Below are 72,089 nucleotides of genomic sequence, written 5' to 3'. Positions count from 1 at the left end.
TGTAGACATACCCCGCAAATACTATGGCTTGAAAAGCGTAGGGTATGCTGATTGATACAGAGACACAGACTTGATTCTTTAAAAAATAAATGCCTTTGATAATGAATATGAATGGCTATATGCTATGACTGAGATCATTCTCGTTTGTACTTCCGATGTTCAACTTATCGGGTCTATTTATTTCAGTGTCCATATAGGCTTATATTTTATCATTGAGTTTTCAAACATTACGATAAAACACAACCATTCAACGATCGTGTAAAATCTCGAAACATGACAAATAATAATTCATGTTTCATGCTCACGATCTAGTCATATTGTATATACTGTTTAGTTTAACAAGTGAGATTTGGACTCAGATTGTTCAAATTTGTGTAGTCCTGCCTGTAAAGACCTGTTAGCGCAGACACCAACTTAATCTATTCTGAAGTGTTTATTTCGACCACAAGTCACCTCAGTAAATGATTATACTAAATTATCTCCCATTACAGTCGATACAGATTTTTAATAGAACGAGTAGTCGTTATACTTAGGCCTATTAATAGTATTAATAATACCTCCCCTTTCTTTCAGAATTACCAACATACTTGGACACGCGCTTATTACTATAGTTCTCCACTTATTTCGAGTGATCTCTTTCATACTCTAAGCATGCTAAGTGTACGTGGGCTTATTGTGACACCCACCATGGATGGATAAATGGATAATTATAAACCGGATTGGCAAAGTAGATATACTTTATACGACGGCATCGATTTTGTATTTTTGCACCTTTTTGGTGATTATCTGAATCGTAAAGTTGATTGAAGATTGAAGAGCTTATGGCGCCATTATTTACACGGGTATTCGTTGACTGTTTGGGGTTAATGTCGCGTGCTACTTGAAGTTACTTCCATTGAATTTAATTGAAGTTGGTTCCTGATAATTCCAATACCAGGAGTTAATATTAACTTCGTTCTCTCTAAAATGTTTTTTCATCCACAGAAACTGATTTTAAAAGCAGAGAATGATGATCTCAATCACACTTAATAGGAAAGAAAAAACGAAACTTCTATCTTGTATAACATAATCAAAGTCTGCAATTTCATGTGTCCATGTTGTTTTTTTTTTCTCTTATTTCAATTAATTTCATGTAGAATCGTTTTTTGGCGACTGCCTAGTATATATACTTAACAATCTATTTTGACATAAAACTCAGAAGTCACATTGTGCAATATTATGCTTAATATAAAACCTTAAATAATCTACTATATACTGTACTTTTATGTCGTCACAATGGACCCAATTACTGTAGATCACAATGGGACGGGGTAGAATTTTTCAGAGGAAATTGTTCTATAAAGGGTTATAGGTATTTACACGTTTAAGAACCCCGAATATTCGTCGTCACAGTAAACGAATACAGCTATTGAACCTTTCTTGGTTCTTTTCAAGTTTTGCAAGTGCACTCTAAAAAAAATATTGGGTGAAAATGCTCCATGAGGGTAATTATGTGTCCAACCAACGTTGGGCATTTCTTTTGGGCATTTTCATTTATTCAGTGTGATGAAAATTTTGCCCATTCTAAAGTAATTGCTGCTTATTTTTTAACCTTATTGGTACCCTCGTGCTGGTTAAAATTTTACCCAATATTTTTTTACAGTGTGTTGGATCTTGAATTCCTCAGAAATCAACAAACTGGAAATTAAATACCATATATAAATCGTTTATACATGAATTTGTATTTATTTTCTCTTTTATTGTAAAAAAAATCTCCCTTTATACCCTGTGGGCAGTATACTGCCCACCTAAATTGCGCTAACCACAAGCCCTACCCTTGATATATTGATGAAAGAAAGAAAAACTGCCCTTTGAACTTGAAAAAAGGGTAGACTTTATACTTGGCACATGGGTGAATGAATACTGAATTAGTCACTGCAAAAACGAAAGAGCCAAATACGCAGTTTATGCACAACCCCAAAATAACATTGCACAGGTTGTTGGTGTAATAATACGTGCTGTGTTATTCTTCCTGGTGTTTGGTAGCTGCGACCAATTATTGAACGATGAACATCTGACATGAAACATATTCCTCCCTTATCGTAATAATAATGGTGGTCTTTATGAGGCATCAAAACATTCTTGTCAGCCAATGGCTGAATTATAAATGTTTGTACACGGTAGAAAGATTCACATATAAATTTGACAGAACAAAATATACAAAATACAGAATATATATATATGAAATAAGAATATACAAATTTATAAATAATAAAGTAAATAAATTGATATATATATATATATATATATATATATATATATATATATATATATATATATATATATAAATGAATATATAAATGATAATAAATAATAATAATAATGATAACAATAATAGTAATAATAATAATAAAAATAATAAAAAAGTTCTTTAATAGCGCACATCACATAATTATGATTTTATATAAATAAATGAATAATATCTTAAAGATAAATAGCTATACATGTAGCAATGAGAGGTTACATCATTAAAGTATAAACCTGGGAAACCGTGAGAGGAGGCGCAACAATTTGCTTACAACAAAAAAACAAGAGGTACTGTAGTGCTTTAAATTGATATACTCCTGATACAGGGACCACTGAACGGTTTTGAAAGGGGGGCTGACCATACAAAAAAATAATGAGATGGTAATATTTACGTTTTTGTACACGTTTATTGGAGATTATGGGGCTGACCCCCCCCCCCCCCCCCCCATAATTCCAGGCACCTGAATATGATTTTCAGGTACATGTCTAGACTCTATAAAGAAAATGGTATTGGTAGCCATCTACATAGACCTTCTTTATAACTAGATTAACCATGATTATATATATTTTTTTTGGGGGGGGTGGGAGAATATGACAATAATGTAGCGATAGCCCCGGCGAAAGCTGCCCAAATTTAAAGACTATTCTTTGTTTGCGTACCGTTTCATCATGGTATTCCACTCATCATTCATTATTTTCATCTAACGACAAATCGCTAATTTCCTCAATAAAACTCACGTTATTGTTATCATTGTGAACAAAAGCGTTACCTAAATCCTCATTGTTTCAGGAAGAAAAACACATTTTGCGATTGTTTTCAGCGTTCATCTCCGCCGTCTTTTGTAAACTTTGATCAAGGCATTATCAGATTGCTATAATTACGACATTGAACTTTTCTTCCCTCAAAATGTATAATGTTGGCGAACACGGCGAATAATATTTTGTAAATATTTCAAATGCTTACGAAATATTTTCCAACCTTAAAGATAATCTCTCTCACGTGCCACTGTGCAAATTGACAACAAATTAATAAACAAACAAATAACAATGAGTTGTAATTTGACCGTGTAATCTCAGTCATTATCCACTTAATCAGACAGCGTATAACTTCCGCCGATTATAATCAAGGAAGGAAGGAAGGGGATAGCTTCCTATTATTTGGACGAAATTGCAAAAACTTTCATTTGAAGAAGATCCCCTCAGAATAATTAAAAATGAATTGTGAGTGGAATTAGAATGAAATTTGATCGGATTTGGATCTCTGAATTCGTCAAAATTATTCTAGTTACTATGATTACGGTGTTATTTCTTTAAAGTGTTTTTGAGTGATAAATAATAATAATAATTTGCTCTTACGACAATTAAACCGTTAATAGGGAGGGGGTGGTGAGAGTTGTGATATACAATCATGTATGTAGGTTTTTCTGTTAAATCATCCGATGATTGGCAAGGTTTGAAGCTCGGGTTTTGTGTTCAATTGATATATGAGCAATTGCATACGAATACCGACAGTAATAGAATTTCATAACGTATATGGTAGCATAATGAATGATATCAGATTGTTATTGCGCTTTATGATGTGTAGATAAATTTTATTCAGAAATATATTAGTATGAGCAAGTAAGAAATAATTTGTCTTTTACCGAAATATTAAACAGTTTTTCAGGACTATTTGCAAGGTGTTCCTTGGCATGTTAAGATTCATGTTTTGGCATTTGATGGAAAATGGAATGACACATTTTCCCGCTCTGAGATTTTCATTTAGATTTTCAGGAATTGATATTTAAGCAGTATCATTTAATAATATTTGGTGATTTTTGTCTTTGACTATCACCCATACAGTACCTTACTGTACAATCAAATCAAATTTATCATTTTATTTGATTATTTTGAATATATTTTATTCCAAACATTATTGCCCTGGCAACGGTAATTTGTGGGAAGATCATGATCATCAACAATTTTCAAGGGTAAAAAGTCGCTAGGGCGCCTGCTGCTTCCGTTGACAAAGCATGTCAATCATATAATGATATTAACAAAATGGAAGAAAGGATAAATTCGAATTTAGCTATAGATAGTCAAAATTTAAATATCTGCATATTGTAAACATGTGTGACAATGGACACATTTTGGCTTTCCCTCGGGGGGGGGGGGGGGCTCCTCCGTAGGAAACGTGAATAATTGGAAATTATTGCCCCCCCCCCTCCGAATCCACACCTGGAGTGAGCAGAAATGAGAAATTAGAAACGAACTTTGGAATGAAAGTAAGAAGAGAGACATAGGTAGCTGAATCTAAAGAAAAATAATACATCATTAATGAGAATAGTATATCCCACGTGATGACATAAAAGTGCGGTCATTAAATTCAGGAACCTGCGTATTGGTCGTCCTTAAACTTGGAATTCCGCTTTGATTTAACACAATCCCGATACAATTAATCATCAGCCCTTGTCTCTAATATATAAAACATACACGTGAAATTTCTGATCATAATATCATGAGTTGATAAGTCTCGAGTCAAGCAACGTTTGCAAAGAATTTTGATACGGACATATTTTAAAAAATCAGCGGCACTCCTATTTGGATAGTCGTTATAGGTAAGAATAAAACCATTCAAAATTACTATGCTTGATGCATGCGATATATTTTTTTTTTCATACGTTCAATTATCTTTTTTGTATTATAGGAATATAATTATGTGGTCCTTTACGAAAAAGTTTTTGAATACTTTTTACAGTACTCTTTGAATATTTTGAATTTATTATATGTTTCTGGTGCAGATAATATTTACGATGTTAAAACGATTAATGGTTTCACGGTTTCTGATTTCTCTTCTCTGCATTTTCTCTATTTCAGTCTTTTATAACGATTTCGAAATTTTGCTACATCCCAAACGAAACCAACTCCAGGGAATTACAAAGAATTACGATTGATTCGATCAAGCTCAAGTATATAGAAATCCAACAATTTCATAATTTTTTAAAGGAAATTTGCACAATGTCCTTTTAAAAAAACGAAGAGAAGCATACTGAATTGTCAAGAAAACAGTGAATGTATAAATATACATCATACCTCGAAAATATTTAATAACAAATGTGTGTTTAAAATGTTGACGTTGCTGGCTTTCCATAGTTGTGGTTGACTAGATCAGTCGTAACTGTTTGTAAGACAGGGCGCAGGCCGATCGAAGTTGTTTTAAGTGATGATAAATGAACGCCAATGATCGGTTTGCAGACGGTTTCGATGGTAGGACTGCACAGCGTTGTGGAGCATTGTTTGTATAATCATTAATCAGTTAGTTTGTGTAATTATTCAACCTATTTACATGATTACGAGAAGGGAAAATACCCTGAGTTACTCAATATTATTATTATCATATTGTCTACTAATGAACTATGGCTATTTTCTTATGGTCCATGCAACCATTTCCCACAAGCGACTATGATTCTCTGATGACACAAACCTTAATATTGCATTTGTTATTATTTTCTTTGACTTTGTAAATGTACTTTGTATTTTTAATGGTTGAATATAATCGAATTGAATACTACATCTTTAAAAAAATCTATACCCACGTTGTTTGGTAATTGAGGCTACAATTTTCCACTTTGACACCTTTATAACATAGTTATTTGTTAAAAATTTTAGAATCTTTAACTTAATTTACTAATTTTTCAACGGGATTACATTTGCTGACAGGAAAGGACTCAAATATTATGCATGTTGTTGTAGGATTACGTATATACTTTTTTTTTATTGTTGAATTGTACTCTAAATATGACGTGAGCCTATGGTTTGGCCACGTACTTTTAGTGGTCAGTGGCATCCAGGCAGGATGGACGGATCTTTGAAAATGACAACCAATAGTTGTCACGCAAATTGCACTTTTGAAGAATAAGCTCTTGCATTGATAAAGAAAGCTTTAGGGTACAACTCGTCATCTTTAAGGGTGCATAAATGCAAAAAAAAATAACTGCACCCTTAAGATATAGCATTACCTATTACGGTGCATGGTACCGAATGTTGGTCATTAGAATAAAGATTTGTTTGAATTCGATAAAATCCCACTTTAGTTTCTATGACAGAATAGACACTAGTTGATATCCTTCAGTGCTAAACGAACTTTTGACCCTTCATTCATTCATTTCAACTTAATTCAATGTTTGGCCTGCTGTATTTTTTTAAGTTCGTGGCATTGTTATCAAATTATAATTACAATGAGTAAACAATCACTTATAAACTGATAAATTTCCCACAAACTGATGGCAGGAAGTTCCTTTCCTTACGCATGCAGACTGTTCTCAACTTACTCATTATGGCACGAAACACTAGCGTACCTACGGGGGGGGCACTCTGCCCCCCCTGACGAGTCACAACCCATGAAAAAACGTATCTTTGCCCCCCCTGACGGGCTTGAAAAACCTTTTTTGCCCCCCCTGACGAGCTTTAAGACCTTCAATGCCCCCCTGACGAGCTTGAAGACCTTTTTTTTTTTTTTTTTTTTTTTTTTTTTTTTTTTTTTTTTTTGCTTGTCAATTTTTTTCTGGTACGAAATCCTTTATTTGTGATCGAAGACCTTTTTTTTTTTTTTTTTTTTTTGCTTGTCAAATTTTTTGGCGGACGGTTTTGCCCCCCCCTGTGGAAAATCCTAGGTACGCCACTGGCACGAAATATTTTCCCATCAAGTGGATCCGTCAAAAGTTCCTTCTTAGTTTGTAATCGCGTGCTTCAAAAGGCCAGGAAGAAAAACTTGCACTTCAATTTCGTAATACACGCAGTTACTCAGTTACTTAAAAATACTCTGATTTATTATTCATTCAGGATAGACCTTTATGGGTTTTTTAGAGAGAGATTAGGAAATTGATATCTTTGAAATAAAAAGTGATTCGGAGTAGTTTTTCGGAAATATAAATTGGTTCATGTTAGTACGCCTTGTATTTTTTACATCAAGCAGGCAGACATCTTTCATCGATCCCCGCCAATGGGTAATTGAATACAAATGTATGAATAATCTTTTTAGAGGTATAGATTTTTTTTTTTAGATTTATTTCCGTTCAACAATTTTTTCAAAATATAATCAAAGTAACAATACATATTCAATATAATCGATAATACAGACAAATCAATGAAATTTCGTTACAAATGTTGAATATAAATTAAACAAAACTACAATTTGTTGCAGTAATTTTATCAATGAAAAGAAACAAGAAATGAACGGAGGGACTTGCCAAGAAAAGCAAAAGCTTGTATGTATTATATCATATCGATCAGTTCGGAAAAATTACAATGATATCACTGGACGACCCACCGGCTTCGCCCCTTTCCGTGGATATAAACTAGAACGTAAAAGAAGCTGTGTGAAACCGGAAGTGAAATTGGAATTTTCTGTCTACTTTATGTTTATTTGTAGAATTGTATAATATTCCTCCATGGTCATTTGGTTTATGATGAAGCCTCCCCTTGCCTTGATTCATTATCCCATATCAAAATGAACAATCCATCTCCATGAACAAAGTAATATTATATTCAGAGGCGGCGCTACAGGAAGGAGGGGGGGGGGGCGGGCGCAAGACGGCCTTTTTCTTTCTCAGTCGAATTACAGGGGTAACATGACTTTACACGATCTATACTTCTCTTTTTCATGCTCCTCTTGCTTCGCTCCCATTATCCCCCCCCCTCTTTCATCACTTGAAAAAGCATAATGGCGATCGCCCCCACCCCCTCCTGTAGAACCATTCCCGAAGATAGTTTACGGAAGTATTTAGCTTTCATTGACATGAAAACATGGTCCACGGTCACTACATGATTACTGGCCATAACTCTTTCCTGGTTACATCGAAACGAATGGAAGGACGCCATGGAGATCCAATTATACGATTCTTCAAGATGGCTGCCTCCATGCTCATTATCTTGGTTTTCATCTCATTCTCTCACCTTGATAACATGATTGAACGTACGAGGTCTACAAAGACGTCAGACCTACACCTACATTAAAAAGAAAACATTTAATGCTGTCACATCTGTCAGTTTCGGGATGTAGGCCGAATGGTTATAACATGGACCTATAATTATAGTACATGAAGTAGCTGAATGGTTATTTAATTCATGTTATGCTTCATGAGGTCAGACATGGCCTTTTGAAGACCAAGTTAGCATACCTCCAAAAGTGTCCCCCTTCTGAAGAAAAAAAATATCACGACTCTCTGCCTGTTAGTTCAATATTAATTTAATGAAGATGAATTATCATTATCTTTTAATTTCACGATGTATGCGTTGTTTCTGCCATATAGGAGCAAACCAAAAGCTACAATCGCAAGTGCGCCAAATTATTTATTGTAGAACCATGGAAGAACATTGCCATGTATAGGAGCGCCCTTCATTAATTCTGATCAGAATCTGACAACCATATAAAGCCTTCCGTTTTATACAGCGCCAGGGTAGATATTACACCTTTCATAATTAAAAACATCTTTAAAAAGCTGTGTACCAGAATGCTTGATAGATACGAGTGTGTTCTATCATATGCCCTGAGCTGTAGGCCCATATCATTATAAGCTCGCTTGTCCTTCGATGTGTCTGGCGAGAAAACTTAATTGCCAAAGACTAATGGAGGAGCATAATAAAGAAGCAAGGGCTAAGGAATTAGCTACATATACATTCCGTGGCTTTTACTGTGCCTTGCATGAACATCACTTGATTTTATTTTGAAGTATTGTTGACAGAAGTACCGTAGAACGTTTTTATTCTATATCTTAATGTATAAGACTACTTGGAAAAAATACTTAATTAGTATTAAACAATGTTTTATTTTCCAACCGTTCATCATATAGCTTGGGTACCTTGGAGCCACGGGAGGGGGGTGGGTCGGGTGGTCACCGCTATGATTCTTTATAGAAAGTGGAAACAAGAAATCACAAAAAGTAACAAAATGAGAGGCATGTGGGCTATATAGTTATTCGCACATTGCTCAAATTTAGAAGAAAATGGCGTTATCGCTACTTAGGTCGTCCACCCCCTCCGCCCATCAAAATGCCCCCTGGGCAGCCCACGATTGTAGGCCTATTTCGTTATGTGGTTCATGAATTCCTTGGCCTTTTTATTTCTACCTCTCCATGGTCTTGTAGCTTGTATGACTTCACATTCTCAGATCAAGGAATTACCACACAGTTGATAATTCCTTGCTCTCTGTGTCCCAAACCAGTAATAGGTGTTGTGCCCTTGCTTGTCCGTAAGACCATTACATTTTGAGGACATGCCGAGTGATTCCGATATATCTTTATGCCAGTTTTATTAACATTTTGGGAATTCTCATTTTCAAAAGGAAATGTGAGTTTTGTCTTGTATTTGTAACCTCCAGAAAAGAATGTTTCATAAAGGCTTCTTTATACGTATTTTCTGAAGAACTCCAAATAATTATACATCGGAGGGGAAATAGTTTCAACCATTATCATTATACGCTAATTGATTATGAACATGATTATCATTATTAGGAAGGGGATTTAAAAATATTTAACAGATAAAAGCTCATGACAGAATAGTTGTACTTTAAAGAGACCATAAGAGTTCGTATAGCAGAATCTGATTATATATCGAAAGATAATCGGCATGATTTGGATGGAAGATGTGACGTGAAAGTCATTTCCGTAAATAAAATTGACGTTTGTATGGCATACGTCGAGTTTACTATGGAAGAGTTGACCCAAAATCGCAAAAACAAACTGAAATTGATATTCAGGCACCCATCATTTCGCAGTCACATCACCTTTACCGATCCCCCGAACCGACCGATAGTATGGAATTGAAAATAACGTAATAATGTTGATCGGTCTGGAATCGGTATCGTCGGGTGTGACTGTGACATAAATCTCCCATCATCCCATGAACTTCCTGTCATTGGCACCCACTACTTCCTTTTAACAACGACCAAATATTTTTAACACTTATTTCCTTTACATTTTGGCGTAGGATCCACATATTTGGGCCATGGAGCTAGCATGTTTGGACGAAGCCCTTCATGGAAAACTGCGCAGCCGCCCCTCTGCTCTTAGCGTGATGGCAGTGTAGCTAATTTGCATAACATAATATTATGGAATCCTTGTTAATCCTTAACATAATGTTATTAACATCAATTAAAACTAATGGCTGGATTTACATAGCCTTTTTTGGCCGAGGATATACTAAGCTATACAGTTCCCCCGGCTTTAGCTCGAGCTTCGACTTTTTCCAGCGCTCAGCACTCAGCAGCTAATATTCATCTGGAAGGATAAGAGTTAAGACGGTTGCATTCCCATTTTCTTGTTCCATCATCCTTCATGAGCAGGTGGAGGTTGTCTGTCATGTATTCATGCATGTAAAACATGCAGCCTAATCACCCTAACGACCAGCAACACCATTAACATCATGGTCAACTTGAATTCTAGACAAGACAGACTCACTAAATAAAACCCATTAATGAGTATATGAATGTGAGAACAACAACGGGCTAAGTCCATCTCTTGGCAAGATAGACACGAGGAATTGCTTTTACAATAGAGCCAATCTTGTGTGTAAATTACATCTCTAAATTCCACTCATAAGTACCCGAAATTATTAAAAACTGACCGACATCCTCATACACAAAAAATATATTGTATTCGAAATGAACTATATTGGACTTTGGCTTTTTTGTATATAGCAAGATATAAAAGCAATTATGAATTAAACATAACTTGGAAACCAGCTACGCAGATATAGGTGAGGAGATTGATGCCACATGTTTAAGCGTATACCATGTAGATTTATAAATCCTCCAAGTTGTATCCGTGGTTTGAAGCTCCTTGGTTTAACTGAAATGTAAAACACAAGGTAACCATATTGAAGTTGCACATAGACGCAGTACTAAAAAAAATTTTGTCCTTAATAAATAAGTCTTATTACATTTTTATGGAAGGACGTTTTGATAAGTGATAGAGGAATGTCACCTGTGGTGTATACCGGCATGACCACTAATCAAGACATGTGATAATCAAGAAATGCAAAAGGGGAGAATTAACGCAAAGAAATATATTTCAATGCACACTTATAATTAAAGGTGCACAGATGGTGCAATCGTTCACGAAAAGATCTGCAGTGAAATTTAAAAAGGTGCAATATTTTGAGGTGAATTTTCAATGCGAAACTTGGCACCTTTTGATAGTCTCAAACGGAATCTGTCTTATGGAGGCTTTTGTCTCTTATTACTGAACGTAACTCTAACCCCAACCCTAAAGTTGTACTTTTCTTATTGTGAGATGACAGCAGCACGGACTGGCCTTTTCTTCGATTTCCAACCAAGGAACCTGATTAGTACATGGACTTGTTTCATTTTCGTATTATTTCTGAGCTATTTGATTCTTTTTGTGCACGTGTCACTTTATTAAATATGGATTCATGCGATGAGGGAGAAAATAATTCTAGATGTGAAATCATTTTAATCTATTTTTGTTAATATCACAGTTTTTGTCGGATCATGATATAATGGCCCTATTTGAGGGGAGCTCCATCATCATGATGACAATGGCCATAGTGAGCCAAGTCCAACGTATCTCTGGACATGGAAAGTATAGCATCATCATTGATATGTAAACATGTTTTGTATGGACATCTCGTGTTGTCTTATGGAACATGTAGGATGACGAATCCAGTTGTATTTACTTCTCTTGTTTTATCAGTCACCCGGATCAGTCATCCATTTCTATTTCTAATTTCTGACGTGAAGTCTGATTTGAGCCAGACATTGCTCTGAGTATAGCCATTATTCCGCAATGCAGATGATGTACGGGAGGCCAATGACCTGTGATGATGTTGTCACCACCCTCATGTCGTCATTTTGTATCAGTCGTGAGGCTGCCTCTCTTGGTGCCACTTTCTTTCGGACTTAAGGAATAATCATGAGATGATGCCATGCCAGTGCTCTTTTCACAAAGGATTACAATCGATCCCTAAATGACAATGGCCAATCAGAATAACTGTAGTATGTGCTTAATATGTTCAACCCATCGACCAGGAACCAATCATAATGGTGAATTCATATATTACAATCCATCGCAAACATTTTGTGTTACTGGGCCGAGAACAATGTCATAACCAATTATCTCAGAAGAATGATTAGTGTTCTATAATCGTCTATGAAGAAAACAATCTCGACGAAACAGAGTCTCGGGAGAAGCGACCCCTCGAAGGGGCTCCACAGTGGCGGTCTCGTCTCCTAGAAACCACAGATGCTGCGTGGAAGACCTTGAACTTACATCATTCTCTAACGTTCATCCAGGTCGTTGACTTTGACCAACTATGATGATGACAAACGCACAGAGTAACAGCGTACGCAATGCAAGAAGACGAAATGGTTGGACTACCGCCAACGTATGTCTTCGTAGATTAATGATTAGTCAAAATCTGTAACAATCGGTGATTGTTTTAAAGTATTCGATAGTCACGCATTTTAATCATATTATTCGAAGCGGAAAGCAGATGGGTGAATGAAATAATTAATAAAATGCCGACATTTTTGTTTTGGCATAGTTTCGGTTTGTATGGGGATACACTGATGCAACTGAAATGACGAAAGACAACGAAATCTGTCAGGAAAGCGACAATTATCCACTAAAAAATATCATGCAACAATGACCAATATCAAATCGATTCGATCATGACATATGATGCCGATGGTAATGAACTATATCTGCTTATCATATTAGTCCACCGATGAGAAATGACGACGACTCGACTTGACAGGTCGCAACCTGTATTCACCCATCTGTGAATACTACACGCTGGCATACGCGGAAGAGAGGAAATAGTACCCACACTAAGTTTAGCTATGTCGCAAAGTGCATTATCATGATAGTAATGATAAAACAGATTAGTGATGAAACATTCAAAATGTAAGAGAAGTGCGCTTATTATGTAAAAATGTAGGTCTTGGATAAGTCGGTCGCTGAAGTTTGTCTGCTCTCCTGTTTTGATCATTCCATTTCGTTTCAATTTATAATGAAAGAGTTTTCACTGTGTAGATAAAATATTCATTTATACAATCATGTAATGCTGATAAGGAAAGATGCGGCTTCATATTAAATAAATGTGAGCAGTATTTCTTCAAATATATCAAATGCGAACTGTATATAGTTAAGCATTTGATTGATTATCATGATTGTTTTGAGGCGGTTGTTACTGCCGCGGCTAGGGAGAAACATGAAAAAGGGACGATTCTTTTATAGCTCCTCGTATAATGACCTTTGCTTTATAATGAATACACATTGTCTTTGTGACGTGAACTACATTTATGCACGACCAGACATTTATGATAACCATCTTATGACTTGAGTGTCCCTGAACCTGATAATCATCATTTCCTCCAATCTCTCCAATGTGTTATGGGAGTGAGATTCGCAGAATTTCAATCATAGTTTAATATACACACATCCATATTGCTTTGTAAATTTTTTATAATGTGTTTCGAGAATCGGTATTGTTTGATCATCACATGGAACGTGAACTGTCGGTGCAAGCAAGACGTGAGAATTTAAGTGAAATGTTGCACTTCAAAATAATGGTGCCCTTTCCTTTCAAGAAAAATATGCTGGCGTTCTGTGGGAAAGGGAAGAGGAAATCACATGGTACACACATCCATATAACAGCATTATCATAATACGATTTGTGTGAAACCGCGGTAAAGCGATTAAAATGTTCATGCTAGGCACACCGACGGAACAGATTCTTCACACGTCAAATATGTTACGTTATTCCCAATTACGTATCATCGATCGGTTTAGAGTCTGTTTCGGCGATGTGACTGCAGCACGAAGGCGGAGCAGAAGATGGATGAACTTGGGACGAGAATGTCGACATTGCGGTTCCCGCCAGTTATTATTCACTCAGTTGGGCATCTGCTGGCTGCAGGTATCGTCGATAAGTTCCAAGAAATAGGGGTCGGGCTGATGGGATTCAGGCTTGCTGCTTTCTCCAGATGACTACCATGACTGGGTATACCGTTTCACAAGACTGTCGCACGAGATCAAGTTCACCGGCATTGCATTGTATTGGGTATATGAGAAACTGTTTCAGTCGGATGTCGCCAAATTGGCCATTGTGTCGGTTTAAAAAAAAAGCTGCCATGGCCTCTCCAATAACACTAAGGGGTTTGGGTACCTTCGTTCAGGAAAGTTGCGCAAGTGACGCAAGTCGTTCTCTAGAATGAAACGGATCGTGGAAGGTCGACTGTGAAACGTTTTAGAAAAGGAGTAGGAGGTGGTGGGGTCATGACATGGTGATTGCTAGATTGATAGAGTTGTAGTTGTCTCATCTCATATTGATCATTATCTCGTATTAGTCATATAATTAGGGATTAAATGTCATGGGGCCTGTTGCAGAAAGAGTTGCGATCAAACGCAACTCAAAAAATCTTGCGCAACTTGATTTTCAGCCAACGAAGCACCCGTATTTGGGAATTGCGCTTGATATTTTGACTTGCGTTTAAACGCAACTCTTTCTGCAACAGGCCCCTGGCCATTCCTTTCATAATATGTTTTCATTTTTGGATGCGGAGTTGAACATGAGCAAGGAATCTGAGTTATAAAGAATTTGGCGTGAACACGTAATGACAAATGGGGTATTTTCACATTTTTAAAGGGGAAATTGGATTGTCAGTAGTCACATAACCACTTGGTCGAGGGTTTGTGTACTCTTGATGAATAGGCCCACAATCTGTCAACGAATATCATGAGGAATCAGTGTAACACATTTTACCTAACCATATAAACTTTATTAATAACCGGGTCATTATATCATTTTGGTTCTACGGTTTTCCCACCACTCGTTGCCTTATACATGTAAACGAACCAGCCAGGGACCAAAATTCAATTTTCCTTCCTGCTACGAGGACCATATTGTACCTACAGGAAAAGCGTGGTTCTGTCGAAACAAGTGGCACTTCCATTATTTTTATTGTTGCCATATGGTTACACGTTCATTGGTGTAGCCATATGATTTACAAGAGGAAAATACACGTAAAACATGTAGTTGAATAAGAAAGGAGGTGGGGGCTAGAAAAAAATACTCAAGCCCTTGCAATTCCGTTCGTCATCTACAGAAGTATAAGAATATTGGCTCATTTAATCCGGAAGTAACATGGGGCTGTTACTAGATGTTATTTTCTTTATTATTCCCCTTATACGGTACTGCATCTGAAAATTCATGAAAGGACATTCAACCATTCGGAATACAAAAAAACACACATTAATACCCCTTATAAAGATATGATATACGATAGTTTCCAGTTTACAAAGGGTAGAATGGATAAAAACAGAAAGTTGCAGTGGACTTTAAGAAATGTCTCTCAGAAACCAACGAAGTCCATTCTCATAATATCGTGATTGATGTCAATTGAAGTCAACTAGATAATGAATAGAAACAGAAAGTTGGAGAGGGTTTTTAAAATAATAAATGCATTTCAGAAACTAACGACGTCCATTCTCATAATCGTGATTGATGTCAAATGAAGTCAATTAAATTATATATCTCTATGATTGAAATATCCCACAACTGATCCTGACAGAAAAATCCTAACCTACACCCGGCATATAATTTCCTCGCAAACTCAAAATCAAAATAAAAACATTTTATGTATAGATGCACTTTTGTCCGACTACCTTATTCACAGATCTCTTTGAATGCACATAGTTCAGATAACTCTGATCACCTGTTTCGTACATTGGGTAGCAAATGAACCTTGTCATAAATTGATCGGTTCATGTATAATCTGCATAGAAACTGTAATTTTCCATTATGCTCTCTGATGGGACTAGAATTCCTCGGTGTATTCCAAGAATAATTCTGGAGATTAGGCCATGTTAGGTAGTCGCTGTACGACGAATGTCCCAATCAAATATGTATGGTATTATGGGAAGAAAATAATTGTCAGATTTTTTAAATCATGCCATTGTTGAACGGTTCATTGTATTGCGAGGTATTAAAAATTAATGTCGCGCTAAGTTTATCTCGGATTCTCGAACGAAAAACAAAAACTTTTCCAAGTCTCTCAAAATCACTTATCAACATTTTGTCTCATACCGCTTTAAACATCATGGCCCCCTTGCCGTACCCTCCCCCTCTCTCCCACTATGTCCTTCTATATCTCTACCTCGATCTCTTTCTTCATTCTCGTGTATTTTTATTTGCATTTTCCCCTCGAGCTATCCCACTCTCTCGCTGCTAAAGATGGCGCCATCATCACTGCATACACCCACACACACAGACACACACTAAAAATGTGGGTTGGTGATTGAAGCAATTCTAGCCAGCGTGTAACCAGTCAGTGTGTAACTAGTCAGATAATCTTTAACTAGGGAAAAATGACGATGGTTTGTCCCCTCAACCGTTTTTTTCAACCTTCCTCTTACAGTATCAACTATGTACATGATGAAAGCTGATATTTGATTGGTTTATTGAATTGTCTAAATTTGGTGTGGGGTACAAAAGGAAAACAACGCCCGGAGATAGTCAAGTCCAAGCACTTGAGGATTTTTTTCCATTAGAAGGTTTGACCCCTCTAAAGTGACACAGAAACATAGCAAATGTAGTTCAACCCTACGATGTGTGACCTATATAACAACACGAGATGTGAATGTGTGTAGGGGGGGGGGTGGTGGTCAGATAATTTGCATAGATGCCTGTAGGCATGACCTCACTGGTTAGTTGTGGGTCTGATGTGATTTGACTGGCGTGAAATTCCTGAAGGTTATTTCAACACCTTTTCTTTCCATCTCCTTCCCTCTACTTCCATTTTCCTTTTCAATGTATCCTTCCCCTCTGTTGTGATTTCAGTGGTCTCACCCATGTGGCGCCATGCCCGAAACCATGCGTTTTATTTCTGGATAATAATCACGCAATGTATGTATTTAGCTCATCGGAACGGACACTTGATGACGTTGATGAGTTTTATCAAAATTCCCACAACGGTCCAATGTCACCACGTCTGAGACACATATCATCAATCTTCATCCCAATACGTGTATCCATGGCAACGGGATGCTGTATTCTTATTCACACATGATTATGTGTCATCCAAATTCTCCAGGGTTGAATTTAAATACGCTTTTCCCATTAGAGATTTAATCCTTATTAATCAATGTGATTGGAAGTCCACACCTTGCTTCCGTGGTATTCATTAGATTACTCAGTGTGTCTACATCAGGGGTAGATGGATAATGGCGCCGCGAAGTGGCATACATTTTAAGGCACTTAACCACATTCACTACGCTGGATACAATATGAAGTGTACGACTTTACATTTTCCTTGATAAACTATCTATAGGGTATGCTGTTATAGCAACATGAATAGCGAGAGGCAGTGATATTAGATTAATAGAATATTCAAGGCTATTGTATTCGATACTTGTTGAGCAGTGCAGTATTAATGGGCATGATGAAACCGCGTTGGTTAGTAAACTGATGTGGGGGTATAAAATGCATCCAGGATCGGCGCACAGGGAACAGGGGGTGATTGCACCTATATTTTTCAAGTAGTTAAATAGGGGAATTCAGATAAACAGGAAAATAAAAATGAATAAAGAGGGATATTTTTTAATACAGAATCTCCACATTCTCTGCATTCATTTAAACAATAATGATTAATGTAATGAATAAAAAATACAAATGAGTTTTTCCCAGCACTGAAACGAATTGCTGATGTGAAGGTTTTTTTTAACAGTGGGGAAATCATTTTAAATAATCATGGTGAGCAAAAATAGGCGCGGATTGTACGACGATGACGCCAAATTGCATACTGTATCTTCCCTATCATCGAATCTGTGTCCGCATGACTTCTGCTTTTCGCGCCAATAATTATTGTTTGTCAGGTATGACTCATCATCATGCACATTAATCGTCTGCAACTAGGCACGCTCCATGTGAATTTTTCATCTTCAATATTGTGTCAAAACACAATTATTTCTTCATTTCCTACATTTTGTTACTATTTCTGACAGGATTAATGAAATCTATTGTTAAAGTTTTAATTTCCAGCTTGCACGATGATAACTATAAATTGTTGTTTTATTGCGAATTTATTGTAATGTTGGTCTAAAACCAATTCGATTACCTCTCTTCTCCTGTCTCCCTTATCATAAGAGCTTGTTATGTAGATGGGCGGGAAAATCGATTTCAAGTTGAACGTACGATGAAAGTATAATCAAATTCAAATTATTCAAGACAGCGGGAGGAGCCTATTGTCAGAATTCCTGGAAACGTGGAGGACTCGTCGGGAAGCACATGCAGCTCAGGTCTCGCATACACTTACCCATCTATACAATCTCCCCACCCCACTCCCCCCTCCCTCACTCTCTCCCTATCTGTCCCTCTGTCTGTGTTTTTTCTCTCTCTCTTTACATATTTCTCTCTCAAACTATATTCTTATCCATCTGTTTCAAAACATGCATCTTCCTTTTTTTTTCTCTATCTTCGCTTTCAACCATATTTTCATCTCTGTAACCCTTTCCTAAAAATGTACATAAGCCTCGTCCATCAACTCTCTCTCTCTCTAAGTTTATATCAAAACAATATTATTTTTCCATTATCTGACCATCTGTCATGGTTGAATTTTGTTTTTACAACCCTCTCGTTCGTTTTTTTGAGGGGGGATTTACCACTCACTTCCCTTCTTTCTCTTTTCGCCCCCCCCCCCTCTCTCTCTCACACTCTCCGCCTCCCCCCTTTCCATTCTCTCCCAATGAATTGTCTCTCATTGTCGATATTGCTTTGGCACGTGTTCCATTTTCATCCATTATTTTGTTGCATTCACTCGCCTCTTGAATTCTCAGAATCGAGGGTCGTTGGCAGAGTATGTTCCTTATATTTCTCTATTATCATGATTTCCCTCCACTGGAGATGATGCTGATAATTCACAAAAGCGAATGAAACTACAAGCAGTTATTTATATCTAGAATTCATTGCATATAGGGGATTTCTCTGAACGGTTCATGTTATGATGTTCAGGTGGTTTTTTTTTTGGATAATGTTTCATTTCGACTTGCTGGTAGTAATTTTGTGACTATTAACATCATTCTTTTATATTCAATGTCAGAGTTAACAGGCAGTCATGAAACATATACTATAGTCTGTCTGTGTGTCTCTCTCTCCGCCATGTCCTCTCCCCCTCTCTCTCTCTCTCATCCCTCTGGTCTCTCACACAATATATACAAACCCTCACGCGCACCCTCCCATACACACATACAGACATGTACTATAGTCTGTCTGTGTGTCTCTCTCTCCACCCCGTCCTCTCCCCCTCTCTCATCCCTCTCGTCTCTCACACAATATATACAAACCCTCACGCGCACCCTCCCATACACACATACAGACAGAGTGGCACACACACACGCACCCTCACCCACCCACCCACCCTCATACACACCCATTACAAGCGATGAAGCGCAGAACATCATGGGTGAACGACCGTATATGAGGTCATTGTCACTGAGTGTAACACCCATAATGACCCAAGATGATAGAATCAATTAAAATGGCCAGCTGGGACTGTTGAATCAATATGATATTAATAGCGCCGATTAGGGGAACAATCAATATCAAATCACCAATTGTTGTGTTGATTTATTTCTTATGCGTGTTGCTTGATAAATGCTTTATATCATGTCAGTGAGAGCGAGAGACGTGAGTCATCCCATAGAGTTCACAAACATAGTAACTATTAGGTTCAAATACAAATAGTTAATAGATATTCATTTTGTTTATTATGCTAGTTACGAAAAAGGCTTCTCTATCAGGTACCTTATTATTATTATTATCATCATCATCTTATTACTATTATTATTATCAAAATCATCATCATAATAACCATCATCACCACCTCATCATCAGCGGCACCACCAGCAGCAGCAGCAGCAGCAGTAGTAGTAGTAGTAGTAGTAGTAGTAGAAGAAGTAGTAGAAGTATATGACGTGCAATGCAGAGGGAAAAAAAGTCCGCTCACTGAGTTTTTCTGGCTTCCTTAAAAAAATATATATCTGATACATCAAAGATCAGGGAGCCGTTTAAGTTTAAATCTGCATTTAAAACCTCTTGATAATATTTCTCAAATTATATGTGTTCAACTTCACATTATCTTTTAACAGTGTATCCTGCGTTGGTTGGTGTGAGTGTACCGGGGCTCAAATCGACATTTCCACTTTCGCAACAGCGATCTTATTCAATTCCTGTCCACTTAAGAAATTTCACGGTAAGTCGCAATACCTACATTAATGAAGTATATAGTTTTGAGTTTGATAAGGGAATGCAAATCATATTTGATTGTCGAATAGCGATTATAAGCCAGTACTACATATTATTATCTTCTTTCATCTCCGTGGATGGTCAAATGATGGTATATTAGACAACGTGTGAAACTGTGAATAAAGAAGTTTTCCCACAAATATATTATGTGAATAGAGATAGAGTTATTTTTTTAAGGTGTGTTTTCACTGGGAAGGGGTTGCAAAATACAATATTTTGGGGGTTTTGTGCTTGGAGAGGAGCTGGTTATATAAGACCACGTGATCAAAATGTTACATTCTATGTAAGCATCTCGGACCAGGTTGAGTTCTTTCGGTCTGCATGGGGATGATTACGCTTATGGTTATTGTAGTATATAGTCCTAATTTAACTGGGGGGGGGGCAAATTGACCCCCTCTATCGAAATATTTCGTGACTACGCCGCCGCGCAAAATATTTTTACCGCGCCGCTCGCCGACTTTTTACTTTCAAGTCCTGTCCATATTTTAAGACCAAATTTGTGACGGTTCCAAAATTACCTAACATACGTAAGTGCACGTCAGACTCAAAATAGCTCAAAAACATGATTTCGTCAACAGTGTCGATTCAAATTTTGTGGGTTTTTTTAACCAAAAATAATTAATATATGATTACTTTTGCTGGTATAATGGATTTATTTTATGCTATTTATGATCGCAAAAGATTGAAACACAAAAGGTAAAAACTATTAAGAAATGCATAAGAAGTTCACAGAACAATAAAATACATAAGAAATTAATTACGTCTTGCCAAATCTTTTGTAGATTTTCGTCAGAAATTTCCAAATTGACATTTTCACTTAAAATTAGCAATCTATTAGTTATTTAAGGCGAGTTAAAGGGAAAAATATCATACTCTAATTTTCACAATTAATTACATGAAAATGTAAACATTCTTGGATTTTACATCCTGCTCTACGCGCGTGCAAATTTTAATCAGCGGCCGAGTTTTGATGGGGGTTAAGTTACCCCCCCCCCTCCGTATATCCTGGTCTTTTAAATCAGGATTAAGGCTAATAACTAGTATGTTCTATATATATATAGAAAATGGAAAAGAATAAACAATAGGTTGTTACACATCGACGCTCTCAATGCTCTATCGAAACAAGACTTGAGCTTTGACTTTTGATATTTTCTGTACATTTTTTTACATAATTGTTTATGCAGGATTTGGAACGTGTCCCAACGACCCAGAAAGAGCAGCAATAGCTCTGGACACCGGTATCAACCTGAGAAATTGCGAGCATTTGAGGATAAATCCCCTCATCTACTTCAAGAACGAGACGAACGGTACTCACTACGCTCTCCGCGCTTGGGACTCTGGCCATCCTGATAGCTCCGTGTTGCTGAGCGAGTTCTGCGCACCACAGTGCAACCCACTGTGTGGTTTAACCTTACCGCCAACGCCTACGCCAGCTCCTCCAATGACGTAAGGATACCCCTTCTATGCACCTTCTTGATCACTTTTAATCATATCAAGATTTTAAAAAAGATCTTTCGTATCCCTCCGTGAACAAAATAAAGTACCACAGGAGTTCACAGTATAGAACACAAAGGGGAATCACTATCACACTTTTTTTTCAATTTCATCATTAAGCACGTTTCCATAATGTAGTCCACTAACACCCACACTGTCGAGGTGTCCAGTGTGAACTTTATCTCCATAGGTCAACACTTTAACAATGTGAATGACATTATCACATAGTCCACACCCTGAACACAATGTGAATATTCTTTCTATCAGGGATAATATGCCATCAAATCGTCATCCTATTTGCCACCTAGTCCTCGCAAGATGGTTCTACAACGTTTTCGTTTTCCTGTCTCTTCAAACCATGCAGTTCCCACATTTTCTTCCCACAAAGTCACATCTAAAAATATAATGAATGAATACAATTTACCCCTTTTCCAATTCTATAATGACAGATACATATATATATATATATATATATATATATATATATATAATCTTCTTTCTATTCATTGTTAATTTTTAATAGGACTCCGATGACGACTGGTCGGTTGATTGATATTCCAATAGAGAGTCCGCAGCCAACGGAAAAGTCGGGTAAGCACAGGACTTTGGCATTTGCTATCTCCTAGATCCACCGGATCTGGTTATTTAACCTCCTTTTATAACTTTCATGATCATGTTCATAATAATGCGTTTACACCTTGCGAGTAATTTTGGGTACATTCAAGTTGTGACCATCATCTACGTTATCATATCAGCTTGAGATGTGATCGCTTAGCCAGCATGATGTGCAATATTAAACAGAAATACATTTGAAAGATGCTACCAGGGTCTATGATGAACATTGATTTGTATTCTGTTTCCCGCTGGACCGCCCCCCCCCCCCCCCCCTCTGCGAAAGAGGAACCAAGGGCTGACAACGAACAATTTAATGACGCTTACAAAATGCGAAAAATAAAACGTGTTTAAGGCTCAGTCACGTCACACAGTGCTCTGCGTCCACCTTTACGTGCAAAATAAGTCAATTTTCCTTCGGATTCGCGCGGATCTCCGCGAATCCCTTCCCATCACCATGTTTTTATTAAATATATGAATATTTACACAAAAGAAGGAAAATGTAAAAGATAATTTTACTCAAAATGTATGCAGTTTTTTTTTTTTTTTTGGGGGGGAATGGTGTGCATCTGAACCTGTCTGTAAACAATTCAATGCAATTCAATTTCAAACGGACGTTAGTGTTTGGATACGAGTATTTGCGGGTAATTGCGAATACTTGCGGTGGACGCAAAATGGACGCGATGTTCAAAATTTCGCAGGGTTGGCGCCGCACGTCTCCGTCTCACTACGGATCAGTTACGAAGAGATACGTCTACTTACGACCCTGCGGATGGCTTCGTCCACTATTCCGTATAATATATTCGCGGCGGACGTAACTCAATTTAAGTGACCGTGTGACCATGCCTATCGCTGAATATTCCCACCCTTTCTCATCTTTCAAAATCACTTGATTCGTTTTTCCTCAAGTATCCAATGCTTTTACTGTTTAATCATAATGTGTTTTACTTATGTTTATTATGTATATATGTATTTTTAATGTCTATGTTATATACATTTTTGTATGGTTTTTCCGGGGAGCAACCCTGTACGGGTTATTTAACCTAATTGTCTCCCCGAGACATGCTATTTTGCGCGTGTGGGCGCGTCGTGGTCTAGTGGTTCTGACTCTCGCCTTTCAAACAGAGGATCGTGGGTTCGAATCCTAGCCATGGCGTGTTTTCCTTCAGCAAGAAATGTATCCACACTGTGCTGCACTCGACCCATCGGACCCAGGTGAGGTAAATGGGTACCGGCAGGAAGTAATTCCTCAAAAAGCTGTGCGCACCAGAATCGGTAGACTAGCTTAGCCGGGGTAAGCGCCTTGAGCACCTAGCAAGGTGGATACGTGCGCTATACAAATCCTATATTATTATCATTATTATTATTATTTTATACTTGTCTAAATAAATTAAATTAAATTCAAAATCAAAACTCCGTGTAAATTTCTTCATTTTACAGGTTCGGGTTTGACTTCCTCTGAAATTCGAACACTGGGTATTGCCGTGGGCGTCGCCTCCGTTATCCTTCTCATCTGCATCATTGCATTGTTTGTGTATTGTTTAAGGAGAAACAAGAACAAGAATCGTGGTCCAAAACTTCCTCCCAGGTAAGAAAAAAAAAACATTTCAAATTAAGTCTGGATTATTGAATCAAGGTTATGATCATTTATGTTCAGGACTGTGCTGGCAAAGGAGGCAAGTAGAATGAATTATTGATTCAAGCGTTTGCAGTTTAAACAATTTCGTTAAGTCATCAATGAATATCTACGTAGATGAATTTAAAGAAATTACGAAATGTTCAAGAAACAAATTTGAACATTCAATCGTTCAAAGATATTAATCTTATCCTGTGCTCTGGTATGTTAGTAGATGCCTTTATTTGACAAATCTATGTTACGTTTATAGCTATATATATATATATATATATATATATATACATATATATATGTATATATATATACATATATGTGTGTATGTAAATACAACCATCTATAATGATGAATTTACTTTGCCGTACTGTGAAGGGCGTTTGTATTTTGTAGCGCGGAGTAGTCAACTTTTTGGTGATAAATCTTAAGATTATGAAATTTTGACAAGCTACCAGTATTCTGGACGGCTCTTGACTTGTCAAAGATGGCGATCGGTTCTTTAATTATCAACGAATAAAGCATTAGCATGATCCACTAGCTTACCGAGGGGGGGGGGGGCTTGATTGTCCAAGTCCCCTTGTTAGAGGGAAGCTACTTTTCTAAAATCCCACTCAAAGGAATTGTCAGAAAATTTTGTTCCTCTTGACGAAATATTCCAGGTACGCCACAGGCGCGATCAATTATTGTGCACTCTCTTTACTGCTTAGTACTTAGGTCAACTTTCTTAAATTTTATCTTATGAATACTGAATGGTCTTGAATTTCTCATTATAGACGCAACCTGCCATCCCTCCATAACCAAGAGTATGCAACGGTAGAAGAAATACAAATGACTTCAAGTAAGTTTATGACTTTTATTACAGATGAAGTTTGTATGTCAGTTATAAATTGCGGATTATAAAATTTGAATTATGGAGGAGCATATGAAATGATCGATTTTCATTTTTAGAAAAGTAAAAGTTAGCAGACGACAGCAGATAAAAAGAACAATAATTAATGATACTGTAAGTCATAGTACTCATGATTCATCATTGTTTTGTTCGTTTCACGGAATGAATCTTCATTGAAAATTTTCCTTGATTCGGTTGTCATAAACGTATTATGTCACTTATTGTTGCCAAGGTAAATTATAAAGCTATTTAGGATACACGGTAACGACCGTTCAAAAGCAAGGTATTTGGTAGGTTAAGATAATTCCATTATTCTCTATCGTTTAACCGTTTCACTAGGTCCTGGCAGAGGTGGAGCGTATCCAAACGGGTTATATCGAAGCGAGAGCCTGTCTGCAATCAACTCACTTAATTCTGGCACTATCCATCGGTCAGTATCCGACATTGCACTTCTTGGTGACCCACCTAATCCACCAGTACGTCAGATGAGCCTTCTACCGGGGGTCAATCCAGCATTAGCTGATATGACCGATGGCCGTTCTGCTCCCCAGGATGCTTACGGATACACCAGGTACCTACCCGAGACTGAACCACAAGGGTTACCTTACATGCATCTCAAGGTAGCACCATCCATCTCAGATCCTGAAAATCAGCACAGAACTCCTCAAAAACCTCACCGGTATAGAAGCAACACGGGCGATACTCATGCCAACAGTACCGATGTGGAACGGGCTCTCGATAGAATCAAGGCTCGTCAGGCCTTGAAAGATGGCAACAACAGGCGGTTTGTCCCGAACCAATCTGGGAGAGGTCGAAGTTCTACGCTTGGTGAAGATTACAATCGTTTAACCAGGGGCGGTGGACATAGGGGTGTGCCTCGCTCGAGGAAGTACGATTCAGCTGCGTTTACGCCTGTTCCTGTGTACGGACAGTATCAGTCAAGGCCAAGAAGGTCACCAGAAAGTGTACGCAGGTGGAGGTCCCTGCCGGATATGACCGATGGAGGACAGGCGCCATCTACCTTGCAAGCTGATACCGATAGTGTTGATGGGAATGCACCAGTTTATCATCTGCTTGAGAGGAGTCCAGCCAGCTCGATTGGAGGTTATAGTAAAAGAGAAACCTACCAGCTACCCAATGAGGACAATGAGAGGGTTCTTCCTCGATCAAAGACACGGGACAGCCGAGGGAGTGGACGTGCAGCATCCGAGTCTGGTTCACATCGATCACCATCACAGGGCCAGGGTAACACAATGGATGAACGTTACGATCCTGTTTATGAATCTCGACTGAGTGGTCCGAAAGTACCCCAGTCACCGTCGGAGTACCAACCACTTACATCCCTCCACCCAGAGTACCTAGATTTCGATGACCATCCAGCTGCAGATGAGGCGTTAGATAGCGATTCGTATCTCAGGCCAAAAGATTCAAAACGGTCATCGAAGGAGAATGGAAAACTAAGCGGTGGCAGGAGTGGGATGCACTCACCGGACGCACCAAGTAACGGCCACGTGCAGCATAACAGCCAAGATAAGGCATACATCTACGGAAGTGACAATAACAATCTCTCGGAGAAGAAACAACCATCAAGAACTGTCGGAGGAAACCAATACGCTGCTCTAAAACTAAGACGGAACGATGACAGTTACGACAATTTGAACGATGAAGATGATGAAATGGAGAATGGAGAATACATGTATCATCCGGCTGGTCCCGATATCATGGCTTAAAATTACCCGGATCATTCTCAATGATCTACCCTAAAATATTTGTAAATAATTATTTATTATGTAGATATATTGTTCCTATGTCACATACCTTGGACGCCCTTTTTCACAATGTTGCTTTTGTCGAGACTGTTTTCAAAATAAGGATTGTGTTACTGTAGAAATTTTAAAGATGAAAAAGGGGTTGAACTTTTGTTAAAAAGGAGAAAATAGCCTTCTTTATTTATTCACAAAATGTATACCGATTTTTTGTTTTCCTCTTCCTCGTACTGTTTACCTTTTTCGATCTTCATTCCTCCTCTTCCTTCTCATTCTTCTCGTCCTCCTGCTTCTTCTTCTTCATCGTATATCTTCTCTGTCTTCTCTATCTATCGTTCAGGTACTGTTATCATTTCATTTTGAAAGAATTTTTTATGTAAAATATTGTGAATCGATATGTGCCTACAATGCATGACTGCTTGTGATATTTTCAGTGTTAAGATCGAATTGTGCATAAACTCAAATAATGCATCTTTGGTGTTCTTATATTACAGCTGTATATAGCAAGCACACACTTAAATATTCTAAAGGCGATTAGACGTTATATGCTGCGTTAACAGTTGGTAATTCATTTATAAGAAAACTTGTCCGTTGTATAATATATTATATGGTACACACTAAGAAATAAGGAGTTTGCATTTTAAAGACAACTTTGCACCTTTTATGATGCAAAATATTAAGCATTCAAAGAGGTGAAATATTGTATCTTCGTTGAAGGGTGCAACTCTCCACCCTTTAACATGGTACGTAAGAAAAGAAAAAAAACATTGCCCCTTTTTTAAGATACGAAAGGGCTGCCAACCCTAAGGGCTGATAATTATTGTATCCCTTTTCAGTGTGTATGTGTGCTGTCAATTCTAACTACCATGGTAAAATCTTAGCAGTCAATAAAAACCAAGTTTCCATGACAATAATGCTACAGTCACATTTCCCCTACGGCGGCCGTACGGCAAGTCGAAAACGACAGTTTTATTCAAACCAGTGTAGCTGGTACAAAAAATGTTGAAAATGGTTGCTTTCGACTCGCCGTACGGTTGCCGTAGATTTAAGCAACAAGGCCCGGATGTGGCGAGGTTCTGATGAAAGAAGGAAAGATGGTAATGACTGAATCTGGGGGTGTTTCACACAGATTTTAGTGTGATTAACAATTCTCATTGCATTCGATTAAAAATGTACCATCGCATTGTTCGAATTAATATGCTAAGGGTACGCGCACTAAATTATACTGCGTTTTAATCAATGGGGTTGCGCGTTAAATATCATGCGGGTGCTAGCATTTAAGCACGATTTAAGTCATACTTAAAGGCTAGGGGTACTCCAGGCTGATAATAATAACAGATAAAGGAAAATCAGACAAACAAAGCACTGAAAATATGATCAATTTTGGACCAAAAAACAAAGTTATGGTATTTTAAAGATTTGTATTATTTCGATCAAACAGTTCTGTAAATGTCTTCATGAATATTCACACTTGCATAAAAAATGAAATAATTTTAATTTAATGTAATAACATAAGAAAAAGGATAGTGGGTATGTGACATAATCAGCCCACCTAATGAATATTCATGACGACCTGCATATAACTGTTTTCAGAAAATATGGCTTAACTTCAAAATTCAATAACTTTATTTGTTGTCAGATTTTGTTGAAATTTTCAGAAATCTGCTCAGTGATTTCTACTCTGTTTATTTAGATATAAATATTTCCAGCCCGGAGTACCCCTTTAACTCGTTGTGAAAGACTCCCCCCCCCCCCATATTTGGATTTATTGGAAATATTCAAATTGATTTAAGTGATTATACAAACGTTACGACAGCCCTTTTTTTTATTCGATATTCTCAATAGGCCTTCAGGTCCATTGGACTTTCTATAAGCTGCACAAAATTATTTATTCTTATAACTAACTAATGCAACTGAATTCGGAAAATGTGTGTGTTGTATTCATTGAATTAGACTTAGGTACTGGACACAATTCGGTATATAAATAGCGATTTAGGATCTTACTTGGACATCGAAAATTTACTTGTTGCAGTCAGTTAATTATGTTAATGAAATAATATCATCTACTATTATATTGAGAAGAATTTTGGAGTTAAGGGGGTTAATTACGTTTAAATGACTTGGCTGAATAAAATCTCTCGCTATTGCTTTTTTTAAGTTTTCATTTAAATCATCAGTGAAGTTTTATTTCTGGAGGAAAAGTACCAAAAGGTTTTTTATTGTCCGAGATGTCCATTTCTAGCAATAGCAATTTACAAACTGTTTAAAAGGTGATATTGAATATTGTAATTGAATGTTATATCCATGGACCATTTTATTCAATTTTCATTATATCGTTAAGTTAATAATCGAAAGTCGCCCGAACATTATTCAAAATAAAGACTGTTTAGGGCGAAAAAATATTAGTCTGTGAACAAAATATGTTTCTTTCACAACTCACAAGCTTGCTAAAATCTTATTTCTCTCTCCGAATGAGGATGAAATAGTTCTTACATATTACTTCGATAGAACCTTTCTTTACGTGACAGTTGGTGTTTTAGCAATATATGGATCATAACTCATTACATTTTTCATGGTATATCTTTACCCACGAATTAAACCACAATTGCACTTTTTAAATTTTGAAGTTGTGATTGGTTATACTCATTCGTAATTAACGTTTAATCAAATGTAACACTAAATTATTATGAATGATTATGAAATATCAATTGCCCTATTCTGCTGTAAAATTAAAGGGGAAGTTCACCCTGGCGATAAAGTGACTTTAAGAAAAACAGAAAAGAATAACGGATTCATCAAATTTTAAAGTCTGCTTTTGTGATGTCACAGACGAGCAACTCCTTTATAAAATTCCCCAAAATGACATTCTATCACAAATTGAAAGTGATTTTAAATTTGCGCGGGTGGAAAAAGATTTGAGAAAACCATTCCATAACCTCTTGTTCTTTAATCATGTTAATGGATTTTCATCACATCATCTCCTGTTCTCCAATATTTTTCGTCAGGGTGAATTTCACTTTTGTGTGTACATTATTATTTTTTGCACTACAAAGCCAAAGTCGAATTTCTTTATAATCTACGTGAAATTCATTAAATAAAAATGTTTCAAGTCTGTTAGTTCTGAAATCGTTACAATGTCGTTTGTCGAAAATCATGAAACACAATAAGGTACATTTTACACGTTTTGGGGAAATTGGGTCTTTCAATGTTATATGGTTTCTTTCATAAAATGAAAAAGGATCGCATGAAAATGATGAGCTAGCATATTAGATGCCTCTTTTTACATAGGCTAATTATACGTCTTACCTAAAGAGAGAGAGAGAGGGGGGTGGGTGGAGGTGAGAGAGAGAAAGAGGGAGAGGGAGAGAGAGGGGATGATGAAAACGGAATGGGAGAGGGATGCACGGGGAAAAGGTAACTGGAAGGGATAGCAAAGAGAGTTAAGGAAAATCGACTTTGAGAGAGAGAGAGGGTGGGGTGGAGGTGAGAGAGAGAGAGAGGGAGGGAGAGAGAGGGGATGATGAAAACGGAATGGGAGAGGGATGCACGGGGAAAAGGTAACGAGGGGATAGCAAAGAGAGTTGAGGAAGAGAGGGGAGGGAGAAAGTGAGGAACGCAACAAATAAGTCGGAATTATAATAAACAGTGTTTTATATATCATTTTAGGCCAATAAGAATAAGAAAATGAAGCATTACACTGTAAAAACGCTGTTTAAAAGTTTAAGCTAGTTGTTTAAGCCCGTCACTCTAACAACTATTCTTTAAATTTTTAAACAACTGTTTAAACTTTTCAAACAAGTTAGCAAGTTGTTTAAAAGGTTTAACCAATTACAAAATATTCATGCACCCCCGAAAGAAAGGAAAGTCCGGATTCATGTTGACTCTCCATGGTATAATGACAACATCCGCTCTCAGAAGAAAAAACGAAGAAGGCTGGAGAGGCAATGGCGGCAGTCTTCACTTCATATCCACCGGGAACTCTTCTCTGCCCAGCGTGACCTTGTCAATTCCCTAGTGAAGAGGGCAAAGCGTTCCTATTATGTGGCTATCATTGAAGACTGTCACGACGACTCCAAAAAACTCTTCTCTGTAGCTAATCGGCTACTGAACCGTCGACAGTCGTCACCTCTTCCTTCCCACTCAGACAGCTCGCAAATGGCGTCTACTTTCCTTCACTTCTTCCAGACCAAAGTCAAGATGATCTGCGATAGTTTAGCACCAGATGAGTCTCCACACAGCCAGCTCACTTCCTCTTCCTTTGAAACTATCCAACCTACCACTCCTGACGAGATCATGTCACTTTTACGTAAACTCCCTCCCAAGTCATGTCAGTCAGATCCCATTCCCACTAAATTACTTAAGGATTGTTCCCCTTCTGTTGCTCCAATTCTCTCTCATCTAATTAATATGAGTATAGAACAGGCATACGTTCCTCCCTCTCTGAAAGTTGCTCTCATTACCCCACTGTTAAAAAAACCCTCTCTGGACCAAAACTCCCTCCAAAACTACCGCCCAGTTTCAAACTTACCATTTTTATTCAAGATTCTTGAAAGGATTGTGTTCTCTCAATTGTCTGAATACCTTTCGGATAATGATTTGCTCGATCCTTTCCAGTCTGGTTATAGGTCCAATCATAGTGTAGAAACACTACTTCTTGACGCGTCTAATTATATCCTACAAGGCATGGATAAAGGGAACACCACAGCTCTTTTGCTGTTAGACTTGTCCTCCGCCTTCGACACGGTAAATCACACTATCCTTTTGAACATACTTAGTTCACTCGGTGTTAATGGTGAGGCTTACAAGTGGTTTGAGTCTTATCTCTCATTCCACTCTCAGATCGTTTGTATTAACAGTTATAAATCTGATGCTTTGCCTCTCTCTTGTGGAGTACCTCAGGGTTCTGTGGGCGGGCCAACTCTCTTTTCGATTTATTTATCTGGATTGCGACAAGTTCTGTTGAATCACGACATAAAATACCATATTTATGCAGACGACATCCAACTCATGATTTCCTTTAATTCGGATCAACTAGCTGCAGAAAGTTCCATCCATCGTCTTGAATGTTGCATGGTTGATGTTCACAATTGGCTGACTTATCACTCTCTTAAGTTGAATCCAGCCAAATGTGAATTTCTTCTTTTTGGCTCCAAGGTACAGCTAAGTAAAATCCACATCGACTCAATCTCATTTTCTGGCCTCACTGTAAATTTGTCAAGTTCTTGTCGCAATCTCGGTCTAGTTTTTGATTCTCACATGACAATGTCGAATCACATATCTTTTATTTGTAGATCCGTTCGCTACCAATTGCGAAATATTGGTTTTATTAGAAAATACTTGTCTCGACCGGCCACAGAAAAATTGGTTCACGCTTTAATTTCGTCCCGTCTCGATTTTGGAAACTCCCTTTTGTTTAATCTACCACAGAATATGTTAGTCAAAGTTCAGAAACTTCAAAATGCTGCCGCTCGCATCGTTTCTCTTTCCACCAGGCGCACTCACATTACTCCTATTTTAAGATCATTACATTGGCTCCCTGTAAAACAGCGTATTATGTTCAAGATTTTGTTGTTAACTTTTCATTGTGTTCATGGCTCATCTCCCCAGTACCTTATTTCACTTATCAAAAGTTATACCCCTTCAAGATCCTTACGTTCCTCCTTTTCCAATTCTCTTGTTACCCCCAAAATTTCCAAAACCTGGGGTGAAAGATCATTTGTTTACTCATCCTCTAAGCTATGGAATAGCCTCCCTCAAAACATCAAACAATGCTTGACTTCTGAAACTTTTAAACATTACCTCAAAACATTTCTGTTCAATTCTTCTTAATTTCTTTTATAATTTCCTAAAAAGCGCCTTGAGCACTCTACAGAGTGGATTTGGCGCGATATAAGTCAAATTATTATTATTATTATTATTATAAAAAGTTTAAACAACTTGTAAGAGTGACAGGCTTAAACAACGTGCTATTTTTTACTGTGTAAATTAGAAACATCATACCATCAGGAGGGGCAAACAATATTTGAAAAACTAAAAGGAAGAAATGGGTCAAAGGTCACCCCCATTTCCTGCAGCACTTCCCCTTAAAAAAAATCTGACAAAAAAAGGGGGGAAGAAAGGTCATCAAAATTTTATCAGCCCCCCCCCCCCCTATTTCAGGTCTGCTATAGTGCGCCGCATACTCACAACTGTTTAAACTTTTGAAACAAGTTGTTTAAAAAGTTTAAACAATTAAAAACAGTTTAAACAACATGTAAGAGTGACAGGCTTAAACGACATGCTATTTTTTTTTACTGTGTAAATTAGAAACATCATACCATCAGGAGGGGCAAACAATATTTGAAAACTAAAATAAAGAAATGGATCAAAGGTCACCCCCATTTCCTGCAGCACTTCCCCTTTTAAAAATTCTGACAAGCAAAAAAAAAGGGGGGGAAGGAAGGTCATCGATATTCTCTTAGCCCCCCCCCCCCCCCATTTCAGGTCTGCTATAGTGCGCCGCATACTCGACAAGATAAGTAAGTGATTCAATCATGATATTGATGAGTAAAATATTAACCATATTTTTGATAATATCACAACAGCTGCTGTATGATTATGATAAAGATATATGAATTACTTTTAGGCTACACTATGGATAAGTCTTCTTCATTTCATCATCTTCGCTAAAAGGGATCGAGTCACTGCAAAAGCTCTCGTCCTTCTAATTGATTCTAACTTGACGGTATGTAGACCTAAATTTTAAATAATGTATTTTCTTTGTTCACTTTATCATACACTGATTAGATGTGTGAATCATAAGAGTGATTCTGATTTACTATAGCATTTGGAATTTTGATACCTCTATCCCCTCTTTGGCACATGGCCGTACGCAGCGGGAGGGGGGCAGGGGGCAGTTGCCCCCAGCCGCGAAATTTTTTGAAAACTTAGACATTTTACTGAAAATTTTCAGGAAATTCACCAAAAGTAAGCACGAAATCCTTCAATTTCACTTTACAAAGTGGATAAGCGCCTCAATGACAAGCTCGGTCTCAGTTCCCTCGCTTTCGAGATTTTTGGGGAAAGTTTAGACGTCCTGCCCCTGTCAGCCAAAAAATTCTGCTTATGGCCATGCCTTGGCATATATCACTCTCTTTTATATTTATAATGGTAATACTGCAAATAAAAATACTAGTATAGTCCTTTCTTTAGAGAGATCCCCATACCAGTGATATCGATACAATACAAGCGATTACGCGCCATATAGTTTGAGTTTCATCAAGGTGTTAATATTTTTAGAGGTGACTCTTTTGATGTTGTTTTCTTTTGTTCGTTCTTTGTTTGTTTCTTTTGACTCTCTCTTTCATGTCATGAAATAAGTCTTTAATGTCCTTAATCTTTTATCTGTGGGCTTTCACAGCAAAGTATATTAATCAAGATGACCCAGATTTGTCTTGCTCTACTTCTACTCGTCTCGACAACCTTTGCCAAAGAAGTTGTATTGTTAAAAGCCGCTGAGCCGATTGCTGGTAGCTACATAATAAAACTCAAGGTGAGTTGAAATGATTAATATATAGGACCGTTTAATTATATTGAATGACCATGTGAATGGAAATAAACAAAATACATTTTTGTGGTTATGTAGGATCTGCGAAATACCATTATTTTTTACAACACAGAGGGGATGCTTCAAGTGTTTCTGTTTTTCGGTAAACATATGCAAAAACGAGAAAATTACCATCAACATATTCAGTCAACCCCCCACACACACACACTCACATTTTCAAAATCTTTTCTCGGTCCCATCATAGAAGGAATTTCCTTTTTTAGGGGGGGGGGTACAAACATTGAACAAACGGGCGAATCACAGGATTATCGACGCAACATTACAACTGAAGTAATACTGAACCCTCTAGAAAGACATCCTTTATTATATTGAATATCCCTAAAATACCTGCAAATTAATCATAAACATGATGGTATACCGTAAACCCTTCTATTTCTATTATTGACCAGCCAACTGACCAATCATTAATCCATTTTCATGGATTTAGTCATTCTGATTTTGGAAATCTTCAGAAATGAGCATTGTTGATAGTTTTCGTGATGAAATTAGAGATTGACGCCCAAGTCACCCAATCACCATCACTAATACGTCAACCAGCATTTAATCATTAGATTACCATGATCACAATTGCTGTATTTCACAGAATATACTCTGGTTACAGTGAGCAACTTTCCGTTTTGAAGCCGTTTGGTATACCATTTTTATTTCCCTTTTTACAGCCGTTTTGAAGCTCTTCCGAAAAAAAAGAAGGCTACAAAATCGAGAGTTTTGTCCATTTTGCACTTGCATCTTTGCTTATTATCGATAGAATAAATTTGATATAATAAGTAAGAAATTATGCTTCCATTTTTTTGTGTGTATTGCAATTATACAGAGTCATGTCGACGTCGAATCTATTACATCTACCATTAGACTTGCCGGTGGTCGTGTGGACCATAGTTATAAAAGACTCTTTAAAGGTTTCTCGGCTCGTCTTTCTGATGATCTACTGAAGATGGTGAGTTCACACTCCAACCTTAATTTCTCACACATGGGCGCTTTATAAGAAATGTGTCATTCGTACAAGACAGATGATTGACTCTTTTTTTATTTATGAATTGATTTATCAACAATATTCACGAGTTTACATGATGAAACAAATCGCAAAAAAAGGTTAAAATAATTATCCCGATCTCACCTACCAAATCCTACGCAAGCTTTTCTTTTTTAATGCGAGCGCGAAGCTCGAGTTGAAATTTTTGAGATAAAAATATTGATTCTGACCTGAAAACGAGACTTAACTCTTTCATAAATGAAAAAAAAAAACAGGATGTATAATATCTCACTAAACAATCAATTTGAGCTCAAAGCGCGATCTGAAATTTTATTATGATTTGTAGATTCAGATAAATTTATGGTTAAAAGGCAATTTCAATGTACTAGGTCCGTTTGATGCCTGGTGTAGAGTACGTGGAAGAAGATGGGGTGGTTCGAGCCATGGATGTAGGCTGCTGGGGTTTGGATAGAGTAGATCAACGAAACTTGCCCCTCGACAATAGCTACGCCCCTTCTGGTAAGAATATTCCCTGCACCACTTTATACATCTTAGCGTATGAGATCATTAGGGGAGGGGCATTTTTTTCAGATTTTTTTTACTATAGTATAGCACAAGACTCCCTCCCCAAAAAAAAGCAATAACCAAAAAATATCTTAACTACTGAATGAAGGTGATTTATGTCACCCAAAATATACATATGTGTATATATACACACACATATATATGGCTCGGGGGGGGGGGGGGCACGGGCTTGATCCCCCACCCTAGAACTGCTACGATATCATTATCTAGGATTTCTTGTTTCTTGTGCAATCAACCAAAAAATGTAGATCACTACATCAGCATCGCCATCGATCACCATCATTATCATATCATATCATTTTTTGCTTCTTGGCTATTTTTCAAACTCCTAAATATAAACAACAATTAAGGATGGGGGGGGTGGTAGGTAGGATCCAGGGCCGAGACTATGTTGTTATAGGATATGAAATATTTGGGAAATGAGGCCAAGGTGTTGGGGTTATTTATAATCTTTTTTGTTAATGGCTTCAATTCGACTATAGGTTGTATTCATGATTTATTTTGTGCATTTGGAAAATCTCTTATGTTGTGAATATTTGACACTAGAAAAAAGATTTGAGTACGTTGAGTTTATTGAGTTTTATTGTAACACTAAAGAATAAAAAGAGAAAATGTAGTGTTAATTATAAAAGTTTTCAATGTATTCATATATCAATTTGTAAAGATATGATATTTTATTTGATGTATGTAAAATCACACACATTATCAGCATTATTCACCACCATCACCACAGACCACCACCACCGCCATCATCATCGTAACATCATCAGATCATCAGTTGTGGTAGCAGCAGATTGTCTGCCGGTGTAACTGTGGATCTCCGGATCTGCCGGCGACTTGAAAGTAGTTCTCGTCGACTGAAAGTCTTATCTAGGCCAACCATATCATCAAGTATTGAGCCGATTTAGGCGACTTGAGGATATTAATTGTGCACACTTGCTCTTCCACATGCTTAAAAAAGTTTTTTTTTTTTACGTATGTGATGATAATTGTAACAAAATGTGATAAAGAGTTGATGACATATTAAAATGGGATATAGAGAATGTGATGACATTAAAATATGATAAAGATTTTTTGAGGAGGTCGAGATGCATGCAAAGCGCAACTCGGCGGATTTAATCGCGGCAACCCTGGTAGGGTCGGTTTACTGACGGGGACTGACGGTTAATAGTCTAACATCACTTGGTCTAATCATCAGATGGGCTAATAACATTCGGGCTAAACCCACTTAGTCCAATTCTCTTTTGGTCTAATGACCACTTGGTCTAATAGCCAATTGGTCTAATGACCACTTGGTCTAATAGCCAATTGGTCTAATGACCATTTGGTCTAATAGCCAATTGGTCTAATGCCCAGTTCGGCTAATCCTAACTTGGTCCATTACTCAGTTGGTCTAGTGTGCAGTTGGTCTAATGTGCAGTTGGTCTAGTTTCCATTTCGGCTAATTTCCACTTGGTCTAATTTCCAGATAGTCTAACATTCATTTCGTCTACATGCCACTTGGTCTAATCTAATTTGTAAAGTTTGGTGACTTGTTTTCAAATTTCTTTACTTTACGCATGCGCAGAGCTTCAATTATTGTCCACATGAGTGGACGAGCAAATGAATTATTAAAATCATCATCACCACCTCCATCGTCATCACTATAATCATCATCATTATCATCACCACCACCACCACCACCATGCACCAACAACATCATATCACATCTTGTCATCATCATCATAATCAGCACCATACTCATCTACGGGATCAGGCGCCAGGAGCAAGGTGACGTCACTAATTTTGTCAACTGGATGAGAGCGATGGAATTTTTCATACCCTTCTTTCTTCCTCTACATACCCCTCCCCCTCCTTGCAAAACCATATGTCGCCCCCCCCCCCCACACACCTACTGCCCTCCTGTGACTTAACGCCTAATGCCCAATCGTCATCTGCATTAGCATTATCGTTTTTTTTATTACATTTCGGATCTGTCTTCATATTGTTCTTTCTTTCTTTGCCAGTGTTTCAGGAATTCAACTTGGACCGTATGTGTCATAATCGTAGAAACATCTACATGTTTCTCATATTTCTTTGTTTTCCTGCTGTAAAAAATAGCATGTGTGTCTTTCCTTATTCCAACGTATTCAAGTATTTACTTTGAACCGTTTTATATCGCATACACACCCTCAGTTATATTTCAAATAGGAATGTGTTTTTCTGTCTATGTTTTCAATTTGAGTCGTTTTATAATTGCATATACAAATTTGTATTCCTGTATAATATTATAGTGTTTCAACGTTTCAACATCATTACACTATTTCCCTTGTTTTGTTTTGCAGCCAGTGGGAATGGAGTTGTTGTGTACGTAATCGATACAGGGGTAAACCAGAACCACGATGACTTCGAAGGTCGTGCAGTCCATGCCTGGACATACCCAGGCGGCACAGCTGTAAGATTATCTAGTTTGCTATTTCATCCCTCCTCCATTTTATTGTTTACGTTTTAGTTTCGTTTAATAACTAGACATCACTTTAAGATCAATGCATGAAATTAAAATAATGTGTCTACACTCTGAACGCACATCCCAATTAGGTTAAGTCGGCATATCTTCCTTGTTGCAGTGAAATCAAATAAAAATGATGAAACACGCAGTTCTTACAACGCATATCACCTCCCTAGCTGATATCGCATTATGAAAATAACTTGTCTATGTGCTTCCAAAAGGACTAGGATATCATATTCCCGGTTTTAGCCCGGTACGGAGTTTACACAGCGCAAAGGCATTTCAATTGATTCCTGCTAGGGATCCATACACCTGCAACTGGGTTGAATGCATCACAGTGCACATCAATTACTTGCCGAAGGAAATTACGTCATCAAATAATTCAGAGGGCATGCATTATATGCGCCAACATAATTGTACAATCATTCTAACGAGCTCAACACAATAAAACAGGAAAATGCGCTGCGAACATAAAATCCTTCCTCAAATGTTAAAGTCAGGAATCAGGAGCATTCATCTTACGGAAAATCATTTCAATAAACTTTCGACTATGTAACAAACAAATGAAACCTCTTTGATTAATTTTTAAGAATGTTATCCATGAAATATTTGCAGGATGATTGTCAAGGTCATGGCACCCATTGTGCAGGCATCGTCGGCTCCTCAACGTATGGCGTGGCAAAGGAGGTCACGATCAAAGGGGTCAAGGTACTGAATTGCTACGGGAGTGGTTCATACTCAACTATGATTGCAGGTATAGGATTAAAAAGATATGATGAGATTATACTGAATTGAATTTGAAATTGAAATAAGGATATATTATCGATTTGTGTAAATTTACCTTAACTCTTAAAGAAATTATACGAAATTGAATACTTAATGCAAGGGCAACTGCCCCCTATGATTCATAAATGAGGAAGAAAAGGAACGAAAGAAGAGCATAGAAAAGAAATTTAATGACATACAACTCTGTATTACCCCTTTTTTACCATCCACCCACTCTTTATTTGGACAGGTATTGATTGGGTAGCTACGGATGCCATTGGAAGTGATGCGGTAGCCTCCATGTCTATAGGAGGAGGGGCCTCTGCTACTCTTGATGAGGCTATAAGAACACTGGTGGACAGTGGTGTACCCACAGTGGTAGCCGCTGGAAACAGCAATAGCGACGCTTGTAATTACTCACCCGGCAGAGAACCTTCGGTAAAATTCCGGGCCCAGATTCACAAAAGCTTAAAAAGTGGAATTTGTACCAGATGTTTTCAACATAAATTAATTAAAGTCAAGAACTGTATAGAAGGTACAAGTAACTGAACTTGAAGGAATCGATAAAAGCCTGATGAATTGCTATTTCATATTTCAGTAAATTCAAAATGTGACATTCAGTAATATATTCTTTTTAATATTAGGACTTGAAAAAAATGATTACCTTTATTTATACGCATGGTATAAGATAGTGACATGTGCCACCACTCCCCTATCGATAAAGAAGAATATACCCTATCAAAATCAAAATAAGATTATAATGAGTAAAAGGAATAACAAAAAAGAGAAAATAAGATGAAAAATCATAAATTAATTTGAATTTCTCCTAATTCCTTCTAGGCGATAACAGTTGGTGCATCGACACAGACAGACACAATACGTAGTTCGTCAAACTATGGATCATGTGTGGATATCTTCGCCCCTGGGAGTGAAATCAAATCAACTTGGTATACCAGCAACGATGCTACTGCTGTACTCAGTGGATCCTCAATGGCATGTCCTCATGTGGCAGGTAAACTATCCTAATATTAATAATTGGAACAAGAATAATAAAAAATGATATAAATAATAATCCATTGTTGGTGGTGAATATGGATTATAGATAGGCTTATTATGCACTGTAATTATTCCAGTAGAGTATATGCATATATTAACTACGCTATATAAATTGACATAAACCGTACACTTTTCAGCCTGGAGTACAATACATTCCCCTTTAAGCATTCATCAGGTGACAGCTTTCCCACAAGAAGATAAAGACTTTTGATAGAGTATTTACAGAACTCATTTACCGAACCCCCTCCCTGTCATTTTACTATCGTATCACTTGTCAAATAGTTCAAAGCATAGACTGACTATATCACACTATCAGGGGCCTGTTTCATAAAGAGTTACAATTGAACTTTGTGCCATTATGGCAACAACCTAAACAGGGCTGAGCAGCCACTCACCATGCTTCCGAGGTAGTTACAATGAAAAAGTTACCATAGTTATGAAAAGGGTCTCTGGTGTTTGCTGTATAGGATTCACAACTGTGCACCCATCAATATGTTTCTGCAATCGCCAGTTCATTATTCTAAATTTCAACATTCTCAAATAATGACCTTTGACATATGACCTTATCATCTAATCAAATCATCATAATCACTCCTGTTTGCATACAGTACATGAACCAAGTTTCTCTCAAATTGTTACTTGGTTATTGCAAGAACGAGATCTCAGGTATATAATGACCCCTTTGACCTGTGTCCTTGTGACCCCAAAATGCATTAAGATTTTTCTCATCTCAAAGAGTTCATCACTTGGTCACTCGTATATACTTGGACCATATTTGATGTTGAACCATCATCTCGAGAATGATAACTATACGGACATCTGGATGTCTAGAAATGTATACAGACATCCGATTGTCCCCCCCAAAAAAGTGCCCCCAGACAACCCCCTCCACTGAAAAAAAAAAGTCAACCATATTTCTACCCCCTCACTCAAGAGCGGTACAAGTTTATGTTCACATCACTTCCCCCTTCCTCTCCCCAAGTTTCTGGACAAACTGGTCAGAATCTTGCAATAAATCTGAAAAGATGCTTTTCCACTGACTCTATACTTATTACTTTCATGCTTACTTGGCTCTAATATTTTTCATGGATCTTTTTGTATTTTTGCACATCCAGGTGCCCTAGCTCTAAACGGCCGTAGTCGAACCGACCTTCTGGAGTCCGCTACCAGCGATGTACTCCTGGACGTCCCTTCAGGCACACCCAACAAGCTCCTTTACGTCCAGTAACCGAGTCTTACCGAGATATAATGGAAAGCTATCTCCACTCATGTCTGCTGGCTGCATTCTGAACGTTTAATTTTAACCGTGGTCCATGAAGTTGTGGTCTAACTTTGGATAGCCAACAGTGACGCAAATCTCTATAATGTAAAGGTTCAATCTATCAGCTCAATCGACACTTAATTCGTAACTCTTTGGATATCGTAACTTAAGTTTTCTTCATCATTAAGGATGAGGAAAGAACACATTTTTGACATTTTGGCACCCCACAATTCTAGCAGAGATTTAGCATGGCCTTACCACTCACAAATTTGTGAGAATCCCATTAATATTGAGGTAGAATAACAGATCCTGTTAAAAAAGCATTAGTATCAAAACAAATCTTTCGATTTTCTCAAGGTTTGCTTCATGGTAATTTGCCACTTTGTCTACCCCACCCATTCTACTGTATGTTTGGTCTAACACGACGCGGTCTAATTCTAGTTCCTCTCCAACTCACATTTCTGACACAAATTTCAAACTCGCATTCAAATTCTACTCTGGAAGTGAAAGGATGGTCTTAAATCATTGCAAATGATATCTGGCATGAATTGTGTACAATACAAGATATAGAGTTGAGAAGTTTATGGACACCTGAATAATGACAAAATACCTCAAATTCAAGATTATAGAAGATTTCTTTATTTCAATCAATCACACAAACTGAATAATTTGAACAAGTAGCTTTACAAATGTATAATTTTTCTACTTCAGAGCTTTTGAATGAAAAAAATATTTTCAATGTCTTTTGAATAATCTTATAAAGCAAGTTTTCTTCTGATACAAATGAATCTGCTAGAAACTTACAAAACAAAAGCTATGTGTGTATTACAGAGATACTATTGCCAAAGATTCTGGAGGACACTTCATGAATCTTTCTGTAAACTCTGTTCCGAATACTTTTTGCAGAAGATGTGATGAATAAATGAGTGCTGAATGTGCAACTATTTACATGAATCAGCTTTCAGTTATTTGTTTTGATAGAATTTACGAAGGTGGTGTATTTCTACCAAAATCCAAATGGTATGATGAACTTGCTTATCCCAAAGCCTTGCCAAAGTATCAAAATAAGTATCAAATATACTTGATTATATGAATATTTCACCTGCATTTTCATTACTTAGAAAGTGCTTCAAATTACATCGTAAAGTATAGAAGCAGTACAATCATGAATTCTATTGATGTATTTAACATTCTATTTACAAAATATACACATACATACATACATAACCTGAATTACATTCAGATGTGCTCCACTTTTGAACACCTTATCTATTGTGATAGAAGGATGAATCTAAAACTCCATTACAAATTTTAAATCAAACATTGTTTCCCAATGTCTTAGGGCTATAATTGTTACTGGAGTTTGATGTTATTAGTGCATCAACACTGCTACAACAGACTTATCACCATCTCCCTCACTTACTGTAAATCCAACCCCCACAGCTATTACCATGAAAGATTGTTCTGTGAGCTTTCAGTAGACATATATGGTTTAAGTTCCCCGATATCATAGGGCAATCATCATTACAGGATTAGCCGTTAGTGCCAGAAAGTCATGGTTACTATTTTTCTTCCTACAAATTTCCAAGGAGTACAACAGACTTTGCCCTTCTCCTTCACGAAAAGCATCGTCACCACAAGTGATCTTTAGCATCATTTCTCCGGGACCCAGTCTTCGATGAAGAAGCTTGAATGGATCTTTCACCATGATGTCAGCGGATATGAATAATTTAGCTTCATTTCCCGATGTCTTGGGAATCTTTCACCATGCTCTCAGTGGATATAAATAATTTAAGCTCATTTTACTGATGTCTTGGGGGACCTAGTCTTCGATTGAGAAATTTGGATGGACAACCATGAGTGGATCCTCTTCGGTGACCATCTCTTCGCCTTCCTCAACGTGGGCACCCGGTCTTCTGGTCTTCAGACCAGTCTGGGCTAGCTCAATGATCACGTGATCCTGGATAGAGAGAGGAAAGTTGAAGAAAACGATTCCAAATATATATTAATTTCACATTGCCCATATAAAGCTTCTGTAAAGGGTCAATGATAGGTTATTCTGGAAAATATGTACACCTTATATTTGAGACCTTCCTGAAATTGCGTGTCCCTTTTTTTTTCGTTCTTAAGAAAACTTTGTAATGCCCTCAAATGATCATGACATGGGCATTTTATAAAGTGGAGTAAGAATCGCAAAAAAATGGGGGCTGGATGTAAAAAATCATTGATATTATACAGAATTGCCCTTAAGTGAATTATACTAGAGCATCATCTAATCCTATCTTGCAACAGTGTAGCGCAAAATCACAAAAAATTAATCCAACACAGCCCATTTTTTTCAATTTATATACTCCACATCTTAACTATGGTATATATTCATATAATCTAGTGATGAATTGGAATGGAGACATTTAGTTTGAGGGGTATTTACCAAACTTGAAATAGGCTTCAATTCCAATGTCTTATTTGGATTACTGTCCGATAACGAAATGTGAAACACCCCTCCCCCATGCATATCAATATAGGAATATAACAAACCAGAGGTTGACACGACATATACTCCTGCGTCATTTGCCCCAGTCTTAATATCTCAGAGGGCAGAGGGTTACAGTTAGGATTGTAATAGTTTTTGGTACAGAATGATGTAAAGATAAGGATAAGGGTTCATTTAATTTTGGAGGTTGGTTTTATATTTGGCTTAACATGCAGATTTGCCATCAGAGCGATTGTCGCCAAATCAAATTTCATGGAACCAACCGGAGACCTACCCTATGAACGAGTCTGTCGATGACCTTCTCAACTTTGGTCTTCTTCTCAATGAGCTCTTCTTCTGTCTCAATCTCCTCCTGCATCTCCTCCAGATACCAGTTCACCACCTGGCTCTTCCTTACCCCTTCAAAACCCTCCTCTGAATCAAACAAAATAAAAACAAATACATAACAATATCATGAGTAAAGGAATTGAAAAAAAAATCAGGAAGTTAATAAAACAGGATTTGCCTCTTGATTCTCGACCAGATTCGGTAAAAATGTATGCCTCCACAATTGCCGGATCAGAGATACAGGAATACACTTGTGAGAAATTGAAGATGACCTTTGACCTTGTGACCCCCAAATCTATTCAGATCATCCTCGCTCACACATGCATGCATCAGCCAAGTGTGACTTTGATCCCTGAAGTTGTTCTCAGTTTACATTGCAAGAAACAAAATATTACAATGTATATAATGACCATGGTGACATTTGACTTTCGACCTTGTGACCATAAAGTAACAACAGACTGTCACTCCCATATCCATACTTGAACGGAATTTGAAGTTGTCCACTCTTACAGCTATTTCTGTTATTGTGAGATGGAAGGAAAAACAACCCGAATTGGGTGAAAGCATAACATTTTACCAAATTTATTTCCTGTTCCCAATACTATTGTTATCAATACCAAGCAATTTCTTCCCCTTTAAATGAAGGCAAGATGCTTAATCATCCTTTTATCATTAGAAATCCCCACTTTCCGTGTTTTAAAATGGGAATTCTGTATATTTTTTTTTTAAACAGCAAAGTCTGTGTTCTTCCTTGATTCTGTGAAAGTTTTAAATTTTCGCTGTATCCTGAAGTGAACCCACCTTCCTTTTCTTCCCGCTGCCTCATGTAGATGACGAGAAGATTCGACGTCATCTTGTATTCTTCAAATGACATGTGTAATCCCTTCTTCTTGGTCGGGCTGGGAGCAGCAGAGCCTTGTGTCTGCTCCTGGGTAGGGGGCGTGTCCGTTTCCATGGCTTCGACCGGGGTCGCCGTATCCTCGTCCAGTTGGGGTCCGTCGTCTTCCTCCTCTTCGAAGTTGATGACCGGTTGCTCGACCCTGATGATGGATTTGTTGAGTAGACGGAAAGCTTCCTTGACGTGCTTGGGTTGCACTTCGTCCTGGCAGTGTAGCCGTGCCATGCCCTCAGAGAGGCGGATCATACTCTCCAGCTGACGGACGGTGATACGCCACGATGACATGGAGGCACCGCTATCACGCTGTCTCAGGCGACGGTATTCGTCCACCATGAAGTCCTGGGATTCCTTCGTGATCTGATGAAAAAGGAATAAATGGATGTTAGCATTAGAATTTAGCTTTTGATTAAGATCTCTGATCTAGATAGAATCTGAAAATGCAGTAGGAAACAACTGATCAAACACATTATATCCTGGGGAAGTTTTTTCCTTAATAAACAAACTTGATATTGTATTGATAGTGCTTAAAAAAGGCCATAGCAAAGTATCCATCCTGCAGCAATCCTGCAAGCAGCTTTTCATTAATAATCCTCAGATATCACCAAAGATAAAAACAATGGGGAATACGGAAAAGCCACAATGAAGAGATGCATAAAAGTGTAGAGAAGACCAAAGATGAATTAAAAGACGAAAATTGATGTTAGACTAAACAAGTTTAGCCCATGTGATATTAGACTATCCGTGAAGTAGACCAACTGCTAAAAGACCAAGAGAATATAAAGCAAGATTTATGGCAAATGTTGAAGAGTTTGTCACGCATGTGATGGTTTAGATTTTCCAAGCAACATTAGGGGCGTGTTTAATAAAGACTTACATCTACAGTGACTTTGCCATTATGGTAATTACCATCAAAATCCCGATGATTGGCTGCTGTGCCACGTTACTGAGGTAGTTGCCATAATGACAGAACGACACACGGAAAAACCCTTCTGTAGACATCCAGATGGTATATTAAAGTTATCTAGACTCACCGTTGGCTTGAACTGTCTGGCAAACATAAGATATCTTTGCATGTCTTCTACCGAGTAGTGCCTCTCCACACACTCCATTCTCCTTGCATGAAGGTCTACGATACGTCTGGCAATGGCATAGTCTGTCACCTAAAAAACATAAAATAAAAATATATATCATTTGCATATCATTTGATGTCTTTATGCAATTCCAAAGGGACTTTGATACTACTACCTTTGCAGAGAATAATTTTGCTTTACAAATTTGAATGGCATTTTTGGTCATAAGAGAAAAGCTCTCAACTATTAAAGTAATGTACAATCCTATGTAAAAATATACTATACAAAAGACTTTATGCAGAGCAGTCTTTCAAAAATGTGGAGCAAATTGCGATGCGATACCAGGAAAATTATTCCCTGCTTTGGTTAAGCTCAGCAAGCCTTTGACAGCACACAAGATTTTCAAGGAACAAATTATTGCCAGGTACCCATTTACCTCACCGGAGTTGAGTGCGACACAATGAGGAACAATTTCATGATGAAGGAAATTATGTCATGGCTGGGAACTGAACCCACAACCCTCTGTTTCAAAATCAGGAGACTTATAATATCCTATATTATTATTATTATTATTATAACTGGGCCAAAATGTTCCATGATGATGAATTTAAAGAGAAAGCTAAAAAGAATGTGGACCCTGAAATTGCTGTATCATTCATTTCTCTTAAAGAATTAATTACGATAGGGCAGTTAAGTGGTCATCCGTGGTTGGGTAAAGGAAGTCACAACAGATTGATTGATTTTTCTCTACAAGGTTCCACACATCACTTCCTCTTCACTTGTAGGCCAAAAATAGCTCATTGCTTAAATGCACATGGAATGAAAGGTAACAGCTGCCAATAATGCACTCACCTCGTTGCATTCATCCACAAGAATGAAGAAGAGGTCAAATCTGGACATGATCGGAGCCGTCATCTGAATGTTCTGCTTGAGTGGTTTGGTGCGGTCGTATCGCCCTCCGATGGGGTTCGCGGCGGCCAGTATGGAGGTACGAGCATTGAGAGTGGCCTACAACGGACAAAAGAACACCACACAATTCTTGCTGAAATGCTTCACAACATGGTGCACACAATTTCAATGACCCATCCCCATTATACACTATAAAAAGCAAGTGAATATTACGCAATAAAAAATAACCAAAGGAAAAACTGCTTTACACCATCACTGAATGACTTGACAAAGTTAAAATATTCAGTAACAAATACAATAAGCAACAAAATATCTTATGGCTACGAGACTGTCCTCAAAGCCACGTTTCTAGTCATCCTCATTTCTTTGCCCCTGTATATACCTTCCTTCTACCCACTCAAGCCTTGGTGATAAGATAGTACATTGCTTCATGTTTCTAGTCATTCCAAGTTCCCCTTCCACCCAGCTCATCCTTACCTATATTAAAGGACAAGTCCACCCCAGCAAAAGGTTGATTTGAATTAATTGAGAAAAATCAAACTAGAATAACGCTGAAAATTTCATCAAAATCGGATGTAAAATAAGAAAGTTATGACATTTTAAAGTTTCGTTTATTTTCCACAAAACAGTGATATGCACAACTCAGTGACATGCAAATGAGACAGTCGATGATGTCCCTCACTCACTATTTCTTTTGTTTTTTATTGTTTGAATTATACAATATTTCATTTTTTTTACAGATTTGACAATAAGGATCAACTTGACTGTACCATATAATATCAAACAATGCTAATTCCACATGTTGAGGGAGGAATTAATCTTTGTTTCACTTGACAATGGGGAGAAAATTAGAATATTTCATATTTCACATAATAAAATACAAAAGAAATAGTGAGTGGATGACGTCACCAGTCTCCTCATTTGCATACAGACCAGGATGTGCATATAACTATTTTGTGAAATTAAGCGAAACTTTGAAATGTCATAACTTTCTTATTTTACATCCGATTTTGATGAAATTTTCAGTGTTATGTTTATTGGATTTTTCTCTTTTTATTCAAGTCAACTTTTTGCTGGGGTGGACTTGCCCTTTAAAGCTACCATTTTCTGAGCTATGGTGAAAAAAAATCAACACATTTCAGGAAGAATATGAAATCCACAGAATTATTATCGTTATAAATGCAATTTTCCATGCCAAAAAAAAAGATTGAATCAGAAACATTTAGTGAAAAGCATGAAAATCACAGCTAAATCCCATCGTAAAACTAAAAAGCAAAATTCCACCCTTAAACAAAACTGTTAATGAGCAAAAAATCTGCCCATCTGCAATAATATTTCATTTAACTTGAGGTTAAAACAGGTAAATTCTTAGAGAAAGAAAATCTCACGAATCACGAGATTTTGCAAGGAGGAGGATTCAGCCACAAGATGATTTGGATGAATCTAGCCTTTTTGCTCATTAGCATAGGGACCTGCGGTCTGACTGTATACTAAGGCGGGACGTCAATATCCGGGAGGGGTGTGCAAACGCGTTTGCACGCCCTCATTACTTTTCATGCACGGGCTTGCACGCCACGAAGTTAATGAGGTTGAATTTGCATATCAATAGAGCACCCCTGCGATCATCGCGGAGCGACATAACGATCCCGTGCAGTCGCGTTCTGGCACTTCTATTGTTCCCGGGCATTGGGCTGGCAAGCCAAGAGGAATTTATTGGCGCATGTAGAGAAGTTCCTTACCTCAATTGTTTGCCGTGAAATGTTGTGAGGGTGCAACTACCCCGGGGGGGCCACTTCCATTCACGAGTGGATACCATGCGCGACCATGGGGTCTCGAAAAGCACCCTAAATACGTAATTTCCATATTCTGAAAATGCACCCCTTAACAAGTATTGGCGTGTGAAACCCTACCCTTAACAAGTATTGGAAACAAAACGATGCTCTTGGCAAATATTCCCTGAAATGAACCCCTAAATAAGTACAGGAATGTTTTATTGTTACGGGTCCTTCGGTCGTCGGCTTTACCTTATTTTGGTTTAGTACGACCCCACCTTCTACACCTCGCGCAAATCGGACTCTAAACACGAAGTGTTGGGTCAAAATGGACATCCTTTATAAAACATTTTAATTTTGTTTTATCATTCCCGCAAATTTGACCCTAAACACGTCATTTTCCTAGCGAAATAGACACCCTTTTTTCATTATTTTTGTGTTTTTGACACCCTTAACGTGCCCTATCGTGAAAAGGACATCCTTTTTACGTGTTTTTTTGGTCGCGCATGGTATCCACTCGTCAATGTAAGTGGCCCCCCCGGGGACGGATGAAGACCCTCATTAAAGTATTGCATACGGGTGGAAGTGCTTGTGCATAGCCTATTTTGTGTTTGTAAATGGTATTCCGTTCTATAGTCTGAATTCTTAACCTTATATCAACTCTTTTCTCTCTTTTGGGGATTTTGTAGATTAGCATCTATATCCTGTATTAAATAAACTTGATTTTGATAATAGTGACCTGAATGTTTTCATAATTTTATATGGCCAACCTCTCCTTCCGGCCCTACCGTTCTATTATGTTTCTTCCTCCCATTACAGATCCTCTTCCTCTTTTTCACCCTCCATCTCGAGTAATCACTTTCTTCCTTTCTCACTGACAATATATGGAAGGGGTGCAGCTCCGATCGCCTCCTTACATCGAGAGGTACACATCGACAGGGCAAAAAAAAAAATCCTTTTAATGGAGACCACCCTGCTGATGTCCACGTTTAATGAAGTGCATATACTTTCACAGTATTGACATTTCAGAAACTTTTTAACATTTGCTAAGATTTGACGTACACGAGATGACACTCAAAACTTCTTTTCTAAAATCTTGTACCATTATTTGATAACTCGGTGTAAATACCAATAAATCATGTAATGGACCTCAACACTCTTCATGTAGTCAGCATGTTCGATTGATACACGTTTGTAAAAAGTAAAACACACACATTAATTATATAATTGATTTATTTTTTTTCTCATGTCTTAAAGATAAAATAGACCTATGTTTTTATCATAAAGACCAGCCGCCATTAACAAATTTAATAAATATCATCCCGTGTCTTTTCTTTGATCATGTAATGTTTAGAAACATAGCTGCTGCATAATTAGTGTGATTCATTTTTGTTTTGTCAAAATTATCTCATCGGCGATTCCGTTCAAAATGCCCTATAATGGGACAGAGAGTTACATGTATATTTGTATTTTACGTGCATTAAAGCCACCGACAAGCTATGAATCGGCTTGGAGAAGACATGCACGCAACTGATCTATAACCATGGACCTACTAGTACTAGTACACAGCAGTAACATACAGACAATGAGGCATTCAGCATGTTCAGGATTTCACATTCAAACAGCTACACGCAATCTATAGCATAACTTCAATTGAAACGGATTTTTCCTATTGTTAGCTGCTTTGTGATTTTCACACCTTCATCCATTGTTCTCAAAACGTGCTAGACGGCGTAATTGACCCAATTCAGGTTCAAGGGGTGTTATAGCTATATAGGGTCGTTGACTTCAACCAAGGACCTATAGATGTACAGTGCAGGCACATTATGGCCCACTCTAGACCGTTGCATGAAATCACCCGAAATATCTTAAATATTCATTAATGCATAATGAGGGCGCGAAATCTGATAGTATGGCCTGAAATCTGGACATTTCAAGCACCTTTGTAACTATAAATATGATGCATATATTTAACCATTAATGCGAACGCAAATCGTGAGCCAATTTTTTTGATAAACTGTCATGAAAAGGGGATTTCAAGTAGTTTGTTGTATAATCAATATTGAGACATACATAAATCGCCAATCAAAATGCGAGCGTGCAGCGCTAGCTGAGGCGCGATAGCTCAGTCGTAGAGCGGGGGTTTCGGATTCCGGTGAACCGGGTTCGATTCCCAAGTGGTGCGCGAGTGCCCTTTGGTAAGGCATTTATCCTCATTACCAGGTCCCTCGGAGAGGACCTTAAGCCGTTGGTCCCCTGATTGCTTGCTCACAGGCATTCGTGCTTTCTTATCAGTCACGTAAAACATACTCGGTATAACCTGATACGATTTGACAATCGGACCCGAAAAGGGATATTTTGAAAATTTATGGAATGCACGAGAATGATAGGTACCAATCAAAATTCGCGAGCGCGCAGCACGAACAGAAAATATTAATATTCAGACCATAAAACTGACATGTTTACAGAGCACTTTTAAAAAATCAGTTTGTAAATCACACAAAATAATGAAGTTCAATTTCCGAGGTGAAATGTGTTTTGTAAATTAACTTCCAAACTTGATACCTAAACTCAATGAACAAGATATGAAAATCACCTAACAGGCAATGCTGCAAGGGCAAAGCGCGAGCGAAAATTGTATAGTGACATGAAAGATTTTTTTCCCCCAAGTCTTTCCCTCATCTTATTTTATTCACTCGTCTTCCTCTTCTTTATTCTCCTCTCTTTTCCCTCCTCTTTTCCCTTTTTTCTATCTTTTTTTTGCTCGACCAAGAAGGGGGGGGGGGGGGGTCCCTCGCCCCCCGAACCGCCTATGCTTTGTGGAAAACAAGGTATCATAACGAAATGCATATAGAATATATTTTAACCTGTTGTCACCTTCAAACAATCTTAAAAGATGTCCTGATAGATCGCAAATATGAAAGGCTACCAACTTCTATTTTGTCTTATTTACGTTTCCAACTTTGTCGAGAAAATGCATCTTTGATATTATTTTCTTAACGGAGAACAATTAAGGGATCATAACGAAAGGCATATCAAATCTATTTTGTCTTGTTGACCCCTAACAACAATTTTAAAACATGTCCTGATAGATCGCACACCAATCTGAGATGTTTGTGACTTCCATTCTGTTTTATTTACGTTTCCAACATCGTCGAGAAAAGACGTATTTAATATTTCTTAACGGAGAACAAGGGATCATAACGAAAGGTATATCAAATCTATTTTAACTTGTTGACCCCTCGAAAAATATGTATCACCAATAAATATGAGATGCTACCAACTTCTATTTTATTTTATCTACATTTCCAACTTTGTCGAGAAAATGCATCTTTAATATTTCTTTACGGAGAACAGGGGATCATAACGAAAGGTATATCAAATCTATTTTAACTTGTTGACCCCTAAAAACAACTTTAAAACATGTTGTGATAGATCGCACACCCATCTGAGATGTTTGTGACTTCTATTCTGTTTTATTTACGTTTCCAACATCGTCGAGAAAAGACGTAATTAATAATTCTTAACGGAGAACAAGGGATCACAACGAAAGGTATATCAAATATATTTTAATTGATGACACCTAAAAACAATTTTAAAACATGTCGTGATAGATCGCTCACTATTCTGAGATGTTTGTGACTTCTATTCTGTTTTATTTACGTTTCCAACATCGTCGAGAAAAGACGTATTTAATATTTCTTAACGGACAACAAGGGATCAAAACGAAAGGTATATCAAATATATTTTAACTTGTTGACCCCCCAAAACAACTTTAAAACATGTTGTGATAGATCGCACACCCATCTGAGATGTTTGTGACTTCTATTCTGTTTTATTTACGTTTCCAACATCGTCGAGAAAAGACGTAATTAATATTTCTTTACGGAGAACAGGGGATCATAACGAAAGGTATATCAAATCTACTTTAACTTGTTGACCCCTAAAAACAACTTTAAAACATGATGTTGTGATAGATCGCGCACCCATCTGAGATGTTTGTGACTTCTATTCTGTTTTATTTACGTTTCCAACATCGTCGAGAAAAGACGTAATTAATAATTCTTAACGGAGAACAAGGGATCACAACGAAAGGTATATCAAATATATTTTAACTTGATGACACCTAAAAACAATTTTAAAACATGTCGTGATAGATCGCTCACTATTCTGAGATGTTTGTGACTTCTATTCTGTTTTATTTACGTTTCCAACATCGTCGAGAAAAGACGTATTTAATATTTCTTAACGGACAACAAGGGATCAAAACGAAAGGTATATCAAATATATTTTAACTTGTTGACCCCTAAAAACAACTTTAAAACATGTTGTGATAGATCGCACACCCATCTGAGATGTTTGTGACTTCTATTCTGTTTTATTTACGTTTCCAACATCGTCGAGAAAAGACGTATTTAATATTTCTTAACGGACAACAAGGGATCAAAACGAAAGGTATATCAAATATATTTTAACTTGTTGACCCCTCGAAAAATATGTATCACCAATAAATATGAGATGCTACCAACTTCTATTTTGTTTTATCTACGTTTCCAACTTTTTCGAGAAAATGCATCTTTAATATTTCTTTACGGAGAACAGGGGATCATAACGAAAGGTGTATCAAATCTATTTTAACTTGTTGACCCCTAAAAACAACTTTAAAACATGATGTTGTGATAGATCGCGCACCCATCTGAGATATTTGTGACTTCTATTTTGTTTTATTTACGTTTCCAACATCGTCGAGAAAAGACGTATTTAATATTTCTTAACGGAGAACAAGGGATCACAACGAAAGGTATATCAAATATATTTTAACTTGATGACACCTAAAAACAATTTTAAAACATGTCGTGATAGATCGCTCACTATTCTGAGATGTTTGTGACTTCTATTCTGTTTTATTTACGTTTCCAACATCGTCGAGAAAAGACGTATTTAATATTTCTTAACGGACAACAAGGGATCAAAACGAAAGGTATATCAAATATATTTTAACTTGTTGACCCCTAAAAACAACTTTAAAACATGTTGTGATAGATCGCACACCCATCTGAGATGTTTGTGACTTCTATTCTGTTTTACTTTCCTTTCGTCAATTATATTTCGTCATGGAGAACGGGAGTTCATAACAAAAGGTATACAAAATATATTTTCACTCGTTCGCCCCTCAAAACAATGTCCTGATCCGCCACCGTTTTGCTTGCGCGACTCTCGTAAACACGGGATTTTTTTTTTTTTTTTAATTGGTACTTTGTACAGGAAGCTTGCCCCAAGCAACCCCTATTCCCCCTCTCGTAGATCCGCCCGCACCTCACGCGCTGCATTCGCTGCAAAGCTTCGCTGCAAATGTTGATCCGACGTGCACGCCGAACACTGACCTCATTTTATGTGAAGTGTACGCTAGCGCGCTGTGTGTGTGTGTGTGTATGTGAACTTGCACTATTCAGTGTATTCTCGTGCGACGCTCCGGCGGATTAGCCAATAGCGATCGAGATAATAATTGCCCCGTTCCCCAGCGTGTACGGATTATGCAAATTAGCTTTAATGTAGAATATAACGGTACTTCGTACTAATCTCTTGGAACTCCTTTGCACACTCTCATTAAGGAACAATGGCTATGCACGCGTTGGAACGCATTTGGGCTTTTGACGCCTCGCCTAACTGGTTCATTGCCCCCCATTCTCCTCCTTCCCATACTAACCTTGACTCCTGCCTTCGTAATGGAGATAGTCTGTTGTTCCATGGCTTCATGAATAGCAACCTGATCCTTGATATCCATCTTGTCAAACTCATCAATGCAACACACACCCTGAGGAAAAACAAAAAACATATTACCATCACATCTTGACTTTCCTGATCCATAATGCATGTCAAAATGATTCGCGAGTCACCTAGAAACTATTCTCTACCCAAGGAAACTTTAACTACAGTCTGGAATTAGGCTATTCCATCAAAACCATCATATCTAATGCTCATACTACAAACATTTATATTACAAACGAAGGCACACAAATGTTTTGGTCAAGTCCTTTAATGTGGAAAGGCATTTCTAAAAATATATTTTTGTTCAATTCAAAGATTAAACTGTGATTTCGAGAAATTTGATGTTAAAAATACTTCACAAAGCAAATTCATTGAGATGAGTTGAAGTCTTAACTTACTTTTCAGACAATAAGATGTTAAATTCAAACAAAGATTTGTTTTTTTTCAGAAACTATATTAATGATGAACCAATCATCCAAGAATTCCCGAGGTCTACTTCTTAAGATACCACAATGGGCTACACCTATTTGATCTACTTGCCATTTGGTCCACACTAAACTCGCTCTAATACCCACTTAGTCCAATTTCAATATAATTTTTTTATTTGTCAAATACAAATTTGATTCATAGACTATATGGATTTAGGATGATATGATTATAACCTAACTGGAAATTAGACAAACAGTAAATGGGCTAAATGGCAATTGGACTAAAATGGCTGTTGTCAACAAACTATGATTCAACCATGTGGGGCGTGTACAAACACAGTTTACACGAAGTGAGATTTGACGAAGCGGTGTAGACCAATAAGAAATTTACTGCTAAAAACACCAATGAGTTAACTTACATTATCAGCCAGCATCAATGCACCAGCCTCAATGACAAACTCTGCGGTTTCTTCATCCTTGACGACGGCCGCTGTGAGACCTGCAGCAGAGCTGGCCTTACCACTGGTGTATACCGCTCTTGGACTGAACTCCTCAACAGCTCTGTAGATATCACAAAGGGAGAGAAGAAATGCATACAATGGTTATGATAGTAACAACTTTCACTACTATTACAACTGGGGATCATTTGAACTTGTAGGATGTTTCATCCAATGAAGTCTGTTTTATCCGACAGTTGCACATCTTTGCTTCTCAGCCAATGAATCACTATCTAGAGAACTTTTCAGATGGCCAATGTTGAAATGCTCCCCTATTTCATGAGATAACCCAATCGCAGTACAGGTTCCTGTAACATAGCGATCGATTATGGGGCTGATTTTTATGATTACATCGATGCAATCAATCATAGAAATTGGTCCCACAATCAATTTTCATTCCTTATGTTATGAGGCCCCGTTTTCATCAGATGAAGGAATATTTAATATTTTCAAAAGTTAAAATCTAACGAAGATTTTCTATTATTATTATTATTATTATTTATTCGGCAAACAATATTCAAAAATACATTTCAATGTATACAATACAAAATAAGAAATATCAACCAGTGGAACGCCAGGGACAGAAAAAGTTAACTTAATTACTGTGGCATGAAGCCTCCTGTCCCAATTCCAATGGTTGATTTACAATATATATTAATAACTAAACAATAATAAAATACTTAAGGGGTGTAGCATGCGATTAATAAAATATATAAATAAATTTAGTTACTTGTAACTGAAAATGAGTAGAAATGACGGGGAAAGAGAAGGAAGCTGAATAAAGGTGACAAAAAGAAAGGAAAGGAGAGAGTGGGAGAGAGAGAGAGAGAGAGGGGTGGGAAAGGAAAAGAAAAAGTGACACAGGCAAAGGAATTGTGAACGCACCCAAAATGGTACAATAATACTTAAAATAAGACTTAACTTCTAAGGAATCAAACACTAAACAATTTCTAAGGGAATAAACACTTAACAACTCGTTTAAATCGGGCGCTGGCGGAGGTAACGCCCAAGTGCTACAAGCCATCTCGATAAGGAAGTCTCGACCACCCCCGTATTAAATTTCAAAATATCAATATTTGCCAGCCTAGTCACTGATAAGACATCCAAGCAGTTTTTGGGAACCTACACCAATACAAATGTGCTAGCACGCATTGTCCGCAAAAACAGTATTTGAAAATCTTCAGGGGTACTATTCTCAACCTACTGCCTAAATCTGCAACATTAGATAGCTTCAGCATTGCAGTGAATGGGATTTCTGGAGCTCTTCTGGCATTTCGGGGGCAAAATCCCCTCCAAGCTACCATGTAACATTTCCCTATTTAGATATAGAACTTACTTGAGAAGTTGGCTTTTGGCTGTACTTGGATCACCGACAACGCACACATTAACATCACCACGAAGACTGGTCCCTTCCATCGTCTTCTTGGGAACGCCTCCAAACATCATCAGAAGAATTCCTCTCTTCACTTCATCGTTACCTACAGAGGAACAAGTTTTTCAATTAATATGAATGAAACCATCTAGTTCTCCAATAAATAAAAAAATAATATTCGCAACCATGAAATTTCGCCTGGTTTTTGGTAAGCTTTCACAAATCAGGCTGCAAATTTTAGACTTTCGTCATAAATGGCATATTTACTGATACAGCACGACAAAGCGTTAGAATATGATTGCACATCGTGGAGAGAACGTATTGTACGAAGTACCTATACAGGGGGGAGGGGGGGGGTCTCTTCTAAATGAATGTGGAGAGCCTATCTGATCTGACTGTTGGAGTTGAAATTGTTTCAATTGATATTGTATATTGTAATTTTGATTCGACAAGACATTTTCAGTAGTTGTCATCAACAATCACTTGATTTTTGTTTTTTATATATATCTGTCACCATGAATTATTGGAAAGAGACTGGAGATGAGGTTGTGTCAAAGATTTTTATCTGGACTCATCTTATACTAGTAAGCTCTCAGCCATCACACGTTTATTATGTATTTATTTCTCACCATGAATTGTTGGAAAGAGACTGGTGATGAGGTTTTTGTCTTGACTAATCTAAAAAAACTCAATTTTTGGTCTCTTCTTTTTTTTTTTTTGGGGGGGGGGGGAATTTCTCACCATGAATGGTTGGAAAGAGACTGGTGATGAGGTTGTGGTAGAGATTCTTATCTTGACTCATCTCATAAACCTTCTGCCATTCTTGATCTGTCATCTGTTTCTTGATGGCTTCGGCAGTCATCTCCTCGCCTCGCATGTCCCGTCCACCAAACTGCACAGACAGACAAATAGGATATCAAGGGCATCAAATAAGATGGGCACAACCGGCTAATGTCACTTGTGACTTTCTCATTATCATATAACAGTTAATTAATATATGATCATAGATTAAATTGCAGAGCACTTTGAAATCCTATATAGTGTGTAATTAACAAATTTACAATAACATGCATGATAATTGATATAACAAATTTTTTCTGCTGGACCATTTGGCAAACACCATTAAACAATGATACAGTCACTCCAATACCGGCCTGTTGGCACAGTTGGTAGAGCATCCGTCTCATAAACAGGAGGGGGGGGGGGGGGGGAGTTCAAGCCCCCGCTGCATCAGACCATAAGACGTTACAAGATGCATAGGGACAGTGATTTTCCGCGATCGCGGAAAACGGACGGAATTCACGGAAAGGGCCTTTTGAAACGGAAAGTGGCATTTCAAACGGAAAATCACGGAAAACATATTTTCCCTCAAAATACACAGAATAGCAACAGAAATTATTCCAAAATCACAACAAAATGAGAATATTAAATGGCCACAAACCCCAGAAAACAAGATCTCACTTCGCTACTATCATGACAATTCACACATCGTGACTGCACTCGACATCAGCACACTCAATTGTACCCCGCACCCGTACCCGGCCGGCCGGGTTGGGCTTCACATGCACACATCGTTCAAATACACGGTCGTGTGTTGCTGCCCTCTACGTTTGAAGATGTAACAGCACGATATCGTGGTCTTAAAATCCAAGATGGCGGATTGGGAAAAGCCGTTGACTGATGATAACGATGTCCAAAAAAGCCCAAAATTATCGATGAAATATCATTTCACCTTGAAATAATGCTAATAATGTGAAAGGTGAGGATGTATGCATGCTAAATGGGTGTAAAAAAATATTTTATGCACCCGCATAGATCCGATTAGAACGGATTTTATTGTGTTGTTGGTACAGTAGCAGATACAAATTTTGACCAGTGCGAGTGTACGTGTTGTGATTTTGCTATTCAATGTGTAAACGGAATTGTCACTTTTCCGTGTGTACAAAGTCTATGGGGAAACGGAATTTCCGTTTTCTGACATGCTGAAACGGAATTTGAGATTTTCTGAAACGGAAAAGGCAATTCTTTGAAACGGAAAATCACTGTCCCTAGATGCAGCTACACTGTATCGAGCAACATCGATCTGGCGCTAGACATTAATTGACTCAGGCCCACGATCAATTGGGCAAAATGATTTTTCTATTTCAAACAAAATATGGATTTTCATATTTTTTTCATTTTTCATTTGATTCAGACTAGGCTGGACAAATAGAAATTCTGATATTTCATATTTGGAAGGTCAAAAGAGAAGTATTAACAGTCAACCATTCTCAAACTTCTTTCTGACAGTCAGACTTGTCAAAGTGAATACATGTATATTGTTACATTTCAAACTGAAAAATCATATACCCCCCACCCTCCAAATAATATGACAAGGAATCTCACTCCTCTACAAATTTGATGTTACATACCAGGCTGTTAACTTACATGAAATATCCATAACACAAGTGGTTTTCACATTTCTTTTTTTTTTACTGTAATCTAATAGCAAATTGAGAACAAAAATTGGCCCTCTGGATGTTGACTTGACTTCACTATTCTCAACTTACCCTTGGGTTTGATGCTGTGACATTGTTAGCAAGGAATGCCAATCGGTAGGAGAGATCTCGGACACCCAAAGCCTTGAGTCCTTTCACACCTTCTTGATCAAACCCTGAGGCACCCTTACCACGAGATGATGTCTCTGCTCGAGCACCTATAGAAAAGGAATGTGGCATCGTAAGTGGCAATGCAAGCTAGGAAAGGTTATCGGTAAGAGAGGTCAAGGACTTCCAGAGCTTTGAGTCCTATAACTCCCTCTCGATCAAAGCGCGATGACCCTTATACACACTGAAATCTTTGTGGAAGACCCCCCAGGACAGTCTTGAAAATATCATCAAGGGAGCCACAGATTCACCAAAAGAATAAAGAAAATCAAATCTGTGCTAACACTTTCAAATTATCTGTGACCGAAAAATCATAATTTAGTTAACCTCCTGGAGAGTCTTAATTGCAACACTTGTAGTAAATGGATTAGTTGGATGGTGTTTCCAGACACTCTAGTTTTCACATCTCATCTTCTTCCATGAGGCAGTAAATGATTTTCGGGTGCAATTTCTTCAGGGCTTCATGATCACAGATACAAATGAGACCTTGCAGCCGAGATTTCTCTAAAAAGTCAAATCAATTTAATCAATACATTAAAAGCACAGAACTAACTTTAACCAACCTACAACAGACTTACCAGGCATAGAGAGTGTTGAAACATCAGGTACTACGATGAGAGTTCCAGTGAAATCACACTTATCACCTGCCTGAGGTAGCTCAACTGCTTCAGCCCGTAAGACGACCTCAACACTGCAATTTGATCAAAATATCAAGACAATGATAGTAGGTAGCTAGAGGGACTGGATCTTTGGATTTATTGCATGACACACAGGCCTTCAACATTCGCAAAAATTCACAGATTTTGGGACGATCATACAATTAATGACAAAAACACAATTTTAAAACCAATAGATTCTCATAAAATAGCACAAGCGATTACATTTGTGTCTTATAATACTGTCAAACCCAATTCTCGATTCAATTGTTACATGTGGCTTGTAAATTTGTTCAAATAAATCTGTTCAAACATACAACATCTACCTGTGTATGGAGGTTCTATACTCACTGGCGTATATCCTTGAGTCACACCTATTACTCAGGGGGCGGATTGAACAATAGATCATCCCTCCGAACAATAGGTGTTATGAAAGGATTTACGTCAGTGTCTATACAACATATTCCATCAAAAAGAGAGACAATTTTGGTGGTCACTAAAGACAGGTTACTACTGTAGCCAGGTGGCCACCAAGACCGGTTTAAATTAAAGTATGAATTTTGATTTTTTTTTAGTCATGGTAGATACCTGCGTGGTATGCTTCCCCTGGGAAGCTCTGCTTGCGTCTCTTGAATCCTAACCTTCTGGAAGTCTACAAAGCGAGACTTGTTGGTGTCTAGCATGAAGCGGGTCCTGTTGGCACATACTGGATTCCTGCAAATAGTCGGCTGGAAAAATGAACATGAAATAATTGGGTTAATCTATGTAATTCATGAAAAACACCATGTACAACTAGGGACAACACTTGATAAAAAGAGTTTGAAAATCATCTAGAATGGGTCAATTCATACACAAAATAAAAAAGTGCTTTTCATGGCTCAAAATAACTTTTAAAAGTCTGAGAAGTGGCAACTCTGTATAAGAGCCATTTGGAGAAACAATAGAATACTCAAAGATTACATACCCCCTACTCCCTCTCCTATATCACTAAATCATAATCAATCAAATCATCTTTTTCTTTAACATGGGAAATATACACTTATTTTAATTATCATGGAATGCCATGATATGATGATTTGAGGATAGTTTGGCACAATTTCTCTGAAACTGAAGTCCTTGCATCTGATTCGAGTAATATTGTCAGTGAAAAATCACTTATTAGCTTCACGAAAAAAAAGCTCAACAGAGAACTGTTTCATGAAGTCAAACATAAAGGAAAAAAAAAAATTTAATCACACTCGCTAAAGGTAAATGCTGCTTGAGCTACCGTTCCCACTTTTCAACATTCTCTCTTATTCAAAAGTTCACTTTCTCTCCTCTCTCCCACAATATATAATTTCTCATTGTATTTGCACCCCTTCTCTGAAGTAATTTCTTTGAGTAAGAATAAAAATAAATAAAAACTGAAATCAAATTGGGTGTTTTTACCTGTGTGAATTTAAACTGCTGTTCTACATCTTTGATTTGTGTTTGACAATCAAGACAGACGAACGTTCCACTGACCAGTTCTGGATGGACTGGATGAGTTCGGACCACTTGACCACTGATACGGATTAGGGTACCAATCTTAGCCGTGGTCATCTCACGAACCCTGAGAGAGAGAAATGATGGGGTACAGAACAATAATTGATTGCAAAACAAACGAATACCGGCCAAAATGTAAAATTTACTTGAAAAGATACCGATATGAAATAATGTCTCCTTAGTGAAAATAATTGTCCCAAATTTCGTAAGTTATCATTGATATAATCAATCAACGTTGGCATATTTCAATTTTAGATAAAGGTGTTGTGACCTGGTGGATGTGTCTCTAGATATGAAGTTTGGGGTTCAAGTACTGCAATGGCATTGATTCAGGTGAATTAGATGGGTATCTCTGGGTAACAATTGTGGAGTGCCAGGAGTAACCTACATGACAAATATGAATGCTAGTGTGTACCAACCCATCACTGTTATTATCAACAAAGTTCCATCTCCACTTTCAAAAAATGGCATGCGAGTTTAACTGACACTTCTTATAGTACAAACAGAAGTATTGAAACATACTTATGTCTGGTTGGCAAGTCTTCAAACGCGATGTAGAACTCCTTGTTTGGTGGGACTTGAGTGTGATCGCGAGCAAAGTTTCGCACTGCTCGGCAAAGATGAGAATACACTCTGAAATAAACAATAACAAAAACATTTATCTTTATCCAGAAATCACAGTAAACTTTCCAGGTGATAATTTAATTGATCGTTCAATTTTTAGCCCAATGTCATTGCTTGCAAAAATTGATATAATATTGAACAAAATCATTTAAAACATATCAATAACTACATACAATCCATAGATATTGATAACCATTCCTACAAAAAAAAAGAAATGGATATGAGGATTTTATTATGATCTTGCTTCATTTTAAGATTACAATACCTTTCATCTAGCTCCTTTATCCCGTAATGTTAAGGTCAAGGTTTAGATCTGCGTTTATTTCACAAATTGGCAACCATTTTTGGCTGTAACAAGACTCAAAATTGATAGATAACAGAATTGTAATGAAACGTCGCCAATTTGCATTTTTAACATAGATTTTGTTATTTTCATTGCATGGCCAATTTAGATCATGGTGTAATGATTACCTCACGTTAATGCTACCAAATGGCCTAGTATTTATTTGTCCATAAATAGAAATTAGTATTGTTCACAAATGACTTTGAGAAATATGGGAGACAACAGATATATTCAATAATTCTACAGCACTGGCATTAGACATCTTTTTGCAGTATAGGTTTTTTAAATATTTCAATTTGTGATTGCCAGTATAATGAAAAACTGAAAGGAAAAATGTCTCCTAAACTAAAGCTGAACATCGATAATCTTTTTGGAAAGTGGATGTACCTGTAGAACTCCTCCTGGATGGTGGTAGCAAGTTGTTGGTTGTATTCCTGGATATCTTCATAGCTCACTGCCAGGGTATTCCTCTCAGGTCGGATCAAATCCTGCACATCTCTCAGATATTTCACATCATCATCAACTGTAAATCTGGAATACGAAACATTCAATTTATATTCATAATATGAAAATCAGAAATATTTCAACATTTAACATGAGACCCTATTTTTTTTTCAACTAATTTTTTTAGTTCACATGATTTCTGTAAAAGAAAGGGTCGAACATTCTGGAAAAAGGCACCTACAAGTGTAGAAAATAGACTGAAAAATCTGCTGTTTCAGAGGAGTTTTTTTTCCAAACATTTTCTGAATTTGGCCAGTCAATCACGTTCATGTTACCATAGCCTACATGTAGATCTAGACATGGCATGATGCGGGGGGGTGGGGCACTCACATATATTGGTGATACGGGGACGTGCCGCATTGATGACCCCCTTTTTCAGTTCTTATTTTCAGTTCTCTAGATACTCCGAATGACAAAAGTTCAGTTCAGAAGCTGCCCAGCCCCGCTCGCAAGACCCCTGTTACGAGACATCTCAGTTCCCCGGCCCTGCAGAAATTGTCAAGTGCGAGCAAAGCATGCGAGAGATGCACGTACGGCTTCGCAACTCCTACATATAACTAGTAGCCGCTTCATGCATGGCGAGCGCATTCAGTGCTATGGTGCACCGTACCGGGTACCTAAAGTGCCGTGATCCTGTTCCGTAGACCATGTTTTTCACACCGCGCGATATATACTAAGTTCCCAAGACCCTGTACTTTACCCTTTGTCAGTTTCTTTGACCCCCATTTCAGAGTTTCGTGAGGCACACCCCTTCAAAAAATCATTTGAGTGCCCCCCCCCCCAGGCCTACCACGGCAGTGCATATGGGATAGTCATGTCTATGGAGGGAGGTGAATATAGTTCTTTTGAAAATGAAAAAACTTTTCATCTCTCTTTTTTCATGTTTGTTTTCATAAGACTGACATTACCCCTCTACTATAGTATTGAGACTGTTAGACTATAGTTGAACAAAATTCGGTCTACCCATGCTAACACTGTTAAAACAGAACTCCAGAACAACAAAGACAAATTGGATGTGCATGTGTCATTTTGACAAAAAAAAAACATTGTCGCTTGCTCTTTTTTAGTTAATAAACATGATACACATTAAAGTTCATCATGCATGTTGCAACTTATCTGCTAGCTGCTCATTGTTAATGTTAATAAAAAAATGCAAATAAAATTAAAAGCAACTTGCAAGATGATATTGCCGGAGTAGAGATCTAACTTTACAATCCACTGTCATAATCGATTATGAGACTGAGAGCATGGATACAAACTGTAACGTTAGTGATAGAACGAGGCATCACACACACGATACGTCATTGTCATTATTTCACATGACATTCTAGACCAAAAGCTTCGGTATCTGTTTAATGGCTGTTCCGCTGAACCACCGTTGGCTCCACTCACCAATTACACTTTTAATTTTACAGAGACCGTAGTTCTAACTCGATCTGTCAGTACATGCAGGTACTCAATGGCCATATGTTTGTGTATTATTATTAAGTTCGGATAAACCAGGGAAGTAAAGTAATTGCGCGACAGCCGAAGTAAATGACTAAGACAAGTCACTGTTTTTTGTCCTTATAAGTTTATTTTTTCCCGTTTTGGTGCATTTCAGGATAAAGCGGAATAACAATCTTTATTTGGTCCAGTTCTTTTTATATATTTTTAATGAAATAAAGTAAAAAATCGATGAGCCCCGTCGGGAGGGATTTTGCATTGTTAACCCTCTAGGCTCTAATGCGGCTGCACGATCGCGAGCCGTCTGTGTACGAGGAGAACAAAATGTTTAAAAAATCCTCGAAGCAGACGGCTGCGGCCAGCTGTAGGCCTACTCTAAATAGTAAATGACATTCATTGGATTCTAGCATATTATTAAAGGTTTAACTTTAAAGTTTAAGTTTAACGTTACTCGTTAGCTAGAGTAACTTTACTCAATTATGAGAGCACGGATACTAACTCACTATGACTTGTAGTTAGAACGAGGCATCAACACACATTATATCACATGACATTGGATTCTACAGGTAAGCCGAGTTGGGAGTAACTTTGGGAAAACGTCATTCATCACTTCAGTGTTCATGCCTGGGATTAAAACTTATTTAAAAAAAAACTCACTCTTCTAAAAAATCTTGAAATAGCTTCTGGCATTTCTCTGCAACATCATCCTTAACTTGGGTGATACCAGTTCTTTGATCAGCAACATCCATTGTAGATTTGAGAAAAATAAACTTTTCTCGTCAACAAAAACAATTGATTGAATTGAGCTTCCTCAAAGATATTGACGTGCAGTGCATAAACTGATGTTACAATGCGGTACGGTGATTTGTCTGGCGCGTCGCCTGGTCTGGCCGCTGGGTATTGGATGCCGTTGATAGATGATCCCTGCTCCGATCCGCGGTACGGTCCAGCGCGAGATTCAATTCATCGCACACTTCTTTCGCGCCACGGCAGCCATGTGATTTGTTTGTGCAATTCCATTTATAACAATTACTCCCTCAACTTTAATGTTTTTAATTGATTGATTATACTAATAATCAACTTATTTTCATATCAAAAAATAAATCACCATATGAAAAAAAATATTCTTTAATATTAGATGCAAAATTGTTGTAATTTTTTTCCATGACTTTTCAAAATCATTAGACAAAATATTAATAGATAGAAAAATAGAGGAAGTAAAATATTCAAATATAACAGCATCGAGCGGGTAATTTTCCTCTCTGAAACGTAGATGGCGCATAATTAAAGGGCCAAATGTGAATAAATTACCAGCTTTTTGAGATTTTCTTTCAGTGATTGTGTGTGTCAATTTAATTCAATTCGAGACGCAGCTGCCCCAACCCCCATACGTTTCCAATACCAGTGTAAATAAAAATAATAACTAATGAAAAAGGAGAGGAGGGGAGAATAAGAAGAAGAAGGAAGAAGAAAAACAAGAACAAGAAGAAGAAGAAAAGAAAGAAAGAAAAAAGAAAGAAAGAAAGAAAAGAAGAAAGAAAGAAAGAAAGGAAGGAAGGAAGGAAGAAAGGAACAAGGAAAGAAAGCTTGGAGAGGGGGAGAGAGAATTAAAGGAGAAGGTGAGAAGTAGAAAAAAAAACAAGGAGGAAGAAGAATGTTCCGTCTTTAGATCTATATTCTGTTTCAATAACGTCTTAGGCCTATATTAATACAAATCTCCAATTTTTGGTTTTCACTTTTCCCTTCCCCTCTCTCTCTCTCTCTCTTTCTCCCCCCCCCTCCTTTTTTCCATTTCCTTTCTCTTACTTATTTTCCGAGTTCCTCTTTTCCTATTTACCCTTTGATTTTGCCTTCTCTCTTTACTTAAAGGGCAAGTCCACCCGAACAAAAACTTGATTTGAATAAAAAGAGAACTAAATGAAAATCCAACAAGCATAACACTGAAAATTTCAACAAAATCGGATGTAAAATAAGAAAGTTGTGACATTTTAAAGTTTCGCTTAATTTTGCAAAACAGTTAGATGCACATCCTGGTCGGTATGCAAATGAGGAGAATGATGACGTCATCCACTCACTACTGTATTTCTTTGGTATTTTATTAAATGAAATATGAATTATTCTATTTTCTCCTCATTGTCAAGCGAACAGTGACTAATTCCTCCCTTAACATGTGGAATTAGCATTGTTTAATACTATATGGTTCAGTCAAGTCGGTCCCTATGGTCAAATCTGTAAAAAATGAAATATTGTATAATTCAAACAATAAAAAACAAAATAAATAGTGAGTGAGGGACATCATCGACTTTCTCATTTGAGTTGTGCATATAACTATTTTGTGAAAATAAGCAAAATTTTTAAATGTCATAACTTAGTCTTATTTTAGATCCGATTTTGATGAAATTTTCAGCGTTTTGCTAGTTTGATTTTGCTCTATTCATTCAAATTAACATTTTTCTGGGGTGGAGTTGACCTTTAACAACATGTGCGAACTGAAATAACCGACTGGGCATTATTTTTACGACTATGGAATTCATATAAACAGCGTTTTCGTGAATACATCCGTTCATTAGGTTTTGGTTTTCACCCCAAAATAAAGGCGACTTCGTCCGCACGTAAACTTTGACAAGTAAAAAAAGGGTCTTCACTTGTGTAGGCCTATATAATAATTGGCGGCGGAGCAGAGGATTACTCTTTTGTGTTTGGGGGGGGGGGCGCCAATTGTTGCGTCCCCCCAAACACAAAAGATAATCCTCTGCTCCGCCGCCAATGCCTATGATTAAAATATATGCTGTGACTTTCAAAAGGGGGTGGGGCACACTTGTGTAAGAACGGTACTATATTTGCATTAAAATTTTTGATTATGGCTCTCAAAAGGCCTGGCATGGGGGGGGGGGGGGCACAGGCTGGATGTGCCCCCATGCAGATCCGCCACTGTTAATGAGAGATTTGTTTTGTGGTAGCTTAAAAGGGGGCGGTGGGGGATAATTGGTGGCACAATGAGCCTAATTTTTGAGGGGGGCCATATATGGCGTATGGGGCAAGATTTGTTTTAAAAAAAAGTTGTGAGCGATCGCGTGAGCAAAATAAAAGGAAAATTGCATGGGTAAAATGTTATTCAAACCAATTTTCCTTTTTTCTTTGGTCCTGAATTTTTTTTGGGTCCATAGCCCTTAAGCCCTCTGCCTCTTTATGACAGTTGACGGTAGGGTAGTCCTCAAGACTAAAGTTTTAAGTACTTGTTAACAATAACATTACTTTTACAAGGCTAGGTACTATAGGACTATAGATCAATAATGTGACCCGCGAAACGCGAGCTGAAATTATGACAATAGGCCTACTGACCTCAAAATGGGCCATTTTAAGGTCCTTAAGGTCCATGGTCCTTTCCCTTTTACACACTCTTTAAATTTCAATTCTCATTCAACTTTATCTTTTCCACTTATTTTACATCATAGAACGGAATGAAGAAAACTAGCGAAAACCAACTGATATTCAAGGGTGGTAATAAAAGGTACCAGTATTTAGTTTGCATTTAACTTTCTGTTTTCCACCTTGACTTGTTCAACAACTTTCTGACATCTCAGAAGAAAAGATCTCCCGTTACTGTTTAACTCCTTTGAAGAGTCTGAAATCATTTTCACTGAGAAAAAAAAATCTCATTGAAAACAATAAGCAAGAAAGACAACAAAATAAATTTAGATTAAAAAAAAAATACTTTCTCCATTTTCCATGAAAATTTAAGTAGGTTACAAAGTTGCTAGGATCGAAAGCTTAGGCCCCTTTTGACTTTCTAACTTTCAGAATATATTTAAAAACTCAAATAAGATTGTTTCATATGGAAATGTTTTTCTCATGTTATTTGCAGGCTTGTAGGTAATGATGTAAGGAACTCGCACATCAAAATGGATCACAGCAGCTACCGAGGATCAAGAGGCTGACATCCTTTTGTTTAGTTATCCAACAGAACATTTGGAAAAACAAAATAAGACCATGAGACACAATATATAATTTATTTACTTATAATATATAACTTTAATATTGTGTGTACAGGTCTTTCATTCACTAAAACATTATACAAATTAACATCGGCAGAGATTCACAGCAGTTTGCCCCCCCCCCCGCCAATAAATAAATGAATAATAAATTTTAAAAATGAATAAATAAATATACAAAATAAATAAACAAATAACAATAATAATGATAAAAGTGGTTTAAATAATACTAATAATGATGAAAATATATATAAAAATAAAACAAAAAATTGAATAATGATAAGCGATAAAACAAAACATGAAAATGATAACATACAGTACAATTCTTAAAAATATACACAAAATTAATTTGTACAAGCCCCTATTAATACTTCTGGGCTCAATCCACACACAAATAATTTGGAATGAAGAGAAGAAAAATAGCACCTATACAAAAATATTTCTGTTATGTACATCACATACAACCACCACATCCTACTGATTTACATACCATGTAGCGGCATACACATAATCTCTTATATTCAAAATGGAGAGAGTTAATGATAGAAAAAATGCATGTACATGTAGGTAAAAAAATTTGACACGGTCACCAACAATTGTGCAACTTCATCAGAAGTAAAAGAAAACAAGAAAATCTTTTCAGATTTTGAAAGAATGTTTGGTGTTCAGGGACATTCTCTTATCTCGTTTATTTTCCTCCCCCTGAAATATTTTATTTATCTCTGCAAATTTCAAAATAAGATCCCCGACTTTCCTCGCTCCAAACCTTACTTAGTGAATAACAAAGAAATTGAATACAAAATTGCTGAAAAGAAAGGTAAACTTTCTGTTCCTTTCCGGAAATGGAGGATTGATTTTTAAACATTCTCTATCTATTCTCTTTATGTACTGTAAATATGCTCATTACTTTGTATGGTCATAATTCTCTTGATTTACTTGTAATTTTGTGTTGATTATGGTGTTATATTCTCAATAAATAATTAATTTAAAAAAAATTGTGCAACTTCCATAGTTCAAGGGACTGCTCCTAAAGCTGTTCATAAGTTACACATGATTTTACAGGGGACTTGTGACCATTTTCTTGTGCTAAATGATATATGCCTATGAAGCCGACTTCAATCTAAAAACATATTCCATACATTCATTTGTAAAGCGATTCATAACTTACAAATAGCTTTATGAAAAACCAACCAGGTTTTAAAGGAGAATAAACTCTTGAAACCATGCAGTTGAACTCATGAAAAAAAAGGAGAAAAATCAAAGATACCGATCGATGATAGATTAGGAAAAATAGAATGAATAATAAGAACGTTATAAGCATTTTGTATATTGAGATCAGTAATGCTATGTAGATCCTTCCTATTGGCAATGCAACCAAGATCTGTGATGTCACACGCATACAACTTCCCAGGTTTCACAAGATAATATCATGGATGACTTGTCTGTTGTATCATTAGAATGAGCAAACAAGATGTTTTGGGTTCATTTTAAGTTTCCAAAGAAGGAAATTGTATACCTGTGAAATTACAGACCTTGTTCACATTGCCAATTGGAGGATCTCCATAGCATTAGTGTTCTTGACATCCAAATGCTCACGACTTTCTTATTTGTCCAATTTCACTCAAACTTCTGTTTATCTTATTCTTTCATTTTTCTGCTTTCACACAAGCCAACTCATTCCATATGGATTTAATCCTCCTTTAATAAACGAGACAAAGGGGCTTTCTAATTTCAATACCATGTTAATGTCTACATATATCTTATTGATTTGATTTTGACCATGTCAGTAGCACTGGCATATGTTATATTTAGTCCTAAGCCTTTCTTATCATATACATCATACATGTATAAACTGGAGTCAGTGGAATTTGAAACCTTCAATATTTCAGCCAATCAACAGCTAGGGGCACTCATTCACTGAATGATATAACCCTTTTCTCTGTTAGGACTCCATACCTCACTAGCTTTCAAGAAAAATAATTGCATTAACAAGGAAAAAAACATATCAAGACTGATGACTTATTTGGAACAAAAGTCATGATTTCCTCATTGCCGCATCAAAAATAAATCGTCATGAAGATTTAAAAAAATAAAAAATTTAAACAAGAAGAACTTGTGGGGATTCTATTCTTGCACTACTATGGTTAATATGAAGGATTTCTTCCCAATATGTCAAAACAAAGGAGACTTTTTTGGAGTACATAAAGGTCATAATAATTTTCTCTGCCATTGATGAGCTTAAAGCCGGTCTTTAGCTTTATTGAAAGGTCAGTAATGTGACTTTTACTCGAGTATCATTGAATATTATAACATTACAAAAGCGTCATTGAATGCATTTTTTCTTATTATGAATTAAACAGGACATCTATCTGGCCGTTAGGCTTTAAATTAAAATCTAGCGCCCTCTCTCAGTAATGCTATATTTTATTTAAAACAGCCATTAATTTACATATTTAATCAGTGGATATTAGAAAACTACTGAAAAGATTATTATCCTGAAACTTTTAGCCCATTCCAGATGTGAGAACGTGTTAATTTTAACAAGACAAAAAAACACACAGATTTTGATTGGGCGGCCAATCAATTAAATTTTTATTCTGTAAATTTATCCAATAAAACATATGTTAGTTCATATCCTCCACAGCACATTTTTGAGGGGGGGGGACATGCATTGATATTTGATATAACAGAGTAATGACATGCACTTTCGCGGGATTCACCAAAATCAAATATAAGCTTTAAAAATCAACATATCAATCTAATATCACTATCTGATATAACCTAAAAATGTTATTTTGTCACTGAAATTATCATCAGAAATTACTAAGGGCACCACTGGCTCCAGAAATTTACACAATAATATTTCTTACTAGAGATAACATTTAGTTTCAATTAGTGGTTACTGTACTATGTAGAGTGTAGATCAAACAACAATTAGACCAAACAGGTATAGCCCATTTGGTATTAGTCTATATGGGAAGTACATAGACCAACTGATGGTAGAACAAGAGAATATAAATTAGTTTCCCCTCTGTTTGAATCAAATAACATTGACTTTACTTGGTCTGCAAAAAGTTGATCTATTTCTCGACAGTCTTATAGCACATG

At 37.2% G+C, this 72,089-nt stretch overlaps 3 protein-coding genes across 3 annotated transcripts; 2 read left to right on the top strand and 1 right to left on the bottom strand.

The window, feature by feature from the left end:
• Positions 1–20,397: 20,397 nt before the first annotated feature.
• On the top strand, positions 20,398–30,094 carry LOC135153423 (uncharacterized; the record flags this gene model as incomplete). The annotated part of the gene is made up of 6 exons (XM_064095950.1): positions 20,398–20,533; positions 21,771–22,032; positions 22,604–22,671; positions 24,133–24,280; positions 25,096–25,160; positions 25,551–30,094. Coding segments are annotated over 6 exons (2,070 nt in total), but the record flags the coding sequence as incomplete, so codon positions are not given.
• Positions 30,095–31,761: 1,667 nt separating this feature from the next.
• LOC129255713 (extracellular serine proteinase-like) lies at positions 31,762–42,663 on the top strand. Its single transcript, XM_064096791.1, has 10 exons — positions 31,762–32,131; positions 33,603–33,701; positions 34,377–34,508; positions 35,398–35,520; positions 35,946–36,075; positions 38,466–38,575; positions 39,245–39,383; positions 39,645–39,832; positions 40,235–40,406; positions 41,566–42,663. Exons 1-10 carry the CDS (start codon positions 31,985–31,987, stop codon positions 41,676–41,678), a joined length of 1,353 nt encoding a protein of 450 aa, XP_063952861.1. The 5' UTR covers positions 31,762–31,984; the 3' UTR covers positions 41,679–42,663.
• LOC129257475 (zygotic DNA replication licensing factor mcm6-B-like) lies at positions 42,328–66,229 on the bottom strand. The gene is made up of 16 exons (XM_054895801.2): positions 65,647–66,229; positions 63,427–63,570; positions 62,595–62,705; positions 61,977–62,139; positions 61,137–61,276; positions 60,471–60,583; positions 59,797–59,942; positions 57,989–58,139; positions 57,212–57,353; positions 55,798–55,939; positions 54,889–54,996; positions 47,353–47,508; positions 46,462–46,590; positions 45,334–45,787; positions 44,480–44,619; positions 42,328–43,671 (listed from the first exon to the last, which is right to left on the bottom strand). The coding sequence occupies exons 1-16, from the start codon at positions 65,736–65,738 to the stop codon at positions 43,534–43,536; spliced, it is 2,469 nt and encodes an 822-aa protein (XP_054751776.2). The 5' UTR covers positions 65,739–66,229; the 3' UTR covers positions 42,328–43,533.
• Positions 66,230–72,089: the final 5,860 nt, after the last annotated feature.

This window comes from Lytechinus pictus, chromosome 3 (genome assembly GCF_037042905.1).
Source record: "Lytechinus pictus isolate F3 Inbred chromosome 3, Lp3.0, whole genome shotgun sequence".
NCBI lineage: Eukaryota > Metazoa > Echinodermata > Echinoidea > Temnopleuroida > Toxopneustidae > Lytechinus > Lytechinus pictus.
This window is presented reverse-complemented; position numbering and strand designations above follow the sequence as displayed.

Excerpts from the sequence above, each read along its gene's own strand:
- LOC129255713 (XM_064096791.1), top strand. The coding sequence starts at position 31,985 with ATGATTTCCTTTAATTCGGATCAACTAGCTGCAGAAAGTTCCATCCAT. Across the intron at positions 34,509-35,397 it reads GCTACATAATAAAACTCAAG|AGTCATGTCGACGTCGAATC; the intron begins GTGAGTTGAAAT and ends GCAATTATACAG. Across the intron at positions 38,576-39,244 it reads CATACCCAGGCGGCACAGCT|GATGATTGTCAAGGTCATGG; the intron begins GTAAGATTATCT and ends AAATATTTGCAG.
- LOC129257475 (XM_054895801.2), bottom strand. The coding sequence starts at position 65,738 with ATGGATGTTGCTGATCAAAGAACTGGTATCACCCAAGTTAAGGATGAT. Across the intron at positions 60,584-61,136 it reads AGGGGAAGCATACCACGCAG|TGTTGAGGTCGTCTTACGGG; the intron begins GTATCTACCATG and ends ATCAAATTGCAG. Across the intron at positions 59,943-60,470 it reads TTCAACACTCTCTATGCCTG|GTGCTCGAGCAGAGACATCA; the intron begins GTAAGTCTGTTG and ends CCTTTTCTATAG.